The sequence below is a fragment of the Balaenoptera borealis genome (assembly GCF_965194805.1).
Source record: "Balaenoptera borealis genome assembly, chromosome: 6".
NCBI classification, from domain to species: Eukaryota; Metazoa; Chordata; class Mammalia; order Artiodactyla; family Balaenopteridae; genus Balaenoptera; species Balaenoptera borealis.
This window is the reverse complement of record NC_138863.1, coordinates 82812429-82884517: the sequence shown is the minus strand read 5'-3', so window position 1 is coordinate 82884517 and position 72089 is coordinate 82812429. Positions and strand designations below refer to the sequence as shown.

Sequence of the window (72089 nt, the reverse complement as noted above, 5' to 3'; positions counted from 1 at the left end):
TTTTCTGAAAAAAAAAATTGAACTAGGCATGGTGTACTCAATCACTTCAAAGGGTCATAATCTCCAGATTTAAAAAACATCACATTCTGGGATGCCATGATATTGGCAGTTTTATAGATCAGTCTTGTTTTGCTCAATCATTTCAGAAAATATAAGATTTGAGCCTCTTGTCTTTACAGAGGCAGGTTGCTCCAGAATAAAAAATAGTATTTATATATACTATTATATATATATAGTTATTAACACATGCTAACATAGAGACATATACATACATATATTAGAAAAATGCCTACATTTGATCCATATTCTTTTTTTAAAAAGCCAGAAAACATTCAAAAAGATCAAAGTTGTATTTTAGACTCTATTCAATATAGTTTTACTTCCTATTATTTCCCATTTTAGTCCCCTGAATAAAATATTTTTCCCTACAAATAATGCAGCACAAATATTCTGTTGGTAATGTGGAAATCATGCTAAATACAATGGTAGAATAGTATTAGAACTCTATTAAAATACATACACACTTAAGCTTAAGCAACATATAGACCAGAGATTATTTTCTTCATTGCTTGAATCAAGAAGAATTTAACTTATTTTACAATGTTATATACTCATAGGAGACATATAGAATTTCTAGCCAAAAGAAAGCTTATATTCTAAGAGTTATAGGTTGGTTTTTTAAAAGTCAGTTTAATAAGAAATCCACATTTCTGGAAACATTTCGGTTCTTAATGGCCTGATATTGGGGAGAAGGAGTAAGACATAAGACTGCTATAATGAATAATAGATAGTCTCCATTGAATTGAAATTTCACTGTTATTAGTAAAATAGGATATAATTCCAACAGAATGTTTGAGTACTCTTGAACATATGGGGCAAATTATAAGTTAGATAGACTAAATGTTAAAGTGGGAGATGTACCATCATTATGTAGAAAGAATTTACTGACTTCAAGAGGTGTAATTCTCTAAGTCAAAGGTCCCTTTCCCCACATCATGTACTCAATAAATGTTGATTTGAATAATGAATCTGTACTTTATAGACTAACAAGTTGTAACTCTGAAAATTTAAATATCTTGACCAGATCACAATATGATCTTAGAATATGTAGCTTGAACCCCAGATATCTGAGTCCTCGTCATCACCAGCACAGCTTCACAAAATGCAGACAGCTCAGATCCACATCCAATATTGCAGTGGCAAGAGGAGAGAGGGAGGTAGGGAATAAGAGGACGAAAAAGAGAGACAATGTGGTGAGATCCTGTAGTAGGGAAAGGGAAGAAGTCAGAGTCCAAAATTGTAAGTCCAAAGGATAGGAGCCAAACTCAAGTCCATCTCAAGCAAAGATGGATTACAGGCTGAAGCCAGGCAGGAGAGAGAGGACTTCAAGGCTTCTGCAAGGTGTTGGTTCTTGTCAAGGAGCAGGGTTATCAACAAGGGAGTAGACAAGTAGAAACCAAGTAAAGAAGAGGCTCCTGGCCTACTGACAGGGGGCCAAAATAAACCCCAGAACAGTGGAGCAGATTTACCTTCCACATTAGAGGGAATGCAGCAGAGAGAGTAGAGGCTAGGACTTTGGCCAGAAGCTTTGTTGGGATTGCCTGGCCACACATGAATGGAAACACCTCAGTATGAGCCTGTTGCTAGACCAAGACTACAGTAGCCTCCAGATACTTGGACAGCCAAGTCTTATTTCCAAACCCTACCTCTAATAGAGATGTGGCTACAGACACCATACCCACTTAGTGCCCACTTGTTCCATGGCTGAGAAGGCTGAACTTGCAGGGAGCAGCTAGGTGGGGCCAGGACAGGAAGACTTATACAACTCATCCAGAGCTGTCCCCATAAACCACATAAAGTCCAATGTCCTTGTGTCAGAAAAAGTGGCATAAATTCAGGCGTGGTGGTTCCAAGGTCACATAACAATGGGCCAAAAGGTAGAGATACTGAGAGTGAGGTAAATAGTCACATTTTATATAGAAGCCACTGAAAGAGGCAAAATGATGAATGTGATGCCTTGGAAGATGACATGAGGTTAAAAACATAAAAAAGTAGTTTAAACACTATTAACGATGTGAAATATCAATATATCATTTTAACCAAAAATTATCAAGGGATTTTTAATAATAATAATATTATGTGCAGTGAGTGATACTGGCACACCCCTATATTGAAAATAGGTGTATAAATTGGGAATGGCAACTTGGCTATGAATACAGAGCATTAAAAATTGCATTAATACCCAGTAATTCAACTTTTAAGTATCCCTCATGAGGAAATAATCTGAGATTCAGATACTTTTAAACCACAATGCTGACCACACTATTACTTATCATGCTAAAAAAAATTAGAACCACCTAAATGTCCAAAAATAGGTAAATTACAGTACATATAGTCCATGAAGCATTAAGTAATCATTGAGCATGTTTATTTTGAAGAGTTTTTAATACCATATTGTTTGTTAAAGTAGACTGTAAAATCATTATATGCCCTATGATCCCAATTATATGTGTATATGTATACAGAGAGAAATGTGTCCCTCTATATTTGTTCATATGTTTTTCACATATATATCTACATGAATATATATATATAAATATAGATATAAATGAAAAAATATATATAAATATAAGACACAGAAAAAGACTAAAAGGAAATTGAACAGAACTTCATCAAAACAGAGTGCTGTAGGTGATTTTTATTTTGTCATTTATTTGAACTGTTTCCTACGATGAACCTATATTGCTTTTTATAATCAGAAAAAAATAATAAGTTGTTCCTTTGTATTGGTCTGTTTTTCATTTTAGATAGAAAGACATGGCTTGGACTTTGGAGTCATGAAGTTCTATACTAGAATCCTATTTTGCCCCTTATACCAGCTCTGTGATCTTGGGCAGGTTATTTATCTTCTCTGAGATGAATTTTTTTCATACATAAAATAGAGATAATATTACCTCAAAGAATTGTGAAAATTAAATAAGAACATGAAAATAAAGGATTTATCATGATACCTGAAAATAAATGGCAACTATGAAAATAGTATTCCAGTAATTTTGCCCCCCAAATCTACTACCCTACCTTCCCCAAACACACACATCTAGTCTTCACCCATCTAGTCTTCAGAGAACAGGTTTATAATGTTGCTCAATTAGCACCCTATACCAGGCAGTACACTACCTCCAGGGTTATGAGGAATTAAACCCTAGAATTAGAAAACTATTTAAAACCACATGGTTCATACAATTAAGTCCCAACAGCTTCCCTGGCAATTCATTCCAGCCCCACAATTACTTCCTCCCATATCTGAAGAGTTTTAAAGTCACTGCTACTTATAAATCTAACTCTTCTGTTGAACTACACAATGTCTTATACTCCCATACTCTATACAATTAATTTTATGTGCTGTAACTTGATTTCCATGCTAAAAATTTAGTCTCCTTCATCTTTATTAATTTTTTTGGACATTTATTTGCTCTTCACACAATTCTGGGCATATGCTGGGTTAAACAATTTGCTGAACACAGAGATCCCATTTGCACTCTCTCCGAAGTAATATCGTCAACCAGTAATTCACTTCAAAAAAGAAATATGCATATAATGACTAAAGACAGGTGCTTCCCTGGTGGCGCAGTGGTTAAGGATCTGCCTGCCAGTGCAGGGGACATGGGTTCGAGCCCTGGTCTGGGAGGAGCCCACATGCCACGGAGCAACTAAGCCCGTGCACCACAACCACTGAGCCTGTGTGGCACAACTACTGAAGCCCATGCGCCTAGAGCCTGTGCTCTGCAACAAGAGAAGCCACCGCAATGAGAAGTCTGTGCACCACAACGAAGAGTAGCCCCCGCTGTCCGCAACTAGAGAAAGCCCGCGTGCAGCAATGAAGACCCAACGCAGCCAAAAATAAATAAATTGAATAAAATTTTTAAAAAAGACTAAAGACAATTCAACAGTTGTAAATTAATATTCAGCAAAAAAGACTGACACACCTTGTTTCTCCTGGGAAAGTGAAGATTATAGCCTGTTAGTCTAAGAGGTTTTGATTTTTAAAGCTACTGTTTACCCTGGTACTACTTGAAAGGAAAGAGAGAGAGAGAGGAAGGGAGGCAGGGAGGGAGGGAGGGAGGGAGGAAGAGGGAGGGAGAAACAATGGGAGAGCGGAGGGAAGGAGGGAGTAAGGAAGAGAGACAGAGAGGAAAAAGTTAACATAAGTAAGATAAAGAGCTCCCATCAAAAAAGAAAAAAATAATAAGATTTTTCAGGTGATAAGGCTCTTTAAATACTGACATAAATACTTGGGAAAGTTGTAGATTCTTCTAATTTGGGGTCGAAATAGGAGATAGGGAGAAAAGATGGAGACAGATTTTTATCTGCCTAAAGATGGCTAAGGTGGGGTCCACTGATTCCACTGATCAAAATTATATAATTATTCTATTTTAATCCTCTTCTTTGAAGACTGTGTGTAAAAGATAACCTACATGGTAGAGACACTTTCAGATTTCTGAAATGTTTCCACTTGAGATGAATGTGAGAGAAAGAAAACCATGCTATTCTATACAAGTGTCATTTGCAAATCACTCATTGATTCATCCAATAAATATTTATTGAGAATCTGCTCTGTGCCATGCCCTGTTCTAGGACAGGGAATAAAGCAGTAAACAAGACCTGCAAGTCCTTGATCTCAGGACTGAACATTTTAAACAGTCAGTCATAAAACTAAGATAACGTTTTTACGTATGCAATGTAGATTACCCCGAAAAAAACGATCAGAAATTTTCAGTATGCTTCATGCCCTGAAAATAAATAAAGGGATTGATGGATGGATGGATGGATGGATAGACGGATGGATACATGGGAGGATGGAGAGAGAGAGAGAAAGAGAGATGAAAAATAGATGATAGATAAATGGCTTTTAGAGGTGTGGGAGAGATCATATACAATGGAATAAAGACACATGGTTTTTGTTTTGTGGTAAAATGTCTTGCTTTGAAATGGACAGAAGTTTGCCTTGAATTCTTCTGGAGCAATCTGCTCCAGTTGGGAGGTTGAACATTCTGAAGGAACATTCTGAAAAAGGAGGCTAACCCTTAAAGACCTCCATGTGTGCCAGCTGTTGGCCTTTCCTGCACACTCCAACAAAAAGGAATACTCTCCCAGGCATGTGTTTGATTTCAACACTCAATTATTTTCTTCAACCTCACCCACATGCCAGTACATGTCCAATAAAGTGTTGAATTTTTTTCTCTTTAGCTGTAAACACCGTACAAATCCAACTCCCACAAAAATAGTATCTGCTGCAAAACCATGTAGCAGCCACATATTTGTTTAATGAAACAAGCCCAAATGGAAAAGTTACAATCTCATTTAAAGTTTAGATGCCTGGGGACGATTCTGATAATGTTTAGAGGTGGATAATTGTGGGAAACAGAAGAAGTGAGAGATAAATATCAGCAGTGGCTGAAAGAAAAGGAAAAGGCTGTCTTCAGATCCATGAGCAACACTAATAAATGGCATGATGTAAAAGACCAAGGATTTCATGATGTCAAAGTGTATATTTTCTTCAAGTGCCAGGTGCCTTCTGATTTCCACAAGGACAATTGCTTATAAAAGGAATAAGAAGTATTTATTATTGCAAAGCATTCAGCAATGGTCTTGCATTTACAAAATTTAACTAGAAGTCCTACTGTTTCCAGAGACCAAAGGCTTCTAGGTAGATAAAGAACACTCTAAGAAATTTTGATATTCATAACTGGATAATGCCATGAGGTTAAAAATGAGGAAAGAAAGATGCTTTGGAAGCCCTCCTTCATTTCCAGAGGAAAGGTACCATATTCCACAAACCTAAAAGAGAGTCACTGCTGAGAGGACAAAATCTCCTTTTGCTTTGTTTTGTTTTTCAAGATTAAAAAAAAAAATCAGAAATTATATAATTGGGCCTCAATGTTTATGTAGCTTAGAAGATGACATTGCAACATTCTGACTGGTGTTTACAAGAAACCTTCCAATTTACTTATTTTCAGTGACGAATCCAAAACATTCAAAATTTACTTGAAAAGGGAATCATTTGTTAGAAGCATCTGATGACCAGATTTTAGCTAAAATTACACTCTTGTATTATTCTTGTTTTAGCATCTAGCGTGTGTATATGTGACTGACATTGATGTTTTTCTCCCAGGAAAGGCCCTCTAATATCCTCTCAAGTTCTGATTCTCAGTGACCAAGAAGAATATCACATAAAAGCCAGTCATGGTAGCAGGGAGTTAGAGGTCCAGGAGTGAGGCTGGAAAAGGCAAAGATCTAGGGGGAACAGACCAACAGAGACCATGGTTGCTGGGACATTGGTTATGGTGCTGAGGTTAAGTTGGCCTAACTAAACACTCTAAACTGAGCAAGTACTTTTTTGTTCTGTTCCTGACTATGGCTACAACAACCTGGGTCCCCCAGGAAATGTCATGAGTCCTAATAAGACCAATGAGCTCAACTCCTGTACAGACCCATTACTTTCATTCTGTTTCACAGCCAAAGACATCCTTCCTCTCTACTCCAGTACATCACTATCACCCATGAAAACATTTTATCAAAGTCTTTATTGCCCTACAGTTTAATAGTGGTCAAAATATGAGTTCTGGAATCAGACTTCCTGGATTCAGGTCCTGCCTCTACTACTTTACACCACTGTGGCCTTGGACAAGTTACTTTTCTCATCCATAAAAGGTGGTCTAGTGAACATTTGTCTTTATTTATTTCCTTTTTAGCTGATCATTATTTGTAGCCCTACTTATGTTTGGAGAGTCTCTCCCTTTATGAATCTTTGTGCAAGGCAGAGAGCCTAGCCTCCCAGTAAGGAAACTGGAAACGTGGGACATTCACCATCCCAGGCTGCCTTGCAGCTAGGGTGCAGTCACATGGTCAAACCTAGCCAGTCAGACTCACCCACTTTGACTCAAAGAAGCAGGAATGGTTGAGAATCATTCTGGGGCTAGGTGGCACATCTCTGGCAAGAAGGTCCACTTTTTCAGGCAGCAGAGGCAGAAGGGCCAGTGGGGACATCAGAGTTGACAGCAGCAGCAGTGCAAACTGAGGCATCTAGAGCTTAGCGGTGTCAGTTCTAAGGTACAATTTTTACTGAGGTGAAAAGTAGTTGCTTAACAGAAATATATTGACTAGAAGGAAAACAAGAAATAGAGCAAGAAAAACAGACATGATTAAATCAGTCCTCTATTTTAAAACCTTCAATAGCTTTCCATCCAACAGAATAACATGCAAATGTTACCTTGACCTATAAATCTCTTCAGAATTCGGTCAAGCCAAACTTTCCAACCTGAAACCCGGCTGCTCAATCCACACAATTTAGTCTCAAACCACAACATACTACTCTCCAGGTTGCAACATTATCATCTACATTCATGCCTTTACCATCTATTCCTACTCACCCTTAAGGGCCCTTCTTAAAAATCCTTTCCTTGGTCAGCCTTTTCTAACTCTTCTACCAAGGTAGAATCAATTGCTCCCTTTCTCTGTGTTACCCTAGTCTTTGATAAGTACCTACTGAGAGCATTTACCACAAGGAATTGTGATATGTATGCCTTCCCCAGGGCAAATTCGTTATTTAATTTCCTCATTCTTAGCATCTAGTACATTGTCAGTCCGTTGATGGCCACTCAACAAATAATTAAGTGTAAGCATGAAGGCAAGAACCTAGTTTTGGGAGAAACCAATTAAAAAAAAAAAAAAAACTTTAACAATTAGGTACAGTTTGGTCTCAGCCAGGAAATACATTTGGGTCTAGAGGGTGTGTATAAAGCATACAAATGTGATTTTTACACAGAGTTTACTGGTAGGGGAACATAAATTCAGGCACTTAACCAGAAGCAGAATTGAGTAAACAGATCCTGATATTCCAATAAACACTTTTCTCCAACAAACACATATAAACAATCAACGTTCCTCAGGCCAAAAAGAAGTTTGTTAAGACAGGAAGCAAGACTAAGTGAAATCTAAGATAAGCTGACTTGTTTCACTCTTCTACTTTAGTTTGGAAGCAACAGAATTTTTACAGAGGAGTTCTAAAGATATTTTGTAATACATGATGCAAAAAAGGAGGTAGGGCAATTGGAAAGAAAAAAAAAAAAAGAACTTAGATATGCATGGGTGAAGCTAATGTCCAATGCAGGGACTCCTGTCTATTGTACTCAGTATGGTAGTTCATTGCCTTCACTCTGCACATCAACTGACTTCTCTCTATTCATTAAGCCCCTCATGATCTATCATTAAAATTACATCTTGGCAAATACCTGAAAACCCCTTGCCCCTCTGTGCTTCTATAACCCCTGCCTAGCAAAACCCCAATCTGCTGACCACGTCACCCTGGCATGACTCACTCTTGAGCTACCACCCCTCCCACCTTCTCAAAGAGACCGCTCCATTACTAACACTCTCTCCTACATCCTCAAATGCTTTCTCTCTCCTGCTCATTCTCATATGTACTCAAACTTGCTCTAGTTTCTCCCATCTTTTAAAAAGTCCTTTCTTGATGCACAATCCCCACCTGAGACCATTCCTTTCTCTGCTGCCCTTCACAGCCAATCCTTCCCTAAAAGGTTTTCTGTGCATTCTATATCCATTTCCTCACTGCCCATTTACTGTTCAGCCTACTACAATCTAAGTCCTGTCTCCACTTCCAAAATTATTCTTACTAAAGTCACCAATCACCTCTAAGTTATTAAGTTCTCATCTTACAAAACTAACAACATTCAAAAAAGTTGACTTTTCCCTCATTGTTGAAATGCTCTCTTTGGTCCTCCTCTGACACTGTATTCTCCTGGACCTCCTCTTCTTTCTCCTAAATAGAGACCCTCATATCCAACTAATTCTTTAACATCACCATTATAATGTCTCAGATACATTTCATCCATAACATATTAAAATTAAATTTTGATTTCCCCTCCAATTCATTCTAACTCCAGCCTTCCAAATTTCAGTAAATGGCATCCTTCCCACACACTTAGTTGCACTAGCCAAAAATCTGAAAGTCCTCCCTCTTCCTCATACCCTCATCCAAGCCATTTCCAAGTCCTGTCTATTTTACTGACAAAATATAACTGAATCTATTAACTCCTGCCCATCTTTGTGCTATCCTTGGAGTCCAGGTTGCTGTAATCTTATCTTAAGCTAAAGCAGTTTTACTCCATTTTTCAGTCTTGCCTCCTCCTCTAACTGATTTTCCACACAGTAGCAAGAGCGGTCTTCAGGAGGAGACCTCCAAGATGGTGGAAGAGTACACGTGGGGATCACCTTCCTCCCCACAAATACATCAGAAATACATCTACATGTGGAACAACCCCTACAGAACACCTACTGAACGCTGGCAGAAGACCTCAGACCTCCCAAAAGGCAAGAAACTCCTCACGTACCTGGGTAGGGCAAAAGAAAACAAAAAAAACAGAGACAAAAGAACAGGGATGGGACTGCACCTTTGGGAGGGAGCTGGGAAGGTGGAAAAGTTTCCCCACACTAGGAAGCTCCTTCACTGGTGGAGACGGGTGGTAGCAGGGGGGAACGCTTCAGAGCCACGGAGGAGAGCACAGAAACAGGGGTGCAGAGGGCAAAGCGAAAAGACTCCTGCACAGGGGTTTGGTGCCGACCAGCACTCACCAGCCTGAGAGGCTTTTCTGCTCACCCACCGGGGCGGGTGGGGTCTGGGAGCTGAGGCTCTGGCTTTGGAGGTCAGATCCCAGGGAAAGGACTGGGGTTGGCAGCGTGAACACAGCCTAAAGGGGGCTAGTGTGCCACAGATAGCCAGGACGGAGTCCAGGGAAAAGTCTGGAACTGCCTAAGAGGCAAGAGACCATTGTTTCAGGGTGCACAAGGAGAGGGGATTCAGAGCACTACCTAAACGAGCTCCAGAGATGGGTGCGAGCCACAACTATCAATGCAGACACGAGAGACAGGCATGAAATGCTAAGGCTGCTGCTACAGCCACCAAGAAGTCTGTGTGCAAGCACAGGTCACTATCCACACCACTCCAGGAGGCTGTGCAGCCCACCACTGCCAGGGTCCCGTGATCCAGGGACAACTTCCCAGGAAAACCACAGCACGCCTCAGGCTGTTGCAATGTCACGCTGGCCTCTGCCACCGCAGGCTCACCCCGCATTCCCTATCACTCCCTCCCCCTGGCTGAGTGAGCCAGAGCCCCCTAATCAGCTGCTACTTTAACCCTGTCCTGTATGAGCGAAGAACAGATGCCCTCTGGCGACCTAAACGCAGAGGCAGGGCCAAATCCAAAGCTGAACCCCAGGAGCTGTGCGAAAAAAGAAGAGAAAGGGAAATTTCTCCCAGCAGCCTCAGGAGCAGTGGATTAAATCTCCACAATCAACTTGATGTACCCTGCATCTCTGGAATACCTGAATAGACAACGAATCATCCCAAAATTGAGTCGGTGGACTTTGGGGGCAGCTGTAGACTTGGGGTTTGCTTTCTCCGTCTAATTTGTTTCTGGTTTTATGTTTTTCGTAGTTTGGTATTTAGAGCTTATTATCATTGGTAGATTTGTTTATTGATTTGGTTGCTCTCTTCCTTCTTTTTTTCCCTTAATATATAGAAATATATATATTTTTCCGTTTTATCTTTTTGTGAGTCTGTACACGTATGCTTCTTTGTGTGATTTTGTCTGTATAGCTTTGCTTTTACCATTTGTCTTAGGGTTCTCTCTGTCCATTTTGTTTCTTTGTTTGTTTGTTTGTTTTTGTATAGTTTTTAGCACTTATCATTGGTGGATTTGTGTTTTGGTTTGGTTGCTCTCTTCTTTCTTTCTTTCTTCTTTTTTTATTACTTTTTAATTTTTTTTATTTTAAATAATTATTCTTTATTTTAATAACTTTTTTATTTTATTTTATTTTTTTCTTTCTTTCTTTTTTTCTGAGCTGTGTGGTTGACAGGGTCTTGGTGCTCCAGCCAGGTGTCAGGCCCGTGCCTCTGAGGTGGGACAGCCAAGTTCAGGACATTGGTCCACCAGAGACCTCCCAGCTCCATGTAACATCAAACAGCAAAAGCTCCCCCAGAGATCTGCATCTCAACGCTAACACCCAGCTCCACTCAAAGACCAGCAAGCTACAATGCTAGACAACCTATGCCAAACAACTAGCAAGACAGGAACACAACCCCACCCATTAGCAGAGAGGCTGCCTAAAATCATAACAAGGTCACAGACACCCCAAAACACACCACCAGATGTGGTCTTGCCCACCAGAAAGACAAGATCCAGCCTCATCCACCAGAACAAAGGCACCAGTCCCCTCCACCAGGAAGCCTACACAACCCTCTGAACCAACCTTAGACACTGGGGGCAGACACCAAAAACAATGGGAACTACGAACCTGCAGCCTGCAAAAAGGAGACCCCAAACACAGTAAGTTAAGCAAAATGAGAAGACAGAGAAACACACAGCACATGAAGGAGCAAGGCAAAAACCCACCAGACCAAACAAATGAAGAGGAAATAGGCAGTCTACCTGAACAAGAATTCAGAATAATGATAGTAAAGATGATGCAAAACCTTGGAAATAGAATGGAGAAAATAAAAGAAACATTTAACAAGGACCTAGAAGAACTAAAGAGCAAACAAACAATGATGAACAACACAATAAATGAAATTAAAAATTCTCTAGAAGGAATCAATAGCAGAATAACTGAGGCAGAAGAACAGATAAGTGACCTGGAAGATAAGATAGTAGAAATAACTACCGCAGAGCAGTATAAAGAAAAAAGAATGAAAAGAATTGAGGACAGTCTCAGAGACCTCTGGTACAACATTAAATGCACCAACATTCGAATTACAGGGGTCCCAGAAGAAGAAGAGAAAAAGAAAGGGACTGAGAAAATATTTGGAGAGATTACAGTTGAAAACTTCCCTAATATGGGAAAGGAAATAGTTAATCAAGTCCAGGAAGTGCAGAGAGTCCCATACAGGATAAAGCCAAGGAGAAACATGCCAAGACACATACCAATCAAAATATCAAAAATTAAATACAAAGAAAAAATATTAAAGCAGCAAGGGAAAAACAACAAATAACATACAAAGGAATCCCCATAAGGTAAACAGCTGATCTTTCAGCAGAAACTCTGCAAGCCAGAAGGGAATGGCAGGACATATTTAAAGTGATGAAAGGGAAAAAACTACAACCAAGATTACTCTACCCAGCAAGGATCTCATTCAGATTAGACAGAGAAATCAAAAGCTTTATAGACAAGCAAAAGCTAAGAGAATTCAGCACCACCAAACCAGCTTTACAACAAATGCTAAAGGAACTTGCCTAGGCAGGTAACATAAGAGAAGGAAAAGACCTACAAAAACAAACCCAAAACAATTAAGAAAATGGTAATAGGGATATACATATCAATGACTACCTTAAATGTAAATGGATTAAATGCTCCAACAAAAAGATACAGACTGGCTGAATGGATACAAAAACAAGACCCATATATATGCTGTCTACAAGAGACCCACTTCAGACCTAGGGACACATACAGACTGAAAGTGAGGGCATGGAAAAAGATATTCCATGCAAATGGAAATCAAAAGAAAGCTGGAGTAGCAAATCTCATATGAGGTAAGATAGACTTAAAAATAAAGACTATTACAAGAGGCAAGGAAGAACGCTACACAATGATCAAGGGATCAATCCAAGAAGAAGATATAACAATTGTAAATATTTATGCACCCAACATAGGAGCACCTCAATACATAAGGCAAATGCTAACGGCCATAAAAGGGGAAATTGACAGTAACACACTCATAGTAGGGGATATTGACACCCCACTTTCACCAATGGACAGATCATCCAAAAGAAAATAAATAAGGAAACACAAGCTTTAAATGATACATTAAACAAGATGGACTTAATTGATATATAAATGAATTCCATCCAAAAACAACAGAATTCACTTTCTTCTCAAGTGCTCATGGAACATTCCCCAGGATAGATCATATCTTGGGTCACAAATCAAGCCTTGGTAAGTTTAAGAAAATTGAAATCATATCAAGTATCTTTTCTGACCACAGTGCTATGAGACTAGATACTAATTGCAAGAAAAAAATCTGTAAAAACTACAAACACATGGAAACTAAACAATACACTACTAAATATCCAAGAGATCACTGAAGAAATCAGAGAGGAAATCAAAAAATACCTAGAAACAAACAGAAATGAAAACATGATGACCCAAAACCTATGGGGTGCAGCAAAAGCAGTTCTAAGAGTCAAGTTTATAGCAAGACAATCCTACCTCAAGAAACAAGGAACATCTCATATAAACAACCTAACCTTACACCTAAAGCAATTAGAGAAAGAAGAACAAAAAACCCCCAAAGTTAGCAGAAGGAAAGAAGTCATAAAGATCAGATCAGAAATAAATGAAAAAGAAATGAAGGAAACAATAGCAAAGTTCAATAAAACTAAAAGCTGTTTCTTTGAGAAGATAAACAAAATTGATAAACCATTAGCAAGACTCATCAAGAAAAAAAGGGAGAAGACTCAAACCAATAGAATTAGAAATGAAAAGGAGAAGTAACAACTGACACTGCAGAAATGCAAAGGATCATGATAGATTACTACAAGCAACTAAATGCCAATAAAATGGACAACCTGGAAGAAATGGACAAATTCTTAGAAAAGCACAACCTTCTGAGACTGAACCAGGAAGAAACAGAAAATATAAACAGACCAATCAAAACCACTGAAATTGAAACTCTGATTAAAAATCTTCCAACAAACAAAAGCCCAGGACCAGAGGGCTTCACAGGTGAACTCTATCAAACATTTAGAGAAGAGCTAACACAGATCCTTCTCAAACTCTTCCAAAATATAGCAGAGGGAGGAACACTCCCAAACTCATTCTATGAGGCCACCATCACCCTGACACCAAAACCAGACAAAGATGACCCAAAAAAAGAAAACTACAGGCCAATATCACTGATGAACACAGGTGCAAAAATCCTCAACAAAATACTAGCAAACAGAATCCAACAGCATATTAAAAGCATCCACCATGATCAAGTGGGGTTTATCCCAGGAATGCAAGGATTCTTCAATATACCCAAATCAATCAATGTGACAAACCATATTAACAAATTGAAGGAGAAAAACCATATGATCATCTCAATAGATGCAGAGAAAGCTTTCGACAAAATTCGACACCCATTTATGATAAAAACCCTCCAGATAGTAGGCATAGAGGGAACTTACCTCAACATAATAAAGGCCATATATGACAAATCCACATTCTCAACATCATTCTCAATGGTGAGAAACTGAAACCATTTCCTCTAAGATCAGGAACAAGAGAAGGTTGTCTACTCTCACCACTATTATTCAACATAGTTCTGGAAGTATTAGTCACAGCAACAAGAGAAGAAAAAGAAATAAAAGGAATCCAAATTGGAAAAGAAGAAGTAAAGCTGTCAGTGTTTGCAGATGACATGATACTATACATAGCGAATCCTAAAGATGCTACCAGAAAACTACTAGAGCTAATCAATGAAGTTGGTAAAGTGCAGGATACAGAATTAATGCACAGAAATCTCTTGCATTCCTATACACTAATGATGAAAAATCTGAAAGAGAAATTAAGGAAACACTCCCATTTACCACTGTAACAAAAATAATAAAACACCTAGGAATAAACCTACTTAAGGAGACAAAAGACCTGTATGCAGAAAACTATAAGACACTGATGGAAGAAATTAAAGATGATACAAACAGATGGAGAGATACACCACGTTCTTGGGTTGGAAGAATCAACATTGTGAAAATGACTATACTACCCAAGCAATCTACAGATTCAGTGCAATCCCTATCAAACTACCAATGGCATTTTTCACAGAACTAGAACAAAAAATTTCACAATTTGTATGGAAACACAAAAGACCCTGAATAGCCAAAGCAATCTCGAGAACGAAAAACGGAGCTGGAGGAATCAGGCTCCTGCATTTCAGACTATACTACAAAGCTACAGTAATCAAGACAGTATGGTACTGACACAAAAAGAGAAATATAGATCAATGGAACAGGACAAAAATCCCATAGATCAACCCATGCACATATGGTCACCTTATTCTTGATAAAGGAGGCAAGAATATACAGTGGAGAAAAGACAGCCTCTTCAATAAATGGTGCTGGGAAAACTGGACAGCTACAGGGAAAAGAATGAAATTAGAACACTCCCTAACACCATACACAAAAATAAACTCAAAATGGATTAAAGACCTAAATGTAAGGCCAGACACTATAAAACTCTTAGAGGAAAACATAGGCAGAACACTCTATGACATAAATCACAGCAAGATCCTTTTTGACCCACCTCCTAGAGAAATGGAAATAAAAACAAAAATAAACAAATGGGACCTAATGAAACTTAAAAGCTTTTACACAGCAAAGGAAACCATAAACAAGATGAAAAGACAACCCTCAGAATGGGAGCAAATATTTGCAAATGAAGCAACTTTCAAAGGATTAATCTCCAAAATTTACAAGCAGCTCATGCAGCTCAATATCAAAAAAACAAACAACCCAATCCAAAAATGGGCAGAAAACCTAAATAGACATTTCTCCAAAGAAGATATACAGATTGCCAACAAACACATGAAAGGATGCTCAACATCACTAATCATTAGAGAAATGCAAATCAAAACTACAATGAGGTATCACCTCACACCAGTCTGAATGGCCATCATCAAAAAATCTACAAACAATAAATGCTGGAGAGGGTGTGGAGAAAACGGAACCCTCTTGCACTGTTAGTGGGAGTGTAAATTGATACAGCCACTATGGAGAACAGTATGGAGGTTCCTTAGAAAACTATTAGTAGAACTACCATATGACCCAGCAATCCCAGTACTGGGCATATACCCTGAGAAAACCATAATTCAAAAAGAGTCATGTGGGCTTCCCTAGTGGCGCAGTGGTTTGAGAATCTGCCTGCCAATGCAGGGGACACAGGTTCGAGCCCTGGTCTGGGAAGATCCCACATGCCATGGAGCAACTAGGCCCATGAGCCACAATTACTGAGCCTGCATGTCTGGAGCCTGTGCTCCGCAACAAGAGAGGCCGCGATAATGAGAGGCCCGCGCACCGCGATGAAGAGTGGCCCCCATTTGCCGCAACTAGAGAAAGCCCTCGCACAGAAACGAAGACCCAACACAGCTATAAATAAATAAATAAATAAATAAACAAACAAATAAACAAACCCCCAAAAGTTTAAAAAAAGAAAAAAAGAGTCATGTACCACAATGTTCATTGCAGCTCTATTTACAATAGCCAGGACATGGAAGCAACCTAAGTGTCCATCGACAGACGAATGGATAAAGAAGATGTGGCACATATATACAATGGAATAGTACTCAGCCATAAGAAGAAACAAAATTGAGTTATTTGTAGTGAAATGGATGGAGCTAGAGTCTGTCATAGAGAGTGAAGTAAGTCAGATAGAGAAAAACAAATACCCTATGCTAACACATATATATGGAATCTAAAAAAAAAACAAAACCAAAAATTGTTCTCATGAACCTAGGGGCAGGACAGGAATAAAGACACAGACGTAGAGAATGGACTTGAGGACATGAGGAGGGGGAACGGCAAGCTGGGACGAAGTGAGAGAGCAGCACTGACATATATACAATACCACATGTAAAATAGATAGCTAATGGGAAGCAGCTGCATAGCACAGGGAGGTCAGCTCGGTGCTTTGTGACCACCTAGAGGGGTGGGATAGGGAGGGTGGGAGGGAGACGCAAGAGGGAGGATATATGGGGATATATGTATATGTATAGCTGATTCACTTTGTTATAAAGCAGACACTAATACACCATTGTAAAGCAATTATACTCCAATAAAGTTGTTAAAATAAATAAATAAATAAATAAATAAAAATTCAGCTTTTCCAAAAAAAAAAAAGTGGTCTTCAGCTACTTAAATACCATTGTGCAATTCTCCTGCTTTAAAAGCTTACAATGGCTTGTCATTCTTCTTAGGATAAAATCAAAATCTTTAAAATGGACCACATCTGGCCCCTGCCCATACACTTATCCCTTAACCCTCCTTTCCACACACACACCATGCACCAGCCACACTGGCTGCCTTTCCATTCCTTGAATGCTCCCAGTTCTTCCCCTCCCCAGGGCCTTCTTACTTGTGCTTCTACCTGCCTGGAACAATCTTCTCTCCAACTCACTCCTTGGCTAATTCTTACTCATCCTTCAAATCATCATAGTGTCATTCTCAGAAAAGCTTTTCCTGACTTCCCAAACTAGCATCTATTATAATCTTCAATCAGAAATTGCACCTTATATTTTTCCACCACAGTTCTTACAACAATTTGAAGTTACATAATTTTCATTTAATTAACATCTGTTTCCCAAGTAGATCACAAGTTCTACAAGGGCAGGAATTGTGTCCATTTTGTTCAAGGCTGCATTCTCAGCATATTTATCAGTATTTGGCCCACTGATAAACATTTGTCGAATGGATGGGAAATTAGCATTTTTTATAAAGCTGCATTTGGCTGTCCCTACCTGATTTGAGGACAGTAGGAAATTGCTGATTTCCAAAGTGGGCAAAAAGAACTATATAGCTTCAAGACACAGAGCGACGGCACACAGAGCTAGAGACATGGCTAAAATGCTATAGGATAAAACCCCAGCTCAGTTCTCTAGCTGAATGGCACAGAAACAAGGGGTCAGAATGTGAAATTAGAGCTGACTAAAGTTATACACTGTTAGATGGAGTTGTAACATTCATTTTAACTTCTGCATCTCATGTCTCTCTTCATATTATTCATGAACTTAAAGGCTCTATTAAACCACCAGACCTAAAACTTTAACTGCATTTACAAAAGCATGTACTTTTGCACAAAAGTGTGAGGCTTGCTTCCTCATTTCACTGAGCTATACACTGGTTCCTCTGTCCAGAGGTGCAAACTAGAACATTCTGCATTTGATTTTATGACTCATCTAATTACAGACATAAAATAATGAGGCTAAAAGAGATGCTACGTGGATGAAAAAAGAAAGTCCAGAGCTGTGAATAGTATTCCTGCAGATTCTCAAGTAAAATTAGGTAATAAACAAATCTCATACTACTCCTGGTCCAGTCCAGATCTAGTGATTAAAGTGCTATATTCCAGAAATCCTGTCAATAATCATGGGAATTACATGCACCCAAAATCAGAAGTCTTCTCAGCCCACTACTGCTACCCCAAAAGAATAAAGGTCAGATACTTAAAATCATAAAAAGTTTGCTTCACTTTCTTGTTTCCTTTCCAGAAGTTTTCTCATTCTGAAGCTAAAAACCTATGCTCATGGTTCTTCCTTTAGTCAGTTGGATATTTCCTCAGCATATTTTTTTTCTATTCTATAAAATATGAAAGCCAAATAAATTAACAATTAAGTGGATATCAATTCCTTAGCTACATTGGTGACTAAATCTAAGTTTAGTTTACAGCCTGCAAAATATACCTAAAGCTTAAATATACTGTCTTCCACGCTAAATGGAAGGTCAGATACCATTCCATTTAAGTAGCTAGCTTAGCAAGATTTAGCTCTTTTTCTAAAGGACTGTAAAACTTAAATCAATCATCATATTCAATATGAGGTTTGATAATCAAGATTGTTAAGCAAGAAAAAATTGAGTTTCAAACTTTGCTGTTCTTAAACATTTCTGGCTCTTTAATGATTTGAGCCTTTGCTGTGCCTTTGGTCATTCCTGCATGTTAATCATAGTCATAAAATATAGTCATAAAATAGCAGGTACAGGAGATTAAACACATTTTTCACTGATTCCAAACTGTAATATGAAAGGTGTTTTCTTGAACAAAGCACCAGTAGGTACTTAATTGACATTTACCTTTTTCTCCAAAAGGTAGGTTATACAAAAATTGCATCAACTAAAGATTCTGCTAAATTAAGGCCCTTATGCTTTAAGAACAACCAAAATGTTCCTAGTGAGTCCCACAGACTAGAGAACATCTAATAGAAGAATCTTTTGGCTACATTAAAACCAGTCCAAGAGCTCACAGGCAGTTCCCTCTCTTGGAATTCAAAAGCAGGGATGCAGTTCTCAAAAAGAGGGGTGGGCTTCAGATTCAGAAAGGAACTAGAGATGTTTGCACAAACCACTGAGATCTATGTTTACTGAGTCAAGATGTCACCATGAAATATTTACTATGAGTATTTTACACCTGCAATAAATTGATCTGCAGCTTGAGAAACCACACATTTTCACAACTCTACCCAATAAACTAGGAGCTTACACTTCAAATGCTGTACCTTTTTCCTTTGCCCTCTGTCTACTTCCCCAACTTAGGCCATAAAACCTTATCTGCCAGGCTTATTTTCATCCTCAGAGCTGGGTGTGTGAGAACAAGCAATTTTTAAAATCAGCAGAAATAATGAAAAAATAAAAATAAACAAATAAGGAGATGGGCTATGGAAAGTAAAGTAAGCATTAGGGAAAATAATCACCATTTGAATCAGACTTATGCTTGGACCCACTTGTAACCTACTCCTACACTCTGACACAGATCAGCCATCCAAGAGCATGATTAGTAAGGAGTCTGCTTTCCAAAGGTCTCTGTGAAATGGAACCTGCACTGCTTCAACTGGTGACATGGTTCATTTCACCTTTTAAGACCCAGGCAAGCTAATGCCAAAAAGAGCCTCCGTGTGTTATCGCCTCAAACAGCAGACTCTGCAGCATTCCAGGTCATCATCCAAGAGGCTGCTGAGAAGCTGAGTTCCAGCCATTCTCCTGATTCCTCTTATCACATGCCTGGGCTGTCAGAAGGTCAGAACCAAGGGAGCAAAAACTTGAGCCCTGAAGAACTGTTCCATCTTTACCAGCCTTCAGGACCCAGTCAGAATCACAACTGGCCCCTGATCTTAATGTGAGGAAAAAGCAGTCTAGAGACAATGTGTTACTTACCCAGGGTCACACTGCCAATGAGGGTTCATGTTAGGAGACGAAATGACCATTTGACCCCCACCATCTGGTTTTCCTTTTTTACTCTATTACCATCCCTCAACTGAACCAGATAGCTGGAAGAAAGGCTGGCTCATGCATCCCTATGTTTTGCTAGTTTATTTGTTTAAAATTTTTGTTAATATGATGTGAGTCCAGAAGCAGAATAGCCAAGAAGGAAAGGCAGCAGTCTGCAACGTGATACAATTTTACAGAAGTCACTTCTCCTTGTAAGATGGTCCAGCCACCAGCTCTCTGTTTCTCCATGTTTCCCAACCATTTTGGCAGAGTGTCATCTCTCCAGCCTCTAGAGTTACATATGGTGTAAGATCTCACTGTGTAAACTGACAGCAGAACCACTCCAAGTTCTCCCCCATAGGAAGGCACTGGTGGGATACCCCTATGTCAGAAAAACAGAAAGAATTTGTATCGCAAGTAGCAAAGTCTCCATAGGGAAAAGAAGGCTCCAAGGTCTTATTCTAAGAAAGGGTCCCTAATCTTTTTGTGCATGGACCCCTTTTCAGTCATGTGAAGTCTATGATGCTGTCTCACAATAATGTTTTTAAAAGCATAAAATAAAAAGCATAGAAATAGAAAGGAAACCAATTAAGTTTAAATACTAATATCAAAATGTTAAAAAACAAATTAATGATATAGTAATATACTCTTTATTAATGTATGACATAACAAAATCTATTTTCAGGTCTGATAATTGTCATATTTTTGAAGTAGTGTTGAATGTAAACAATATCTTAAGATACAGGAATTGACTGTAATGTGATACAAAAATATCTGTGGTTTCTATTAATGACTGCATCACAGGTACCTTGAATACTACTGTAATTAGTTGCTTATATTCGTAATGAAAGAAAATGCTAAATTTCATTACAAATTAGGGAAAAATCAAGGTGTACTCTCTTTTCAGTCCAAGTCCACAGAACTCCTGAATTCTATCCATGGACCCCAGGTGAAGAATTTATGCTCTAAACAATCATTATGTCTTTCTGATAGCCATTTGTGCTGCTTAAAGAGTACATACCATGTACACTTGAGCATACTCAGTTTAACATTTCTTAATGCCATTGCCTTTAAATTGAAGGTTATCCAGGAGCCAGTAGGAATTAGATTACACTGCCATCAGTTTCATGAAACCAATAGCTAATATATTCTCATTAGCTCAGTTAGCTCATAAGCATTATTTCCCAGAGTGAGATCATTGCACCAGTAAATATTGATTACTCACATGGATTATAGCGGGTCTTAGGTACAGGTCTGTCTGTCTCTGGGGTTGTATATGCAGGCCAACATCTCAGCTGAGAATATGGGGGTGAATCACTGTTAAATGAGTTTAGGACTCTCCATTTATCACAGGGAAGTAAAGAAAAATCTACTACACAGCAAGTGGGGACCAGCTGTTGCCTGCCTCCATTTTATGGAATTAGGCAAAATCACAACACTGACAGAGATTCAATTTAGTTCATAAAATTTGCATTGCCTTCTATTGTGTTTACCAATATTCCTATCCCATTTGCTTACTCTTGTCTCTAAGCTTCAGCACACAGTAAATGTATTCTCAACTAAACACTATCTCTAATCATACTCTCTTTTTATCGTTGCATGTTAGTTTTTGCTACACAACCAAATTATAAATTGTGCATAAGATGAAATACACACTTTACTTTCAAAAGCACTGAGCACAGTGCTGGGCACATTATAGGAATTTTTATAAATACTTTCCCATTGACCAGAAGTAAATAAATATTTAAAGAGAGAGAAGCAAATATATTAACTTCTTTACTAACTACTCTTTGTTTTCACTGGTGTTCTGTTTCCAAAAAAAAATAAATATGTCAGATCTATCAGAGGGAATTAGTACATTGGCACTGTTTGGATAAGTTTCTAAGGATGGATAACATTTTCTTCGGGAAGGCCATATGAACAAGGAAGTTATTTAGACTGGATGGTATGTGATGGTTCTTAGCAACACCAGCATCACCAAAGCCTAACATTCATTTGCTCATTCATTCATTCATTAAACAAACATGTAAATGAGGGCTCACTAGGTGTAAAAGAGGAAGAAAACCTAGTGTAGGCCTTAAGGGAATCAAAGCCTGAGAAGGTAACAATAATCCTCTTGATTTCTTCTGTTCCTTTCCTTTGTTGCTACCCAATTTAGACCTTGAATCACTGAAACTTCTTCCTGTCACTGGCTCCCATTTCCAGCCAGTGTTATTTGTGTAACATAACCTCCTTTCCCAAATCATATTGCTGCCAAATGAATTTTAATAAAATAATTATAACACTAGGTAATATTAAATACATAATAACCCAAATGTTCAATAATAGAAAAATGGTTGAAGAAATAATAGTATTTCCACAAAATATTGTACAACCAATAAAAACAATGTTCATGAAGACATTAATGGGACATTGTTGTTGTTGTATTGAGTACAACATGGGACATTGTTGTTGTTGTATTGAGTACAAAAACTAAAAATAAATTGTATACACAGTGTAATCTCAACCATGTAAGTATATGCACCCAAAGAAATAGAACTAGACAGAAAGAGCAAAATATCAACCACAATTATGATTATTAGTGACTACAGAAATTTTCAAAATGTAGAAATTTATAAAGATTATAATGAGAATGCATAACTTTTATACATCTTTAAGTCCACTAGTTCCTTTTATTAACCAAAAAAGAATTCTAAAACTACAAATCCAATTATGCAAATCATAATCCCATCTCATTATCCTTTAGTACTTTACTATGACTTAGTGAGCAGAAGCCAATTCTCTTGGACTAGACCAGCCTTCAAAGGTCTCTACCTGCTGACACCACTTCCTGTGTCGCAATCTCTCCCACGTCTCTTCTACAAATGACAGCTTACATTCTGTTATGTCACCCCCAAGCTCTCCAGCCTCTGCACCTTTGCTCAGTCTATTGCTTCTTCCAGAGCTAGGTTAGGGAGAGGGCCAGATGGCAACTACTCCAGCAGTGCCCAAGTGTGTAGTGAAATGGAGCAAACTGTGTTTACCAGAATTCCATTCAGAAAGAGCACTGTAGGTGTTAAGAAGAAATAATTTAATAAAGCCACTTTGGGTGAGGGCGGGTGGCAGGGGTAAGTGTGAATAATCACAGATGGCAAGTGGCTAGACTGCCTTCCAGGAAGAGTGGGTCCAGGTGACTGCAGGGCTTGTATCCCACTAAATAGGGTGTGCAAGCTTGAGACCAGAGAGGGATGACTTGGGGCAGTACAGAAGAGTCTCATGTGGGTCTTCTTCTCTCCACTAAACAATGTTGAGCAAATATTTTAAAACCATCAGTTTAAAGGACCACCAAACCATAAACCTGGTCAGAGGACTCACACCTTTGTCCTGCTTCTACTGTAAGTCTCTCAAATATCTTCTCCTCTATTATCTTCTCCTTACCTCTCCCACCCACCACCATCACCCTTTTCTGAACTCCTCTTGCTCTTGGTTGATATGGCACTTCTCATTCCAGTTTAAGATTATTTGAGGATGTTCATTATCTCCTTCATTAGATGCTAAACTTCTTATTTATTTTTAACTGCACCTAGCATACTACTCAATACATATTAAATAAATAAATACATTAATTAGAGAACAAGTAAACTATCTGGATGCTAAACCAAGAAGATGGAAATGACTTAAGAATAAGAAGAGGTTCTACAGATACATTACAAAAGGTGATTCATTTGGGCCAATTTAACCTAGAGCAGGGCAAGAAAAGGGCAGAGATTTGCTGAAGTTTCTACCTTGGTGTGGCCATAACCTAGAGAAATAAAACCCTGAAGTATCCAGGGTCCTCTTCAGAGCACATTTCAGTGTCACTGTCTGTCTGACAGCTGGCTATAAGCAGTCCTATATCTATCATGAGGAAATGTCATTGAAATGTGAATAATTTGAAGCTCCATTGGAATCCCCTATGTAATTTCACCTAGATGAGCGACTTTCTAGCCTGATGTCACATGGAGTTCTTTGGGTGGAGGTGGGTGTTGAACAAACGCTCAGAATAGCATGCTATAAATAGAAGACTGCCTCACACATTCTAATAACAATAACCATCCCTGAACTATTTAGCCATTGCCTGCTGTTTTTCACATTCCTTATATTTCCCAACTCATTTGCAAGAGTCAAACCTCAGCCGTGAATCACTCTGTGTTGCTAGCTCAATCCATTCTTCCAGAATTAACCTCCAGACTCAGCAAAAATCTCAAGTCCCAAAGTAAGTCATCCCTCACACAGGTAAATTGGACCATCCCCCTTTTCAATCCTCTGTGGGCCGCATATCCCCCAGGAAGCTGTTCCTCGACGAGCACCTCTCAAGCTCCTTCCACAGTCTTTCCACAATTGCATTAGTGCTCTCTCCAGCCCTGGTTGCCAAGATCCAGTTTTATCACTTCCTATGGCTTGTTTGGTAGCAATTTCATTACTATGGGCTATTGCTATCCAGTTAAGACTGGGATTTTCTGAAGGTCCTGGTCAGATCTTCCCTACTTCTCTCTACCCAGAGCTCGGCAAGTAATATCTGCTTAAGAGACTTAAATGCTTATTTATTGCGTCATTCATTTTCAATCTGGTGAGAATCCCATTAAAAATTCCACTTTGAAAGCAATTCAAACAAAAGGAAAAATAAGAGTACAACTCAAGGATGCTTGTTATACGTTAGTTTACGAGCTGTCGATTAGCTACAACTTATACATCTTAAGTCCATTTGTCCATTTCTAATTGACCATTCTAACTTTCACAGTGCTGATGAAAAATATCCAAATGGACCCTCTTAGGATGGCTGGTTGGAGGTATTTTAAGCTCTGTTGAAATGAAGATTCTGCTAGACAAAAATCCTCCTTCACTCAGCACTGGAAGTCAGTCTTTGTGAACCTAATTCGATACTGGGATTTATACGGTCTAAAGAAATCCGTAATCCTCATGTCTCTTCCCCTCTACAACAGGCTGCCAAGGGACCCGAAGCTGCACTAAGCACATTTACTCCTTTGAGTAAAGGCAGTGGGTTTCCCAGGAGCCTCCCCATTGGGTGCTTGCATGTCCCCTACAATACCTTGGACACTGCAAGTAAAGGGATACTGCCTCCTGACTCACTTCATCCTCTTTCTGACAATTTTAGTTTAAAAAATAATTTGTTAGGATATAAAAGTAACATACCTAAGTACCTAGCATTTCGAGTTTACAATTTTGACATTTTGTCTTTTTTTCCTCATTTTTATATAAGAAATTAAATATTAGAGATACAATTGAAGTCTCTTCTCATTGGTCAGCCTATCTCCTTCCCAGAGGAATTTAGTGTGATAAACTCAAGGCTCTTTCTTAAAAATCTATGTATTTAGTTTAAATAATATAAATTTGTTGATATTCAACTGTTTTTTTTGACCTAAAGAACACAATTTTATGTGTTTCAACCTAACATATATGTGCATTACGCATGTGGCTTTAAAAATGTACATAAACAATATTATATCATATGTCACTCTGTAATATGCTGATCAATATTATTTTTTAAAGGTCTATATATACATTGAGAGAGGTAGAGTATTCATTTTCACAGCTATATGGGATCCTGTTATATGATGGGCTGCTTTGTATTTGTTTGTTTGCTATTACAAAGATGGCTAACAACGGACATCTTTGCCATTCCATCTTTGAGCACAAGAGTGAGAGATTCTCAAGAATATATAATAAAGAGTAGAATTGCTGGGTTGTGGAACACATTTTCGATTAAACAAGAGATTGCCAATTTGCTGTCACCAGAGATTATACCACTCACATTCCACCAACAATAAATGAGAGCTCTTACTTTCACACACTCTCACCAAACTTGACACTACTAGATTTTTTAATGTTTGCCAGTGTGAGGGGTAAGAAATTATTTCTATCTGGTATTTTAACTTTCATTTTTCTGATTATGGGATTGTGACAGATCTAATTTTCAGATGGTACTTCCTTCCCTTAAGCTAAAATCTACAACTTCCACTCATTTATTTCCTATGTTAGTTCTCAATCTTTTGTCCTCAGGACCACTTCACAACCTTTTAAAATCATTGGGTACCCAGAGACCTTTTCTATATGTAAATTCTACCTATTAATACTTACTGTATTATAAAATTTAATTAAGAATTATTTAAATATCTAGTAATTAATGTAAAAATAATAAACCAATTATGTTAACAAATAAAATACTTTTATTAAAAATAACCATATTTTCCAAAACAAAAAATTTAGTGACAAAAGTGGCATTATTTTGCATCTTTGCAAATCACTTTAATAGCTCTGACTTAACAGAACACAGCTGGATTCTCATACATGCTTCTGCACTCAATCTGTTGTGATACGTAGGTTGAAGTATGTATAAAAAAAAAAATCCAGCCTCACACAGGTGTTGAAAAAGAGAAGGGAATTTTAATAGCTTTTTCAGATAACTGTGAAAATTCTTCTTTGATACTACCCAAAACTCAACATGTGGTAGTATCTTAAAGCTTAGCTGCAATATGGAATTCGAAACCCTATCAATGACCATTTTGTCTTGTATTGCATTAAAATTCATTGAACTATGTTACACTTTAAATGGATTTTTGATCCATGAATGATTTTGTGACAGCGTGCATTGGTTGTTTAGAAAATACTAATTCACTAGGTTATCAGATCTTCTAACTACTGACATATTTCATCATACTTATCAAAAAGTCATATTACTGTTATTCCTAGTAATCTCTTCAGAAAAGTCTTTAAGGATTGGGAAGTTGTCAAGATCACAGTGGCAGATACAAGTTTTCCAAAATTATAATTTCTACTTGAAACCTTGAATTTTATCATTGGCAACAAATGCTCAGTTTTTATTTGGATTGGCAGGTTCACTTTGTTAATTTTTAAGAAAATGTGTACCAAATACCTAAGTCAGCATAACCATAGTTTGTCAGTCATTCTTTCAATTTCAATTGCCATCCTATGAAAACAAAGTGGCTAGTTCAGCTTGCAACTTAAACAATTGCACACTTGCTTTTCCTCAGAACAATCATAGTATTTGGATACACAGTAGAAATTACTTCATCCATTCTTCCCATTTCATCACACAGAATATTAAAAAGACATGTATTCAGGATTTGAAATTTCATAAAATTAATCATTTCTACTGCTTCATCAAGGATATTCTTAAAAGAAATTATTCGTTCACCATGTATGTGGTAGTCAAAAATCCAACGACTATTAGTAGTATAGTTTAATACCACTTCTTTATTTTCTGCTAAGGTTCTAGTAGTTATACTACCATTGTTTTTGTACCATGTGTGTCAAAACAGTATAGGCAAATAATATTTTACTATTATCATGAATATAGTTTTGACCTCACAAATTCACTGGAAGAATCTCAGAGAACCCAGGAATCCACAGATCACACTTTGAGAACCACTATCCTATGTTATATGCCCTTTGGAGCCATTTTCCAGTTGTCAATGTATTGCCTCTCAGCTCCAAATTGACCCTTCATTGCCTGCTCTGTAAATGGAGATGAACCCTGTAAATATTTTTCCTCTGTAAGTGTGCATAATGTTAAGCTTTGTTAGTACAGGCTGCTGGAGAGACACTGCAGGAGAAAAGGGCCTTCCTCCTGGTTCTTGATCCCGTGTGCATGGCTTCTCCAGAGCCCAGCTTCCACAGCACATATGGTTTCTCCAGCATCTGGCTCCTCTGTACACAGAGGCCAGCAGCAGTTGGTGGTAAACAGCTTCCCCTAGCACCCTTCTTGGGTAGTTTCATAACAGAGTTCCTCCAGCAAGATATCATCCTGTGAAGGGCTTTCCCTGGCATCCCAGAGGGTGGGCTTCTGATAAGCTGCAGAGTACAGATTTTCAGAGAGTTCCACCATCAAGGCACCACTACCTTCACTACCCAGTGAGCCACAGCTATGCCCTCCAGCAAGGTTTGGATCTCAACCCTGAGGATCTCTTCCTCAGGTGTCCTATCTAAGCCCTAGGGGTGGTGGATGTTCCTTATATGTGCTCTTTCTATATTCTTTAGGGTTTTCTTCAGTTCTTACTTCCAATTCCTCAAAACTCCAATCTCCGTGCTATTAATAATTAGTTAATAATTCTTTATATGTAACTCTCCTTGTTCAAACAACTATGTGGTTTATATTTCTTGATGGGATCCTGACTGATACAGATCATATAGAACAAAACAATTTTCCCATTTCAAAACGATAATCTTTGAGAGTTATTATCAGAGATGTTCTCATCTGTAGGAAAAAAAGCCCTAAACAATGAGAAACAAGTACGTTTTGGAGAAGAAAACAGAAAACACAGAGAAATGAAAAGTCCATGGCATAGAATCTGAAATGGGGAGAATATTAATAAGGGCATAGAATGGAAACAGTCAGGAAATTCAGGTAGACAATTTGAGGAATCTGATCATCCAGGAGGGGAATTAACTGAATAATCTATTAGAGTGACCTGTTTTGTGTTCACCTTGTGTACTGTTTTCTATTGCTGCAATGTACTACCACAAACTTAGTGGCTGAAAACAACACAAATTTATGATCTTACAGTTCTGGAGGTCAGATGTCTAAAATGGGTCTTACTGGACTAAAATCAAGGTATCAGCAGAGCTACCTTCCTTTCTGTAGGCTGTAGGGGAGACTCCATTTCCTTGCCATTTCTAGCTTCTGGAGGTTGCCCGTATTCCTTGGCTTGTAGCCCTTTCCTCCATCTTCAAAGTCAGCAATGGAGGGCTATATCCTCATGTCATATCTCTCTGACCTTCTCTTCTGCCTCTCTCTTCTGCTCTTGATGATCCTTGTGACCCAGATAAAACAGGATAATCTCCCTATTATCAGGTTAGCTGATTAGCAATCTTAATTCCTCTTTGCCCTGTAAGCATATTTACAGGTTCCAGGGATTAGAATGTGACACATCTTTGAGGGACCATTATATTGTCCATCACACCTTGGTTGCCTTCTGGAGCTCACTCAACCAGACCTAAAGTAAGGAATACTGATGGCAGAAAATTAATGACACCACAGAAAGTCACCATTTTTGAAGACTTAACAAGCTTTTTTATGAGACTGTGTAATGCTTTGCCTTTGTTAAGTACATTTATGCATTTAATGCCAGTTTTTACTCTCAAGAAGGTTAAAACCTAACACAGAAAAATAAAACAAACCAAATGTTTCTTTAAGAGAAGAGGACCTTTCTATTAAGGACAGAGAATATTTTATTCTTCATTTTTCTGAGCCCAAAGCACAGTGCCTTGCAGATAGGAACAAATGTTTGTTTAGTGGAGAAGAGGTAGAGAGAGGTTTGATATAAAGAACAATTATGTTTTATACACACATGTACACACACATTCTGGAAGGCAAAGAAGGGGATGTAAGTTAAGACAATATTTAAAAATAAAAGGGAGCTGTGGAAATAGAAAAATCTTTAATTCCAAGACCATATTACATTATCTTATTTCAGAGGTCTCTCAAAAACAGCCAAACGAAGTAGGCTCTCTCTGTTTCTCTTCTAATTTTAGCATGGTGGGGAGGGGAGTGAATCCTTTTCCCTCTTCAAAAAAATGCAAAACATGAGAAAAATAAGTTCCAAGGTGATAACTTTCAATTCAGAGGGTAAATGTTTATAGTTACATTAAATTATAGTCCCCTGAGGTCTCAGAAATGGGAATGTTGATAGACCCTGCAATATAGCAGCAGTACCCAGGGACTACCACCCTCTCTCTCTCTCTTTCTCATTCTCGCCCACCTTCTCCACCGCTCCTCCCAATTCTGCTACCAAAAGGGAATTAAGATATTTTTTGACCAGCTTTTGACTTACGTACTCAAAGAAAACTCATAAAAATATTATTATATATTTGCCAAAAGCTACGTGATCTTTGATTGACTAGTCTGCCCTGGAACATGTTGTCTAACAACATCTACTTTGTGTGACCCTGGATACTCCCAATTAGGGATTCCAAACGGCGGAAACAGACAAAATCCCTGCCAACCCTTTATATCTGAGTCCCTTGCTAACTGCGTAAAGGGCTCTGAAAAATGGCAAGGGAGAAGCAGCAGACAGGGGGTTATGGAGGATGCAGTGGGGAGGTGTCTTGGGATACATTGCCTCTGACTGTTGCCAGAGCTTCCTTCCTCTTTGGAAAGCTCTAGGATTGTTATGGTCCCCCAGGATCACCCTCTGGGTTTACATCCTGCTGAAGTCTTTTGGAGGATTTTAAAGGAAGTAAATGCTTTTGGAAATTCCTCCTATATACAGAACCAACTCTTGGTGATCTGGAGTGGGTGCATGTCCTTACAGGTTATAGCTCACCTGGCCTGACTACAGCTATCTACAGTTCTGCTGAGAGCAGTCACTGGAACTGCACGTGAAAGGGGGTATACACACATGGGGTCCATGTTGTGAGCTGGCAGTTCTGAATATAGGCCTCAAATTGCATTGCAAAACCTAACAAGCAAGATTTTCTGGTTACCTGGTGTTTTAAAAATTTCTATATCTCACACTGTGAATCTTAAGAAAGATGCAAAATACAACTCTTTTGATACCATCTTACTTCCCCTCAGTAGCTTCCTCTCCCAGATGCCTTCTGCCTAGGACCATCCCCTCCAACAGCATCCCAACTTCACATCCTCCCCACCAGTCTTTCCCATTCAAAATGCACCTGTGTCCCATGCCCTCAAAGCTCTTCCCGGGTAAAACTTTTGTTTTAGCAGATGCCTTCTGGGATAAAAATAAATTAACCCTAAAACAGTGAAAGTAAATGAAGAAATTTCAAATCTGAGAAAATATATTTGGGGACAATGGGTTTTTGGGTATCCCTCTAAATCAAACCACATAGTTTATTAGTAGGGCAGGCCTACATGATTATTTTTCCTTCTATCTATATCTTTCATTTGTTAAAGAAAGTTTATTATATCTTGCTAATAGCAAGGTACAGCTGAAGATGTTGAAGAGGGCAGGGAACTGTTGCCTTTGAGGAGTTTACAATATGGTAGATAAGAAATAGACATAAGTATAATACTAAGCAGAAACATATAAACAGAGTAAATCAGAGTATTACCTTCTAAGAGATAAGCACTACCTCCTCCTGAGAAACAGAATATCTGCATATATTAAGGGTCAATTTCAGACACTATATACATATAGTTCCGATGATACTTTTCCAACTATGTATACTAGTCTCACTGGAACCCTAGCGAGGCTTCATCCCATCTCTGTTTATGGTCTAATGGCAGTAATAGCAAGTAAAAAAAGAAATTCATCAGACGAGGAAAGAAAAGCAATTATATAGCTTATAAAAATACCCAGGATGATTTTTTTTCCTTCCTAGCTGTCACTGATTTCAAAAACAAAAGACAAATCTGTAATCTTAAAAAGAAAGCAGAGAATTAGGCACTGATTTGATTTTGTAGGAGAGCATTTTTAAATGCATTGCAGTCTTTTTTTCTCCATGCACTTTGGGCAGCTTGAACAGTGAAGGGCATCAGAAGATTGTTTTCCCTAGTTTTGCTTATCTATATGTTGCTAGGATAAAATTTAAAATATTCATCAAAAGTCCATTTGGAAATATTTACTGGTAGAGAAGTAGCCTCCCAGGCTTCTGGATATTTTATTGTTATCATTTCAGAAATCTCACCTGCCTAGCAGATTGCTTTGCTTAAAGTGAGAAAAAAAAAAAATAGTGGTATCTATTTTAAGCATCATGATCCTTAATTTCTTAATCTTCTGTTCTTGAGTTCTATAATATAGCCATTCAAAGCTACACATATGCATTAAGAAGCACACAAGAGTCACCTTCTCTTTTCTCTCCAAAACATTAAAGCCTTTTTATTCTGTTTAAAAGACTCTTTTAAAGCAAGTTCTCTAAGCCAACTTTCTAACCCACACATCACAGAACACTATCACCCAGTTTTTCTGAATGCATATCTGGTACAGTTCTTTCACCCATCAGCATCTCAAGGCAAAGTAGCTTCTGAGAAGGGGCAGGGCTAGGGCCAGATCTAGGAAAAGGGTGGGAGTGTAGTATTCAAGGTCTCTCTCTCTCTCTCTCTCTCTCTTGCTGTCTCTCTCTTTCCTTCTCTCCCTCTCCCTCTCTCTCTCTGTTTCTCTCCCATTTAAACATAGCTCAATTTTCACCAAATCCCCAAAACATTAGCAAACAGTAAATACTAAGGATTCATTAGAAATGCCTTAAGATTGATAAAGAATTCGAGATATATTCTGGGAAGACATCGCTGATCCACACGCTCCTTCATATGTGTCCCAAACCCCAGATATGCCAGCAATGGTCCCCAGTAGGTTCTGGGATGGAGGTGTTTGTCCAAAGTTATTGATCAGGGCAGAAAAGCTAACCTTCTGGATCATTAAATTTCAAAAACCATCTCTCTCTCTCTGGATAAAAAAAATAATAAATAAAGAACATCTTGGCAATAAGATACAGAAAGAGATAAGGATCTGTAAATGGCTCCCTATTTCTGTATATTAATACATTTGCCTGTCTCAGAAATTCAGATATATAAAAAAAAAAAACTGGCTTCCTTTTGTAACTACAGTGTTTGTGCTGACATAATGCACTGTCCTTCAAGGGTTCTTAAAATCAAAAGGCTACATACCATACCATCAAAGCAAGCCCCGTAATGCAATTTATATTTACATTTGCAAGGCCCTTAATGCAATTTATATTTACATTTGCACAATAATGACAGAGTGCGACATGTATATGGTGAGATAAGTTCTAAGCAACCCTCTATGGTTTGTCTCATGCTTTGCCTCATCGATGCTTCTCCTCCCATCATTTCATGGCCCTCCTCTTAGGCCAGTCCATCAAAGAATCTTTCCTGCTTTCAGGCTTAAGGCTCAAGCACCACATCCTCTATAAATCCTCCCCTAACCGGTGGTCTCTCCTGCCTCTTACTACCACCATCACTTAATAATTACCCAGTGATCACAGGTGGCTTTGTGAGAGGTAAATTAGAACATCTCAGGTCACACTGCCTCTACCCACTCAAGGACACTTCCAGGAGGCCTCTATACCAGGTTCCTCTAGCACCGCCCATAGGCCCAGTGACCTCAACATTTGCATAATAATTCCTTCAATAAGAAGCCCAGCAAATCACCCACAAGTCCCCATAGCTCCCAAGTCAAGGATTCTGTCCCTCCAGGTATCAGGATCTCATTGGGGCTTGTTCCCAGCTAGGACACACAAGTGTCCCTCCACTTCTAATCAGGGGCCATCCAAGATCTCATTCCTGCCTTCACTCAGACGTTAGGGAGATTAACCTGAGAGGCTTTTTTCAATAGCAGATCGCTGGACCCAACCTCCCCCCCGCCCCCTCCGCCCACAAGATTCTGATTCAGCAGGTTTGGAGTGAAGCTCAGGTGTCTGAAGTTTTAGAGAGTGATAAAACCCAGGTGACGCTGATGAAAGTGATGACCTCTTTGGAGGACGGGGAACGGGTCTTATCCTTGACTGTTTTTTCCAGCATGTAGCACAAGGTCTGAAACATGTCTGTTGTTCTGACCCCAAAGCAGCCAGTCCTAACTAGGGGCAAACCAATATGGCGCTGAATTAAAGTAGGGGCGTTAGAGATGAGATTGGAGATTCAGCTGTTTCTGTGCTTTACCTGCATCTTTCACTTTCCCTGCTGGGAACCACTCTCAGCCTCACTTTGCACCTTGTTTACAACCATCTGCCGATTCTGGGAGCTTCCAGCTATCTTACATCACCATCTTGGCCCCTGCAGCTACACGTGGGCACGCAGTCCTGTGTTCTACCATCCGCACCAGCCTCAAAAATAAGCTCAGGTGACTAGAGAGACTACAAGCAATCTGGAGGAAAGAGAAGAAACTTGGGCCAAATTCAAATAAGAAACTGAGCCGAGAGTGCTCAGCCCTCCTGTTTCCCTTTGGCTTTACAGGAACTGGTGGCTTCGGGAAAATTGAAGCTGTGGCTGCCGGCATTTTTACGTGTTGTCTGATGGGGAATAAGATGATGATTAGGTGGGCAGGGAGTAAAGCCAATGCAAATGTTGTGGGCTGAAAAAATGCTTAAGGAGTTTTGAAATCTTTTACAAGGCTGACTCCCCTGGAATTCAAACTTCCACACACCCACCATCCCTTACATAGCCCAGCTCCTCTGTCCAGAAAGCAAAGGAGAGGCTGGAAGAGCAGCTCCCCTGATAATGTAGTGCTTGGAGTGGATCAATGTGAGACACACTAGGGTTAAACAAAACTGAGCTTCAAGAAACAGAGTACAAGGGTCTGGTTACAGCTCCTTTACCCACTGGTTTGTTCATTTAGGTTTCAGCTGTCTACTTTGAAAGATGAGGTGGTGAGAAACAATGGAGTAGGGGCTTTTGCATATTAGATACCAAAATAAACCTAAACCCAAGTCCTTTTATACACCCCTTCCTCAAAGTATTGCATCATAGGAAGCTCATCTCTGTGCAATGCAGAATTCCTGAATCCATTAAATAAGAACAATTTTGATAGCCTCCATTTTGCAGATACTGATGCACAGAAAACTAATAAACAAAAGTAAGCACCTAGAAATGATAAATTATTATAAATTTGTACAATCATCTCAAGAATGATGGTGTTCTGCTGTCTTCATTAATAATGAACTAGACAACACTTTTTAAAACAAACAATGGCGAATAGCAAGAAGATAAATATTTTACATTTTTGCATTCAGGACCTTCTCTCTACAAAGAGAAATTTCATCTTATAAATATCTCATGTTATTAATATCAATTACTTCATTGTATACTGCTCTTTCCCACTTGAATTTATATGGGGAGAAGAGGCCAGGTTGTTTTTTTCTTTTGTACTTGAAACTCAGGGTCATTCCTGCATTTTGCACTAAATAATCATCTTCACACATTTTCTTTTGCCTCTTTTGGATTTTAATATTTGAAAATGGGCAACAGCTTTTATTCTACAAAGGTGGTGATTTACTACTCATAGCTCAACGCCCAACGTGTGAGAGTACAGAACTCATGCAAACAGTGACACCTTTTTGCTGTGACAATTTCAGCCAGCCCTAATACGCATTACTTTCCAATCCTCAAAAAATAACACAAAGGCACTAGGTGGAAATCCTGTCATCACCTAAACTCTGCAAACATTCAGTCTTAATGGAATGCACTGGATACAACCAGCAGCCACTACATGTTCACTAGCTAATCTGACCACACAAAGCAGGTTCTAAATGAAGTGAGAGCATAATGCCTTATATTTAAATTGTACTTTCCAGTTTAAGAAATGCTTTAACATATCTCATTTGGTCCCCACATTAATCCAGTCATTAGCCCATTTTATATATTAAGATTCTGAGAAAAGGTCATTCCACTGCTTTCCAGAAAAGCCTGAAACCATCCCTCGTGGGAAGTGGGAGATTTTTGTAACCGTCCCAGTTCAAGCAACATTTATAGCTATAAGGCAAAGAAGAGTACACAGAGCACTGGAAGCCAACAAACCTGAATTCAAGTTCTGGTTTGGCCACTTACTAGCTATGTAACCTTGGGCAAGCTACCTAACCCACTTGAAACTCAAATTTTTCACCTATAAAAAATAGAGCTAGTAATAAACTACCTCACTGGGTTGTTATAATGGTTAAGTAAAATAATGTAAGTAACAGGCCTTGCTTTGATGCCCGGCACTCAGTAACCACTCAGAAAAGGATGCTTTATAACAAAACTACACAGTGCCACATGCTCTTCCTAATTAACATCCCTCATAAACACACCCAAATGAAATAACAAACCAAGTAAGATTCCATCTATGTCCCTAGGAAGACAAAAAAAAAAAAAAAAATGCCACCCTATAATAATCAGCCACACACTGTCCCTATATATCTTATAATAATGAAGTCATTACTCCAAGGGACTTAAAAAAGTGTGTCTTCCTTAGACTAGATACTGAGAGGAGGGTTTGGGAAATGAGACTCCTCCTAGGGCAATTTCCTTTGCAATTTCCTTTGCATCTTTGACCTACACAGAGAAGCTTTCTTATTCCTCTTTACCATTGGTTAATGGCATATTTTTCAGGTGATTTACAAGCCTTTAACTCGTGATATCCTGAGTGAAGCGTGACAAAACCATAATCTTTGGTTTATCCATCAGGCACATTTCACTCACCTAGCCTGGGAAACAGATATCTTCGTCAAAAGGAATTGCTTCATGCACTTGGGCAATGCATGCCTGGTTCCAGGCTTCCTTCCTCCCTTCCTGTCCCTGCTCAGACACCACGCAAATGGGATCCCTTCAGGCAGGGCCTGGATGGAATCCAATTCAAAGACATATAATTGGCAATTTTTTCATCTTTCAAAGGCCTTTTCAATACGCATACTGCTACAGTCAGACTTGCTTTGATTCTCACAAAGCATTGCCTCACCTCCAAGACTGTTGCTAGGATATAGGGGATATCACAACTCCTGAATACATAGGCGGAAGGAAATGATTTTCCTCCTCCTTACAAATGTCAGTCCAATTCTTGCTCTGCTTTTCTTCAAGGCCAAACTCAGGACAAAGAATAGGATTACCAAGATGAAGTATTCAAAATAAAAGTCAGAAACCAGAGAGACCAGTGCCTGACTGGGAATGGGGGTGGGGAACACCCTGTGGGAAAGAAAGTTTTGCTTGCTACAGTGATCAGATGACTCACCAGATATGGATCAGATCTAGAATTAGCATCGGTAGCTACGTGTGTGCATGTACGCGCACACACATGCCTGTGTGTGTATCACAGACAAGGGAGGGTATTAAAAATCAACCATAGACTGAAATGTCCCCATTATTTCCTCTCTAAAGGCCTAGTGCCCTCTCTAAAGTCAATAGGTCAGAGAAGGGAGCTCTAGGATTTATTAAGCTTGAGGCTTTATTAGTATGCAAATATGGCATCTGGAAGGGTTAGCGTATTAAAGACTTGGCCACTGCAGTAGTTTTAAACACATCTATAAATTCTTTTATATTCTTCCCATCAAAAAGTGGAGCCCAATTCCCCTTCCCTTAAATGTGGACTGTATTTAGTGACTCATTTCTACCTAAAAGAATGTGGTAGAAGTGACAGGGATACCGAGTGGCTTCTGAGATTAGAACGTAAAAGGTGGTGTGGCTTCCTCCTCACTCCTTTGTATCACCCACTCTGATGGAAGCCAGCTGCCATGCCATGAGGGCATTCAAGCAGCCCTGTGAATAGGTTACAAGGAGAGGAACTGAGGCCTCCAGCCAACAGCCATGTAAGTGAGCCATCTTGGAAGCTGATCCTCCAACTGCCATCAGGTCTTGAGCCGACTGAAGCCCCAGCCAAAATCTTGATTGCAACCTCATAAAAGACCCCAAGCTAGAACCATCTAACTAAAGTCCTCCCAAATTCCTGACCCAAGGAAACTATGAGATCATGTATGTCTCTTGTTTTAAGCCACTCAGTATTGGGTTAGTTTTTTTTACAGCAATAGATATCTAATCAGTCACCTTTCCTCCACAAACATATGAGTTCAGATTAGCTAACCACCTAGCCACGGAGGAAATCAGGCCTAGGACTAAAGTATTTTAAAGAGAAGGGAAAGTCACAGATATTTTATATCCTTTTATCATTTAGAGGCCAACTCATGCTAACAGAGAGGACAAGCCAGGGTAGAGTGCCATGGGAAACCTTACGACACCAGAGCCAGCAGGGCCCAAAAGGAGATGGGAGGGATCCAGAGAGAAGCTTTGACCATTTTTAATGTTACCCAGAATTTGCCTCTTGGTTATCACAGGACCCACCTTCTGCTTCTAAAAGACAAGACTCGCGTGCACCCAATGAGGCAAGGCCACAAGCAAAGAAAACCACCTCTATAGAAAACCAGAAGCAGGAAGACCCATCATGGCTAAGAAAGGCCTGAATATTCCCAATTTAACCACCCTAAGATTAAAGCACTGACGTTTCAAAGAACAAAACAATTTTATAAAGACCATGCACCACGTGAGTTTAAACAACTATACTAGTCAGTGTGAACGTAACAAGGTTCCTCCTGCAACGGTTCCCAAACCTGACTACACATCGACACTGGCGGAGCTTTGGGAAAATGCAGATTCCTTGGCCCCACTCCAGAACCTATGGAATCAGAATCTCTGGGAGTCAGGGCCACAGTTGAGAAATCATAAACTTCTCAGAGTCAGAAAGCAACAGAAGATGCTGCATCAGTGGCTTTGGCTCACTGGCCTCAGATTCACCATCTACAAAGATGGGGCCTTTGTGACCATTGTGCTGGGAACTGGGCTGATATCCTGATAGCACAGGCTCTTAACACAGAAGCCTATCCACGAATTATAGCCCTGAGAAGCCACTAAGAGCTTCTAGTAGTTGTTTCCAAAAGCATTCCCAGTTTTTAAGTATTCATAGTAGAAAAACACAGGAATGAAATATACTAATATGTTCATTACAGTTATTGCTGGATAGTGGGATTTCAGGTAATTCACTAGTTTTTTTGTTATAGTTTTATTTTCTTTCCTTTTTTTTTTTACAATGTCATGCAGTATGTATAAGAAAATAATGTTGTTGTTGTTGTTGCTGCTTTAATTACAAATGGGGAGAGGGAAGTGGGAGGTGGTACGACCAGATCTCAGAGGCTGGAGCAGCCTGGAGACAACTGGATCCAGGCAATCCTGCCAGAGGGGAGCTGGGATCACAAAGGGAGGGGCTGCTTGGAAGCTGGAAACACTGAAACAAAGGACAGAATACCCAGGTCTTTCCTCTCTTCCCACCCTTCAATTTCCTGCCCCATTATCTCTTTGGCTTACCCTGACTATGCTGAGCAAGAGCCTGAGAAGGACAAGGAGTCAGTCTGAGGGAAATGAACAGCACTATCACTTTTCAAAATTATTTTCCAATTTATCTTTCCACATTTGGGAGCACAGAGAGGGATAAGCCCACACAATCCTACAGTGCTCCTGGCACCACTACACCACAAAAGAATGCATTTTTAAAGCACTGTGAAAACCACCTAGCTGGATTGCATAAGTTCATTTTTTATGGAAAGGCCCTAAGGCATCAAAACCAGAGGTGGGAGGAAAGACTATAGTTCACAAAATGAGCTGCATTGCTCATGGAAATGTTTCATACTTAGGTTTAGATATTTAGGCCTATGCATAAAATTTATAAACAGAGAGCTCTTGTGGATAAGGTTTCATCACTTGTTTGCAACAGGAAGAAGACAGTTACACAAGGCTAGGTTTTCCAGGTAAGTCATCACTTTCTTCACTGTCTTTGTTCTTTGTGTAATCAGGCAGTGCTCTGAAACATGGAGACCCCATTACAACAACAATAACAATCCACTTGAAAGAAGGAGACAATCAAATACTCACCAAACCAACTAAGAATGTGCAGACTTTTTGTGGTTGTAGAAGTTCTGAAAGAGAGGAATAATCTATTTCTCCAGTACCTAGTCACGCACTTCACCTTCAAAAACATCAGGTTCCATCAGGTTTTACAAAATACTCTGTATGAGTTAACTAGGTTTCGGTTTTAATTCTCTTTACACACATCTCCCATTCACTTATTAGAATTTTTTAAACTGCAGCCTTTGCTAAAAGCCAGTCCACAAACACAATAAAAATTTTCATTAAAATATTTAAAACCCAGAACAGCAGCAAAACACCAAAACTAAGTGCTAGCAGCCTGCAACAGCAAATCTCAAGAGGCCCCTGCACCATGCACTGTTGAAAGAGGCAGCGTTTCACACTTTGTCCTAAAAGTTATTAAGCCTGGACTCTTGAAGAGGCAAGGTCAGAAGAGTTATCCAAAATATTGAACTGTCCAAAGAAAAGGTCTGAAAGCCTTCTACTCCCTCCTCTCTATTTTCTTTGTAATGGATAGTTGGAGAGATAGGTAGGTAGATAGGTAGGTAGGTAGATAGATAGAAAGATTGATAGATAGATAGATAAAATTACTGCATGGAGTTGAGCCTGTTGTGAATATGCTTAGCAAGCTACAAGGCTTGGAGGCCTGAAAAGGGTCAGGAACTGTTGCTACCCCAGGAAGGGTAGAGGGTCAACTTAATACCAACAGATGGAGGCACTTACATATATATACATTGCCTGTATACACTGCTATCTAAAAAATCCATTAAAATAAGAATTAAGTGCCTACTATACACCAGACATAATTATGTTTCCCAAACCAAACCCAGCAAAATAAGAAAATGGTTTGATACATAGGGTAGAATATTTGAAATGAGGACTGCTCTGGGAAACATTGGCCTTGAGTACTGAGGACAAGCCCACAAAGCTATCCCATGAGGCCTGAGGACATGGCTCTCTTCCAGGATTCTGCCTATGAGACCCTGCCCCCATGGGCCTTTTTCCAGAAAATTCTAGAGTTTTCTGAAATCCTTTTAACAGGGGTAGAGTTCTACAACATGCAATAAAAACCTCAAATTGCAGGGACTTCCCTGGTCGTCCAGTGGCTAAGACTCTGCACTTCCAGTGCAGGGGGCCCGGGATCGATCCCTGGTCAGGGAACTAGATCCCACATGCCGCAACTAAGAATTCACATGCCACAACTGAAGATCCCACATGCCACATGTAAGAATTCACATGCCGCAACTGAAGATCCCACATGCTGCAACTAAAAAGGTTCTGCATGCCGCAATGAAGACCCCACGTGCTGCAACTAAGACCTAGTGCAGCCAAATAAATAAATAAATATATATATATTTTTAAACTATTAAAAAAATAAAAAATAAACAAAACAAAACAAAAAAACCTCAATTGCAAACACACCTGAGAAAGGTAATGCTGTTAACTGGATTTCACACAAAGTTTAAACAGCTGCTTTCTTGAGAGTGGTTTTGATGTGAGGGTGAAGGTTGAGTGATAACAGGGAGGAGATATAAGACAAGGATCCTTTGTACCTGAAAAGCAGATGTCCTGTGAAGGAATAAGGAAAAAGGATGTCTGAAATAAAATTCTCTTATGCCACAGTTTAGCTGAGGGGAAGAACTTCTCTTGCTCATTTTTACATTCACCAACACACGACATATACATTATAGCAACTAGCTCAATGACCCCACCTCATGACACCTAAAGTCAACCCTTGGATGGTGACCAGAAGCAGATTCCAGAGCCTGGTATCATGAGCTCACAGTGGTAGCAGTAGGCTCCCTGTTCTGCAACAAGGGAGAGAGCATCAGCAACGTGAGATAGAAAGTGCTCTTGAGGAAAAGAGCAGAGAAACCCATGTTCCTTCAAACTATTTGTTGGCTTCTTAAAGAAACCTTTTGTGTTTGTTCTGGGGCTTGGTGATTCCAGCTCTACAATGCACTTGTTAGTTTTATCGTAATAAAGTTCCTATTTGCCCATAGTAACTATCATTTAATCGCCCCAGTGATCCCATAAGGCAGATACTATAATTGCATTTCAGAGGAAAAGTGCCATGACTTGCCCAAGGTCACAAAGCCAATTGCAGGTGACAAAATTTGAGCCCAGATCTGCCTCCCCTTTTGAAACCACTGAGCCCCTGAGAACAAACATTCCCAGAATATAAATTATCTTTATTTCAAAATACTTAAAAATAGTTTTGTTAACATCGAGTACTCCCTAAACAAACATATTAATTCACAATGTGTCTTTACATTGTCCTCTATCTCCCTCCCCTGCTCTTGTTGGACTCTTCTTTCACTTTTTCTCCCTCTCTGCCATTTCTATATACCCATCCCTTTTCTCCACCCTCTGCCCTTTTCTTTCTGGTCCCTGACATTTCTTCCCTTTCTTTCCATGGCTGTATGTTCTCAAAGCAGAGATAACTAAGCTAATAGGTTTGACTTGACAAAAAACAACTTCAAAAACCTTTCACAACCAAGATTCCTTGTCAGAATCACAGAACACAGAACAACTCTCTTCCCAATTCTCACAAGAACGGTAAGTAGAGAGTATTATATAAGATACATAACCAACAAGAACCCACTGTATAGCACAGGGAACTCTTCTCAATATTCTTTGATAACCTATATGAGAAAAGAATTTGAAAAAGAATGAATACATGTATATGTATAACTGAATCACTTTGCTATACACCTGAAACTAACAACATTGTAAATCAACTACACTCCAATAAAATTTTTTTAAAAAGAAATTAAAAATAAAACTACAATATGATCCAGCAAAAAAAAAAAAGAGTATTATTCTAAATGCATGAGTGAAAAGTTCATTCATCACACACAGTGGAGGCTGAACTCTTTCACAGAACTTTGAGAAAGGGATACCCTTGTACCTAGATAGTAAGAAATTAGAAGAAAATAATGGTTTTTGCCACTCATAAACATATACTCTAGGGGTTCTGAGAAGTCAAACATGAAACAAATACTAAACAAAACTGATTACAAAGATGAGGAAGTGAAAGCAAGTGTTAGACTTAGGAATAAACCCAAATAGTAGGGGAATTCAGTCATTCTCATACACCAACTTTTGTGACATATACACATACCACCTATACTTTTATTTAATATTTTCTTTTTTTTCATATTTCTCTTTTTGATTAAAAGGTAGTGATGTTAAAAAAATACCAGTACCCAGCTAAGCCTGTCTCCTTTACAGAATTAGAAAAATGGAAGGAGAATTGGAAAAAGAATTCTATGTGATTGAGTTTTGTTAAATGTAGGGTCCCAGCTCCACCTAAAGTCATCCTGACCCTCGCAATGCTACTCATCTCACCCTGGGGAACCCTGTATTAAGAAAATCAATCAACAGATGCTTACTGAGCCCAGTAATTTTCATTGCATTGTACTTGGAATTACAAAGTCTCTTTGAATGAAGAGCTGATATTCTAATTTTGGAAGACCCATTCCACTACAATATGGCAGATGCTAAAATCAACTCCATCTGCCTCTTTAGAAGATACATAAAACCTTGCTACGTGTAACACATTTTGAGTCCCCAGGACCCCAGAAAAAGAAAGTGGTTGCCTAGACAAAATCCAGCTCCACAATAAACAAGCAAATCTTGTTAAGTCCAAGTGCTAAGAAAGGAGTTCTGAAGCAAGGAATGCAACAGACCACAGGGCAGAGGTTTGAAGATTAAGCTCACACAGCTAATCAGTCTTTGATGACATGGATCATTTGCATGATTCTCACTATTAACCAAAATTCTAAAATTCCATCACAGCATACATTTCTTGCTCATGTTTGAAAGCTCTTATTGAAAGGGCTCTTCCATAAAATATCCTAATTGCTATGAAAATAATCAAGGTACCACTTAACACCTGTGTCACAAGATCTTTATTTTTAGCCCCTACTCTCAACTATGCTGTGGAAACCTCTACTCCTCCAATCCCTTTTATTGCTCACAGATTATACATATTAAAGAGAAGCAAGAAATTTTCAATAAACAAAAAAAGTAAAATTTACTCTCCATCCTCACAATTATTCTTATAATAACTAGAAACAGAAACACTGGGATTATTTTATTTCAGCAATTGTCATGGTTACAAAGTAATGCCAGACAGCTGCATATTATTTTTTTAATGTTTTCATTTGTTAAAATATTTTAAACATTGTTTGGAGCCTTACACCAGCTGGCCAGAAGTGAATTTCAGCTCATTTCATGTTACAATGTCTCTAAGCCCAAAGAGCCTCAGACTTTTTAAAGTCCCCACACTAACAGGGTCCACATGTGTAAATAAAGCAAGCAAGCTTTACAGCTTGGAGGTTTGTAGCCCTGGATCTCACTCCCACTATGATTGAAAAATTCCCAACTTGATTAACTTTCAGTGCCTATAAAGTGTTTTCAGCTCCTCCAAGAAAGACGCTATATAAATACAAAGTATTATTATTAGGTGGCACTGGAATTTATTAACAGTTTAGTTACTCCATCAGTTTCTTGGCATGTCGTTTTTGTTCTGGCTTGAACAAATCCACCTGTAGGGCTAAAACAAAATTCAGTCCAATGATTCAAAAAGCCACCCTGTCTCAGACAATAAAGAAAGCAAAGATAGTCTCATTGGCCAGAAATAGAAAATAAATCTTGCACACTACTGCAGCTTCATGTCCAAACTTCCCATGAGTAAAGTCATGCTAAGCCACTGCCAGGGTCACCCAAACCCAGTTATTCTGTGTCTTTTGGGTGTCACCTTTGGTGAACCATCACAATTACTGTCCATGATATACACTGCAAAACTGAATGAACCCCAAATACTCTTCTCACTCAATAATTTAAACTTTCATGACCCATCCTTTTTTTACATACATTTCTGGATATAATGACTTTCATAAGTTTAGTATCAACTATCAAAATTCATATTTTATTTGCCAGTTAAGTATGAAATATTTATTAATTTTCTGTAATAATTTAAAGAAAAATCCACACATGCACAGTACGAAGTGTAAGGCACTGTACTGGAGAGGAAGGAATATGTAACATAAAACACATCCAAGGGATTTAGGATTCAAGTGGAGAAATGAGATGTGTGCACTCTGAAAGATGATTAACAGTATAAAGCAGGTAGTTCTTTCCTGTGGAATGAATTAAATTAGACACTATATTAATTACAAGTGAGTGTTCCAGCGGGACAGCGGGAGGTCATGCGAACAAGTCAAATAGAGTAATGCATCACCAAAGTTTAGTTGGGATTAAACTGCTGGCCCTTAACACCAGGTTTCCACTAAAATCACCTGGAGAGTTTAAAATAATACTGATGCCTGGGCTCCACCCCACACCAAACAAATTAGAAGCCTCTGGAAGGAGCCCAAGCATAGAACTTTTTAAAGCTCTCTAGATAATTCTAATATGTAGCCAAAGTTGAGACTTCGAAGAATTCAATTGGACAGAAAAGTCGTAGGGACAACATAAAGGTGGGGGAGGCCCTCCAGGTGACTAGAAAGGTACATTTGGAAGAAAGTGAGGCAACACAAAGTGGATGGGTAAAGGATTCTTATAAGAGAGCAGGGAAGAACAGCATGAGGGAGGAGGGCTGGATCGATATACGGAGGGCTTTAAAGTCCAGAACTATAGTTGGACCGGTTATTTCTTCTTTGGCCACAGCCATTCTAGGCCTAATGTCTCCTCCAGATGTTAGGCTTTTTAGTATTGAAAAGTTTTTTTTTAATTTGAAATGACCATCTTATCTCTAGAATCTTCACTTTTCTAGGCTAAATCCCTCCAAGTTCAATCACTCCTCCTAAGACACTCAAGAATTCTCAAAATTCGAAGCCCAGGAAAACTCAGTCCTTGGGACGTGGCCTTACCAGGCCTTACCAGGCCAGAGCAGTCCTCCTTCAACCTTGGTGCTGGACACTAGCCACATGAAGCTGTGGCCTTAGCGCTGCAAACATATTTAGCACTGCATACATATGGAGCTTTCAGTCAACTCAAGCCTTTAAAGTTGGGTGGATGCTGTCTTGTCTTGCTTTGTTTCAATAAACCACATAGTTATTCTATGTATGTGCAGTTGATTTTTTTTTTAACTGCAGGATTTTGCATTCATCTCTGTTCTGTTTCAGCATATTTGTTTTGGCCCGCTCTTCCAGCCTCCTTCCTTGAAAGTTAATAATGTTTGATTAACATAATCTGAATGTGTCTATTTCCAAGTGCCAAAGTGAAGTGTTCATTAGCCCGTAGGTGAGAGGCACAAATTACTCTACCAAACAGTAAGAAACCAATTTGGACTCTTGGGAATAATTTAACTCAATTCCAAGACACTTCCATGCCATTTCCCTGTTATTACTCCCCACTAAATAATTTATGTGAAGGAAAGGGAGCAAGGAATAATGGGCTAAACAAAGAAGTGAGGAATCGAGATGAGTTTCCCATATGACTTTCTGTGAATTTTGATCACTCAAATATCATCTATACTTCCTTTGTAGAAGTCCAGTGTGAGACAGCAATGTAGGCCCTGAACCTTCTTTCTGCCCCTTAGTCTCTAAACCACCATACATTGATTTATTTCATTCCAAGATCCCAAGCTTCAACCTGCTCTTCATTATAAGCCTCTTCAAAATTAAATCTGTGAGGAATTTAATTTCTGTTTGGAAGACACTGCCTCCAGTTAGCACTCTTCTTCAAAGAGCAACTTCCAACCTCATCTGGACTTAGCTCTGGTCAGGGCCCACTTTCTTCCCCTGTACATCAGAAATTATATTGACCTACTTTCCTCAGCATAGCTAATAAAAAGTTGTGTAAAGCTCTGTCCAGAGATAACATGGTCTATGAATGCCTTCTGTTCTGCCAAATTGCATGCGACAGTCATGCATTTCTAAAGCTTAGAAGCCATGTGCCTCCCAAGTTTGCATCTTATAACTAAGAGAATTCCTTGTGTTTGCAAGTAAGAGATGCTACTTTTTATTAGGCAGGCTTAGTCCCTTAAATAAATTAGATAATCCAAAGACCAGTGGTTCTTTTTGTTCTTCTTAATTTTCTACTATTTTCTTCTGAAATACAGAACAAGAGAGATTAAAGAAAATATGAAGAGTGGGAGCCTATGGAATGTCTCTGAGTTCAGAAATAAACATGAGCATGACCTTACATTGAAGGCTGGGCTATGTGTGTGTGAACATACCTGCATGTGAGTACACGTGATTGAGGACATATATTTGGAGGAGTGTTTAGCCTAAGATTGACTGCTTGCCTGTTTGAGCAGTGTCAGCATATGACAGGGAAGGAGGAAGGGAGCTCTGGACACCCAAACAATGGAGACAAAAGGCTGCTTCACGTTCCATTAGGAGGAGATGAGATGGTGGAATGAGAGAGTCACATGGCACCAAGCACTTCACGTTCAGATTCTGCATTTTCTAAAAGTGTTTGTCATGCTTAATTTTCCCCCTTTGCTGATATTAATAATGATAGCACTTAGCATTTCTAAAACACTTTCCATCTTCAAAGCACTATATGAACATTACCTAATTAACTAACATTAACTAATTATAATTAAACTTGCCCTGGGCTCACAAATCAGAAGAACTTTAAGAAGGGAAGGGGGGGGAGGGAGGAGAAAAGAAGAAAAGTTTTCTAGTCAAACAGGTTTCCCAAGTTTTCTGAGATTGAATTTTGATTCAAATTATCACAGAATTTCAAACAATTCTTGAGATAACCTAATAGGCCTCCCCTTGCTTCCAAATGGTTAAATATTGATAAGAACGATAATAAATGGTCTCCAGAAAAGAAAATTGTCATTCTTATACCAATTTGTATTGACAGAGAGTTTAAATGCCAATTAAAATGTGTTTCTCTGAAGCAACATGCTGTAAAATATTGAGCCAAAGAAATTTCTTTTCCTAGAGCAACCTCTCACTTCACACACACACTCACATGCACAATCACACACACATACTCACTACTGAGTGGCGTCAGAATTCTGACTTTCAGTCTTTAAGTGCAATGAGCTCAGTGTTCTAACTCACGTGCCCGTTTCAGACATTTTAATGTATCTATTGAATTTCCTTTTTATTAACCTTAGCAAAAACTTTCAGTAATATTATATCCCAAGATCAAATAAAGCATCCTGTTTCCATAATTCCTAGACAGAAAAGCTATATAATCAAATAAGTCTATTTGGATGCTTGTTTTCTGTACATTACACTTATCTAAATTTATACTTGAAGAAGCGGGTGGGGAGATAGGGCTTAAGGCCTCTTAAAAGTTCCCTCTTGTTTTCATTCTAGAAATGTCTAAATGAAATATGTAGCTATGCTTGACTGGAAGCCATCGCTAAGACTTTGTTCTAGTCAGAACATGCTCAGACTGTTCGAAAGTATTCGCTTTAGCAACCTGCAAGTTCAGTATTGTATTAAGAATAATATTCCCCTTTACATAAACTCCTTTTAAAACATCAGGGTTGAGCAGGGTGGCTGTAAAAAACGTGGCAATAATGGCATCATTTATCTTGTTTTTTTAAAATTCACACTGCTTGCATTGGTGAAAATATTGTTTTCTTCAGTAAAGCGGATCTTCAAAATGTCATCAAAAAGAGAAATCACTGCAACAAGCCTTTATCCCTATAGGTCTGCCTGCTTTGAAGGCCTCCAAGCCTGAAAGGGATGTGATCTTCACTCCTTGCTAAGTCTCCAGGAGAGACTGATACAGCTCAGCTGACAGTGGTTACTCTCAGAAGCTGGTTATCGATCAGCTAAGATGACGTGTGCCATTTATCTCTGCTGAATTTGATCTTTTTATTGTGCTCCTCCAACCTCTATGTAATGAGAGCCTGCAGGCCACTGCTTGGTGGATCTTTACCCACTGAAGTCACTTCCACCTTCTTATTACCCACGTGCCTCCCCCCATGAAGATAATAGTCATCTTTCTCCTCTGAAGACTGAATATCAGAGATAATAGAGGATATGGGCACAAACAAAAACTGGAAGGACAATCAAAACATCATCCATGAAGAGCCCAGGGGATCTCATCTGGGGCTAAATATTTTTAGTTTTTCAAATACGATCCTTAGGCTTCTGCTTTGTAAAGACACACGGCTATATTTGAGGTTTTTTGCTCTCTTAAGAAGACTTTTGTTTGGGTTTTTTGTTTTGTTTTGTTTTAAACAGCACAATTAATTCAGGGCTTGGAAAGTGTCCAATATCAAAGAAAAATGTATGGATCATACAGAATTCAACATGTCCGATTACAAAAGGGATGATCCCTTGGGCACCCCCATCACAGGCCTCTTTCAGAAATATGAGACAAATAAAAGGGACCACAGAATAAATCAAAAGAGGACATAATTTTGAAGCAAGATATTCAAAACCCTCTCTCCATAAGGCTAATGACATGTGTCATTTTTATTTGATAGCCTGAAGCAAAGTCACCTAACAACCCATAACGCTCACAGAATCCCATCTTTATTTTTTAGCTTCTGCCAGGGAAGTTCTAAAACTCCTTATGGCATCTTATGAAAGCTCAGTACACAGTGAATACAAATCTGCAAAAGCTTGCTCTCCTACCTTAATCCTTCAGAGAGATTTATTCACTACTGATGAAAACCTAATTTCTGAGCCCCGCCTATTTGCTGAATCCAAAATCTGTTACACTCTTGATAATTGCTCTACATAATTCCAGTTTCAAATGGCATAAAATCTGTCCAAGCAATAAACAGCTTTACACAGTGAAACCTTCCTCAAACATTCTCCCAAGTACAGAATAAAGGAACTATTTTGTAACCATGTGTACTGAGCTTGACAATATATAATAAACCACAAAGATTTCATATGCAAAGGTAACACAAACTCAATATAAATATCCAGAGGCCAAAACTTGCTGAGCATAAGTCCCATACAGAGCCTATCACACAATGTTTTCACACTATATAAATTTATATGCTCACCACTGGGTAATTCCTGCTGGAAATTCATGGAGCTGTATATGCAGAATCTCTGCCTTAGTTTGTTTGATCTGTTCTGCTTGATGAGAGAATGAGGACTCTAATCTAAAGTTGAGTTTTGAATAACTTTTTCTGAATAAAGGTAAAATAACTTCAAAAAATGAAACCATCATCTTCCAAAGAGAAAAGGTCTCAAGATCAAGGCTGTTTGTTTGGGGATTTTGAAGCAAAGAAGAATTCCACATGTAAAGGGGTTGAGAATGGAGGAAGAATCAATTTAGAAATCTGATTTTTCAGAAGGAACTATCTAAAATATACAGAATATCTGAATAACACACACACACACATCACTTGCCAGAACTGTCCCCTGAAAAGGACCTCATGTTGGGAGCCTCCTTCTTCAACCTTCAATTTGCATCAAAGCAGCGAACAGAAGCCCAGCTGAAAGTCATGCACAACATAAGGGAAAGGGAGGACATGGATTCACGTTTAGTAAATGAACTAAGACAATCTCTGTAATGACTGTTACATTTCATTTGTGTACTCCAAGCAAAATCTGTTAAAAATAAATTATATATGTTTAAACTGGAAGTGTTCCTAGCATAATGGTATAAGGTACCCAGGGCTAAATTGAAATGATCATTCTAAAACTACAAAAATCTCAGGAACATAAATTATAATTTCACGGTATGCCTTGAAATGGTAGTTCTGCAATAAAATTAAAATATATATTCTCAGTGTTTGTCTGGCAAATGCAAATACATGAAACAAACATGGTTAGTAACTGAACCAACAATTTGCTGCATTTGGAGAAATCTGTTTTTACACTGAATACTTCAATTGGCAAAACCCTCAAAATTTTATCTTTCTAAAGGAATTACCATTGGTATAATTCACATGATGGTTCCAAAATGATCAGTGATTGTAACAATAGAGATTCGCTGCTCTAAAAAAACAAACTAACAAAAAACCTTAAGCAACAGGAAATGCTCTTGCTACATTAATTTTCTTTGTTGTATGTACACAGTCTTCAAACAAGGGCAAACAGAAACCAATTCAAGTACCCTTGCTGAAGGATCAAATAGAGGTAAAATCAGAGGTTCGAATTACAAAACAAATAAAAACCAACCTTAAGAAGACATATTGCCCAGGTGATTTTTGCTTGCTTCTTACCTATCTTGTTTGCAAGTGTAAGTGGACAGACCAAGGGCTTAAAAAAAACCCTCAAAATGGGGCTGCTAGTGTTTCAGCAACTCACCAGCCACCAAAAGCGCTTATTGAATGCTGGAATCAACAATTCTATGTTTTAAACGTAAACAAACATTCTTGATTTACTAATTTTTAGAGTAACAACACAAATTTTGCATTCTCCTTGCAATGGAAAACTTGCTGGGAAGTTCATTCTTTTTCTCATTTTCAAAAATGCATCACGTAGCACCAGCAGCTTTTCTCTGAAGTTACACTTAGTTTTTGACCATACTGGCCACACCACACCATCTTCAATTCTTTTTTTAAAAACATATTAATTTATTTGAAAGATGCCCATTTATTGTTATTGTTATTTCCTGAGTTCTGCACTAACCAAGTACAGATACTATGATACAGACATGATAGGACTCTACACTATTTGATCACATAGCTCTGTATACCCATGGAGAAAAAAAGGGGTCTGAATTAGCATACTTGTTTGATCTTTTCCCTGAAAGGTCTTAAGAACATTATGTTTAAAACTCTATTGAATTTTACCTATTGAAGCACTCTTTGCCAGCTGCTACAGTGCAGAGTGAAGAGGCCAGGAAGCTCCCAAATTAGAGACCAACATTCAGGGTCCCAGCTCTTGTACTGACCACAAGCAGAGGTTTGGCTATTAAGTTTCCACCTTTTTCACCTCTACAGAATAAGGTGATTTGCCTTATTATGAATACTGAAGGCAATGTCAGAGCCTCTGATCATGCAGTAAAGTAAGAAAAGTGAATAAATAGGTTCTTTTTTAAAAAATATTTTTTAGAGCAGTTTTAGGTTCACAGCAAAATTGAGAAGTTACAGAGATTTCCCATATACCCCTTGCCCCATACCTGTATAGCTTCCCCCATTATCATCTCCCACCAATGTGGTACATTTGTTGCAGTTGATGAATCTATTTTGACACATCATAATCACCCAAAGTCCATGTTTACCATAGGGTTCACTCTTGGTGCTATACGTTCTATAGGTTTGGGAAGTGCATAATGACACTTATCCATCATTATAGTATCATACAGAGTATTTTCAGTGCCCTAAAAAACCTCTGTGCTCTGCCTATTCATGCCCTTCCCCAACCCCAACCTCTCACAACCACTGATCCTTTTACTGTCTCCATAGTTTTGCCTTTTGCAGATGTCATATTGTTGGAATTATAAAATATGTATAGCCTTCTCAGATTGGCTTCTTTCACTTAGTAATATGCACTTAAGATTCCTCCATGTCTTTTCATGGCTTGATAGCTCATTTCTTTTTAGTGCTGAATAATATTTCATTGTCTGTATGTACCACAGTTTATTTATCTGTTCACCTACTAAAGGACATCTTGGTTGCTTCCACGTTTTGGCAATTATGAATAAAGCTGCTATAAAAGTCCATGTATAGATTTCTGTGTGGACATGTTTTCAGCTCCTTTGGGTAAATATCAAGGCATGTGATTCCTGGACTGTCTGGTAAGAGTAATGTTTAGTTTTGTAAAAAACCACCAAACAGTTCTCCAAAGGGGCTGTACCATTTTGCATTCCCAACAGCAATGAATGAGAGTTCCTGTTATTCCACATCCTCAACAGCATCTGGTGTTATCAGTGTTCTGGATTTTGGCCACTCCAAATAAGTATGTAGTGGTATCTCATTGTTTTAATTTGTATTTCCCTGATGACATATGAGGTGAAGCATTACTCATATGCTTATTTGCTATCTGTATATCTTCTTTGGTGAGGTGTCTGTTAAGGTCCTTCACCCATTTTTCAGTCGAGTTGTTTGTTTTCTTCTTGTTGAGTTTTAAGAGTTGTTTTTTTTTTTTCTACTTTGGATAACAGTCCTTTAGCAGATGTGTCTTTTGCAGTATTTTCTCCTAGTCTGTGGATTGTCTTCTCATTCTTTTGACAGAGCAGAAGTTTGCAGAGCAGAAGTTTTTCATTTTAATGAAGTCCAGTTTATCAATTATTTATTTCATGGATCATGCCTTTGGTGTTATATCTAAAAAGTCATCCCCATATGCAAGGTCATCTAGGTTTTCTCCTATGTTATCTTCTAGGAGTTTCATAGTTTTGCATTTTATATCTAGGTATACAATCCATTTTGGGTAAATTTTTGTGAAGGGTGTAAGGTCCGTGTCTAGATTCCTTTATTTACATGTGGATATCCAGTTGTTATAGCACCATTTGTTGAATAGAGTATCTTGGCTCCATTGTATTACCTTTGCTGCTTTATCAAAAATCAGTTAACCATATTTATGTGATTGTATCCTAAATAAGTTCTTGATGTTAAGTCTTTTTTGAAAAGTTTCACTGATTCTTTTCAGAAGTCTTTAATGTTCTAGGCTACTTAGAAATGTCAATGGGTAGTATAAGTGGTGCCCTAATAACCTGGAAGAGTTTATACACACAGGTAGACAATTTAATTCAATGTACACTATACCTGCCAACTCAAATTTGGTAGAATTGAGAAAGTACAACTTTCTGTTTTCATTCAATAAATCTTTCTATGGGTTTCTAGTGTTTGAACTGAATGCCAGCCTGCTTAATAATTAACTTGATAATTTAAATTTTTCTGTGATCTGAAGAGGAGAAGAGAGGACATTCAGGACACCTCTATCATAGACCTACATCTCCACCACCCTTACCCCATCACTCTCTATTCCCTCACCCTAGCCTATTTTTTTGCATAGCACTTATTGCCATCTGGCATTATTTTGTATATTTATTTATTGTTTGGTAATTGTCTGCTTCACCCAGTAGAATAGAAGCTCCAAGAGGGTAGGGATATTGTCTTGTTCACTTCTATATTCCCAGTATGCAGAAAAATACCTAGCACATTGTGGGTGCTTAATAAATATTTTTTGACTGAATAATGATATTTGATTAATTTAAAGGGATTATCATATGGAATGTCACAACTACTAGTAAAAATAACATTAAATGTACCATAATGTATATCTATATAAACTTTACCACAGGAAAAGGAGAAAAAAGTCAAAAAGAGACAAGAAAGATTTGAAAGACCCTCTAGACCCTTGCTACTCGAGTCTAGGGACCAACCACATTAGCATCACATGGGAGGTTGTTAGAAATGGAGAATCTTAGGTGCCACCCAAAATCTATAGAATCAGGATTAATAGTCTAATAAGATGCCAGGAGATTCATATGCACATTAAAGGTTGAGAAGCACTACCATGGGGACCTATATAGGAAATTTATATTTAGGGAAGACACCAAAACATGTCATTCCTCACCTGGTACAGGCTTCCAGTAACCATAGCTGAGTGGAAGGTGATTCCTGATGATTCTCTTTCAGAGCCCTCCAGTGTGATTAAATCAGGTTTACCTTCAGCACCTATCTTACAACAAGGCCTAGAATGATACTGGAAGACTGTCTTACCCCTTCCAGAAAGACTCCCTTGCTGCTTAATGATGCTTGAAATTCCTTTAACGGAGGAGAAGAATCTTTCATTTCCCAAAAAGAAATAAAAAGCCTAAAGGGAAAATGCCTGGAAAAGGTAAAATATAGACAAAAACTTAAGCATACTAAGGTGAAATCCAAAATCAAGAATGAAAGACTGATATTAGTATCTGTAAGTTTTGCTAGGAAAGGAGTCAAGAGAGGAGGAAGGTATTCAATGTTTGTATCTTGTTCACTACAGAGATAACAAGACAGAAACAAGGGAAGGGAATGTAGGAACCAGAAAACAGAATTTAAGGCATGAGAATTTTTGTAGAGCAAACACTATCTACTTTGAATTGAAAAAAAAAATACTGCTTACATAAATTTATGAATATTTTTTAAATTCTAACTTTACATTGAAGTACTTTACTCCCACAGTTTACATAACCCAAGTTTTATCTAATAATCCAAAATAAATTTACAGCACAGTGAACTACAGTCTTAGCATCACTGGTTCAATCTGTAGGCAGCACATGCAACAAATGGAAGGGATAGTCCCAGGAGGCCATATTGAAACGGAGTACCCTAGTGGGTGTGCCATTTGGAAAAATTAGGACAATGAAGGAGCCCTTTTTCTTGGAATTCAACCTGCTACCAGCTGATAGTCATCTGAAGAGGCACTTTTCTATAAATTACTATAATTTAAAAACCAAATGCTTTGAAACTCCTCTTGCCAGATCAAATCAAACTGACTCTCAGTTGGTGGAAGGCCCAGATGTGAGTTTCGTAACACACATCAATTACTATCTAATCCATCACTTGCACTGGCTGAATGTGCTCAGTGCCATTCCCAGAACTAGTGTCATGGAAACAACAGCATCTAGGTAGGAGTGGAATTTAAAAAATCTCCAGTCAGTGTCTGCAAAGCATTAGTGGAGCATGTGTAAGCACATGCTCAGTTTGGCCTTTTAATCTCAAACAATACCATCTCTTAAGCCATTTAAAGCCCAAGTTGTAAGCAGTAAGAGATGGTGTTATATAAAGAAAATATCGAGAAAAGGCCCTCAGTAGGGCCATATCTCTTGTACCTGTGGCCGCCAGCTTCCCTGCACATTTGGCACCGCTGGGGCTCCCACGATCCAAGCAGTCATACCACCTCTGCACCCTGTCCTCACTAGGGGCAGACTCAAGAGCTCCAAGGCAGCCTCAGGACCAGACTCCTGTGGGTGGACCACATGCAGAGGCGGGGATAAAACCAAAGCTGAACCCCAGGGACAGGGGGACTAAGGAAAAAGATCGAAACTCTTTCCATCAGCTGTCCAAGCTGCAGATTAAATCCCCGCGATCACCTAGGTAGACCCTGCCTCTATGGATTATCTGAGTAGACAATGAGTGTTCCCACAAATGAAAATGGTCTAGCTCGGGCAGCTGTGGACTTTGGGGGCAGCACACGTAGGAAATGGGCCACATCAGAGTCTCAGAGGTCCCCACAGGGCCCACAGCAGGTCCAGAGACCAGCCCAGAGGCAGAGGAGGGCCTCCTGGGGAGGCAGAGGTGGGCTGTGGCTCATGGTGTGTGCAAGGACACTTACAGCTGAGACCCCAGGGAAACATAATTATTACTATTAATCATATTATGTTTTGATTCATTCTGTTATTGGTTCTAGCAATTTGGTTTTTTGTTTGTTTGTTGTTTTAGTATTTTTTTCTTTTTAGTCTTTTGGGATTTTCATGTTTTATAACATTTTTTATTTTTATTTTTTAAAACTTTTTAAAAACTTATTTATTTTATTTATTTATTTTTGGCTGTGTTGGGTCTTCGTTGCTGCGCATGGGCTTTCTCTAGTTGCAGAGAGTAGGGGGCTACTCTTCAATGAGGTGCAAGAGCTTCTCACTGCAGTGGCTTCTCTTGTTGCAGAGCACGGGCTCTAGGCACTTGGGCTTCAGTAGCTGTGGCTCGCGGAGAACAGGCTCAGTAGTTGTGGCACACGGGCTTAGCTGCTCTGCAGGATGTGAGATCTTCCCGGACCAGGGCTCAAACCCGTGTCCCCTGCACTGGCAGGCAGATTCTTAACCACTGCACCACCAGGGAAGCCCAATTTTTATTTTTTTCATATATTTCTATTTTTACTTTGCTTTTCTGTTGTTCTGTGCTCTTTTCCCTTATTCGTTTTTCTTCTTCTTTTTCTTTAATATATATTTTATTTTTTTATATTTCCATTTCTACTTTGCTTTTCTGTTGTCCGGTGTTTTTTCCCTTTTTATTTTATTTTATTATTTTTAAATCATTTTTATTGGTTTGTTGTTTCCTTGCTTTATTCTTCAGTTGGCACATTGCTTTGGTTAAGTTTTTAGGTTTTTGTGTTTTTGTTAGTTTGGATCCTAATTGTTTGATTTTGTTTTTGAGTTCTACTATTTGTCTGGCTGTTCTCTTGCTTTTTGTTTCATTTGGTTCTGTTTCTGTTTCTTTTGCATGTGTGTTTCCTTGTTTCTGATTTTGTTTGTTTGATTTTACTTTTTACCCTTTTCCTGGAGGTTTGTTAGTCTTTTTTTTTTAAATCCTCTTTATTGCCAGGATGAACAACTTGCGGGGTCTTTGTTCCTTGACTGGAAGTCCGGCCTCAGGCTCTGGGGTGGGAGCACCAAGTCCAGGATGCTGGACCACAAGAGAATTCCCGGCCCCAGGTAAGAGTAATCACTGAGAGTTCTCACAGAGGCCTCTATCTGAATCTGAGACCTGGCTCCACCCAACTGCCAGCAGCTCCCAGCATTGGACGCCTCACACCACACAACAAACAAGAAAGAAACATAAATCCACCCATCAGCACACAGACTACCTAAAGTCATACTAAGCTCACAGACACCCCAAAACACGCCAACTGACACTGCCATGCTCATCAGAGGGAAAAGACTCAGCTCCACCCACTAGAATGTGGGCACCAGTCCCTCCCATCAGGAACCCTACGCAAGCCACTGGACCAACCTCACCACCAAGGGCAGAGAACAGAAACAAGAGGAACTACAACACTGCAGCCTAGGGAAAGGAGACCTCAATACTGTAAATGAGATAAAATGAGAACACAGAGAAATATCTTTCAGGCAAAGGAGCAAGATAAAAACCCACAAGACCAAATAAATGAAGAGGAAAAAGGCAAACTACCTGAGAAAGAATTCAGAGTAATGATAGTATAGATAATCCAAAATCTCAGAAATAGTGAAAATAAAAGAAATATTTAACAAGGGCCTAGAAGAACTAAAGAGCAAACAAACAGTAATGAACAACACAATAACTAAAATTAAAAATACTCTAGAAGGAATCAATAGCAGAATAACTGAGGCACAAGAATGGATAAGTGAGCTAGAAGATACAATGGTGGAAATAGCTGCCACAAAGCAGAATAAAGAAAAAAGAATGGAGGACAGGGACTTCCCTCGTGGTGCAGTGGTTAAGAATCCACCCGCCAATGCAGGGGACACAGGTTCGATCACTGGTCTGGGAGGATCCCACATGCCACGGAGCAACTAAGCCCATGCACCACAATTACTGAGCCTGCGCTTTACAGCCCGCAAGCCACAACTACTGAGGCCACACACTGCAACTACTGAAGCCCACTCGCCTAGAGCCCGTGCTCTGAAACAAGAGAAGCCACCGCAATGAGAAGCCCAAGCAGCACAATGAAGAGTAGCCCCCACTCGCCACAACTAGAGAAAGCCTGTGTGCAGCAATGAAGACCCAACGCAGCCAAAAATAAAGTTAATCATAAATTTATTAAAAAAAAAAAAAAAAGAATGGAGGACAGTCTCAGAGACCCCTGGGACAACAATAAGCACACCAACACTCGAATCATAGATGTCCCAGAAGAAGAAGAAAAAAAGAAAGGGTCTAAAAAAATATTTGAAGAGATTATAGTCGAAGACTTCCCTAAATTGGGAAAGGAAATAGTCAATGAAGTCCAGGAAGTGCAGAGATTCCCAAACAGGACAAACCCAAGGAGAAACATGCCAAGACACATATTAATCAAACCAACAAAAATTAAACACAAAGAAAAAGTATTAAAAGCAGCAAGGGAAAAGCAACAAATAACATACAAGGTAATCCCCATAAGGTTAACAGCTCATCTTTCAACAGAAACTCTACAGGCCAGAAGGGACTGGCAATATATATTTAAAGTGATGAAAGGGAAAAACCTACAACCAAGATTACTCTACCCAGCAAGGATCTCATTCAGATTCAACGGAGAAATCAAAAGCTTTACAGACAAGTAAAAGCTAAGAGAATTCAGTACCACCAAACCAGCTTTACAACAAATGCTAAAGAAACTTCTCTAGGCAGGAAACACAAGAGAAGGAAAAGACGTACAAAAACAAACCCAAAACAATTAAGAAAATGGTAATAGGATTATACATATCAATAATTACCTGAAATGTAAATGAATTAAATGCTCCAACCAAAAGACACAGACTGGCTGAATGGATACAAAAACAAGACCCGTATACATGCTGTCCACAAGAGACCCACTTCAGACTTAGGGACACATACAGGCTGACAGTGAGGGGATGGAAAAGATGTTCCATGCAAATGGAAATCAAAAGAAAGCTGGAGTAGCAATTCTCATATCAGACAAAATAGACTTTAAAATAAAGACTATTACAAGAGGCAAGGAAGGACACTACATAATGATCAAGGGATCAATCCAAGAAGAAGATATAACAATTGTAAATATCTAGGCACCCAACATAGGAGCACCTCAATACATAATGCAAATGCTAACAGCCATAAAAGGGGAAATCGACAATAACACAATAATAGTAGAGGACTTTAACACCCCACTTTCACCAATGGACAGATCACCCAAAATGAAAATAAATAAGAAAACACAAGCTTTAAATGACACATTAAACAAGATGGACTTAATTGATATTTATAGAACATTTCATTCAAAAACAACAGAATACACTTTATTCTCAAGTACACATGGAACATTCTCCAGGATAGATCACATCTTGGGTCACACATCAAGCCTTGGTAAATTTAAGAAAACTGAAATCTCATCAAGCATTTTTTCCAACCACAATGTTATAAGACTAGATATCAAATTACAGGAAAAACACTGTAAAAAATACAAACACATGGAGGCTAAACAATACACTACTAAACAACCAAGATGTTACTGAAGAAACCAAAGAGGAAATAAAAAATATCTAGAAACAAATGACAATGAAAATATAACAACCCAAAACCTATGGAATGCAGCAAAAGCAGTTCTAAGAGGGAAGTTTATAGCAATACAAACCTACCTCAAGAAACAAGAAAAGTCTCAAATAAACAACCTAACCTTACACCTAAAGCAATTAGAGAAAGAATTAAAAAAAAACAAAGTTAGCAGAAGGAAAGAAATCATAAAGATCAGAGCAGAAATAAATGAAATAGAAATGAAGGAAACAACAGCAAAGATCAATAAAAAAGCTGGTTCTTTGAGAAGATAAACAAAACGGATAAACCATTAGCCAGACTCATCAGGAAAAAAAGGGAGAAGACTCAGATCAACAGAATTAGAAATGAAAAAGGAGAAGCAACAACTGACACTGCAGAAATACAAAGGATCATGAAAGACTACTACAAGCAACTATATGCCTATAAAATGGACAACCTGGATGACATGACAAATTCTTAGAAAAGCACAACCTTCCAAGACTGAACCAGGAAGAAACAGAAAATATAAACAGACCAATCACAAGCACTGAAATTGAAACTCTGATTAAAAATCTTCCAACAAACAAAAGCCCAGGACCAGAGGGCTTCACAGGTGAATTCTATCAAACATTTAGAGAAGAGCTAACACAGATCCTTCTAAAACTCTTCCAAAATATAGCAGAGGGAGGAACACTCCCAAACTCATTCTACAAGACCACCATCACCCTGATACCAAAACCAGACAAAGATGTCACAAAAAAAGAAAATTAAAGGCCAATATCACAGATAAACAAAGATGCAAAAATCCTCAACAAACTACTAGCAAACAGAATCCAACAGCACATTAAAAGGATCATACACCATGATCAAATGGGGTTTATCCCAGGACTGCAAGGATTCTTCAATATATGCAAATCAATCAATGTGATACACGATATTAACCAAATTGAAGGATAAAAACCATATGATCATCTCAATAGATGCAGAAAAAGCTTCTGACAAAATTCAACGCCCACTTATGGTAAAAACTCTCCATAAAGTGGGCATAGAGGGAACCTACCTTATCATAATAAAAGCTATATATGACAAACCCACAGCCAACATCATTCTCAATGATGAAAAACTGAAAGCATTTCCTCTAAGATCAGTAATAAGACAAGGGTGCCCACTCTCACCACTATTATTCAACACAGTTTTGGAAGTTTTAGCCACGGCAATCAGAGAAGAAAAAGAAATAAAAGGAATCCAAACTGGAAAAGAAGTAAAACTGTCACTGTTTGCACATGACATGATACTATACATAGAAAATCCTAAAGATGCCACCAGGGAACTACTAGAGCTAATCAATGAATTTGGTAAAGTAGCAGGATACAAAATTAATTCACAGAAATCTCTTGCATTCCTATACACTAACAATGAAAAATCAGAAAAAGAAATTAAGGAAACATTCCCATTTACCACTGCAACGAAAAGAATAAAATATCTAGGAATAAGCCTACCTAAGGAGGCAAAAGACCTGCACACAGAAAACTATAAAACACTGATGAAAGAAATCAAAGACGATACAAATGGAGAGATATACCATGTTCTCGGATTGTAAGAATCAACATTGTGAAAATCACTGTACTACCCAAAGCAATCTACAGATTCAATGCAATCCCTATCAAATTACCAATAGCATTTTTCACAGAAGTAGAACAAGAAATTTTACAATGTGTATGGAATCACAAAAAACCCCGAATAGCCAAAGCAATCTTGAGAAAGAAAAACGGAGCTGGAGGAATCAGGGTCCCTGACTTCAGACTATACTACAAAGCTACAGTAATCAAGGCAGTATGGTACTGGCACAAAAACAGAAATATAGATCAATGGAACAGGATAGAAAGCCCAGAGATAAACCCATGCACATATGGTCACCTTATCTTTGACAAAGGAAGCAAGAATATACAATGAAGAAAAGACAGCCTCTTCAATAAGTAGAGCTTGGAAAACTGGACAACTACACGTAAAAGAATGAAATTAGAACACTCCCTAACACCATACACAAAAATAAACTCAAAATGGATTAAAGACCTAAATGTAAGGCCAGTCACTATAAAACTCTTAGAGGAAAACATAGGCAGAACACTCTATGACATAAATCACAGCAAGATCCTTTTTGACCCACCTCCTAGAGTAATGGAAATAAAAATAAAAATAAACAAATTGGACCTAAAGAAACTTAAAAGCTTTTGCACAGGAAAGGAAACTATAAACAAGATGAAAAGACAACCCTCAGAATGGGAGCAAATATTTGCACACGAAGCAACTGACAAAGGATTAATCTCCAAAATATACAAGAAGCTCATTTAGGTCAATATCAAAAAAAACAAACAACCCAATCCAAAAATAGGTGGAAGACCTAAATAGACTATTCTCCCAAGAAGACACACAGATGGCAAACAAACACATGAAAAGATGCTCAACATCACGAATCATTAGAGAAATGCAAATCAAAACTACAATGAGGTATCACCTCACACCAGTCAGAATGGCCATCATCAAAAAATCTAGAAACAATAAATGGTGGAGAAGGTGTGGAGAAAAGGGAACCCTCTTGCACTGTTGGTGGGAATGTAAATTGATACAGCCACTATGGAGAACAGTATGGAGGTTCCTTAAAATACTAAAAATAAAATTACCATATGACCCAGCAATCCTACCACTGGGCATATACCCTGAGAAAACCATAATTCAAAAAGATACATGTATCACAATGTTCACTGCAGCACTATTTACAATAACCAAGACATAGAAGCAACCTAAATGTTCATCGACAGATGAATGGATAAAGATGATGTGACTCATATATACAATGGAATATTACTCAGCCATAAAAAGGAACGAAATTGAGTTATTTGCAATGAGTTGGATGGACCTAGAGTCTCTCATACTGAGTGAAGTAAGTCAGAAAGAGAAAAACAAATACATTATGCTAATGCATATATATGGAATCTAAAAAACCCGTACTAATGAACATAGTGGCAGGGCAGGAATAAAGACGCAGACGTAGAGAACGGACTTGAGGACACAGTGTGGGATGGGGAAGCTGGGACGACGTGAGAGAGTAGCACTGACATATATACACTACCAAATGTAAAATGGATGGCTAGTGGGAAGCTGCTGCATAGCACAGGGAGATCAGCTCTATGCTTTATGACGACCTAGAGGGGTGGATAGGGAGGGTGGGAGGGAGGTTCAAGAGGGTGGGTATATGAGTATATATGTATACATATAGCTGATTCACTTTATTGTACAGCAGAAACTAACACAACATTGTAAAGCAATTATATTCCAATAAAGATATTAAAAAAAAGAAAATATCAATTTCTATAATAGCAATTTAATAATAGCTCAGCTCCTTGGATACTTTCTCTGGTAACAGCCAAAATTTTCTAGGCAATGATATCGTCACTAACATGACCGTTAATCTCAGTGATGAACTCATGGGTTCCCTTCCACATGAGAAGTGCTGATTTATTTGTATCCTTCACATTGCCATAGGGTGCTTTCAACAGAAAATAATATTGCAAGTCTACACAAAATGAAAAAGCTGACATAAACATGAAATAGTATAGAGGCCATTGGAACAACCAAACTATCCTCACAGCTGAGTCTCTAGTCCCACACAGCCTGGTGGGGCTGTGTCAGCTATAACTTCATTTTCTGCTTGAACTGGCTAATTTAACCAGCAACAATTATCCTAATGAGAGATCACTATCACTAAAATTTATTTCGTGCTTAGGATGTGCCAGGTACTGCTCTGTGTATTTTACATGTATTAATCCACTTCTTCCTCATAAAAATCATATGTGGTAAGTACTGTTATTGTCCCCATTTTGCAAATGAGGAAACTGAGGCCAGAGTGCTTAAAGAACTTGTGCAAGGTGATCCAACTAACTGTACTGGATGCTTGACAGAGTACAGGTCCCATTCTTCCTTGTTGCTTTTCCTACAGCTCCATATATTGTGACTGACTCGCCCCCACCCCCCGCAGTAGTCTCCCTGACCAGTTACAGTGTTATCAAGAAGAGAGCCAGACCAAAAAAAAAAAAAATCATAGAGACAGGAAGTAGAATGGTAGCTCCCAGGGGCTGGAGAGGGGAAGGAATAGGGAGTTATTGTTTAGTGGGTATGGAGTTCCATTTTTAGAAGATGAAAAGAACCTTGGAGATGGATGGTGGTGATGGTTGCGCAACATTATGAATGTATTTAATACCAATGAACTGAACACTTAAAAATGGTTAAGATGGTAAATTTTACATTTTGTACATTTTACCACAATAAAAAAAGTGGGGGGGAAACTGACGAAGAAGAGAGCCATATGAATAGAGGAGATGCAGAGGTACCACTAGGGAGACTTTCTTGTACCAATCAGTTTAGCTATTTAAAGGAGCATCCATGGAGTTGGCTTTGTACATGCCCAGATCTGTGGCTTTGGAAATACAAAGCCTACTACCTCCTGGAATAGTCTGTTTGACAGGATTGCTCAAGAGGCACAATCACATGGAAATCACCTCAGCAAGACCATCCCATCCACCAGGAGTGTGCTTTTCTTGTCTACCCACACTGAGCATCAGGATCTTAACTGTACCTCTTAGGAGAGATGCATCAGGCTAAAGATTTCATGGAAACTACAAACGATTAACTACAACGATAGATTCCTTCCTGTGGAATAACTATAGGCAGTGTTCTATATACTTAACCTAAGCAAAAATCATACAAAATAAAACATAATGTGCATCTGACCCAGAACTACCTAACATAGTATACGGCCAGTCCTAGTCATTCTACAAATATTTTTCCTTCACATCAACTCCACTCGTTAACAAATTAGTAAAGAGGCACGTACCTGCACACCAAGAAGCAGCAAGACCCGGACTCCCTCATGGACCGCGTCATCCGTGTTGTGGAGAAGGACAAATGACATCCTCCTGCACTGGGCTCCTGTAGAGAGGCTAGAGATTCCACTCAAATCCTCTTCTCCAAGAAGGACAACAGTGGGGATGACTCCTGCACTTCTGAGGAGGAACTGACCTTTGACCCCGGCTATGAACCCCAAAGAGGGCAGTCATGAGCACAGGTCAGCCGCAGCCCGGCCACTCAGAGCCACGAGAGGTCCAGAGCCCAGCTCCCGCAGGGGCTCCCTGGTCTTCGTAGTGAGTAGGTCTGGGGGAGCTCAAGGCCATCCGCCATTCAAAGTCCGGCCTCAGCTGGGCCTGCCTGGTCCTGGTCACGCAGGCCACAGGCTCCCCGCCTGCCCTGCAAGTCCACCGTGGGGCACCAGCGCCCTGCTCTGTGTCTTCAGCTGCCACCTGCTGTCGGCCAGCTCCCCACAGAACCGCCACCTCCACCTCATCTCCCCCTACGCCTCCCCGGCCCTCTCCAACTCCTTCCACCACCTCCAGCTCTTTGAGCAGGACAGTTCCCACGTGGTGTCTCGCTTCCTCCAGGATTCCTACTGCACCACCTTCTGCGGCTTCTCCCGCGTGACCAACCTCTTCAGGGGAGACCTGCAGCCACACCTGGACGGGGCCTCCAGCGAGCCTCTTCCGGCCTCTGAATACGCGCCCCACCTGGGTTGCAGGCCACTTCCGGTGTGGAGCTGGGGCTGCGGCCGCTGTGGAGCGGACGCCTCCGGTCACAGGAGAGGAGTGGGCCCACGGCGTGTGCTCCGAGGGCCTCCTGCAGCAGGTGCCTGAGCTGAGACCCCGGCTCTTCTCAGGAGTGAGGAGCCGAGTACCCCCTCGGGGAGGGCTGGGCAGGGCCGGCGGGCGGCGTGGGGGCGGGTCCCCCAGGGTCTGAGCCCCAGCCTACGGGCGCCAGGTTTGGCGGTTCCTCCTGCGCTACCTCAGCTGGGAGGGCTCTGCCAGGGAGCGCAAGACCCATGTGCACAAGAAAACCGACGAGGATTTCCACCTGAAGCTGCCGTGGAAATCCGTGAGGCCCGGGCAGGGGCGGAGGAACTCACCGCCGCATGGATACCGCAGCCTCATGGCCAGAGACGAGAGCGAGAGCCGCTCTCATAGGACCAACAGATTCTTCGAGGGTCGCGAGAACCCAGGGCTGGGCCTGCTGAACGACATCCTCCTCCCCGACTGCCTGTACCATGACGAGCTCGGCTATGTCCAGGGCAGGAGTGACCTTCTCTTCCCGATCCGCTACGGCTCTCAGGACGAGGTGGATGCCTTCCGCTGTTTTGGGGGCGTCACGGAGTTCGTGCTCCGGAACTCTGAGGAGATAATGAAGCGGCAACTCCTGCTGCTCCTGAAGGTGCTGGAGCCGCCGCTCTGAGACTTTCCGGACCCTCCCCCCTCCCCGATTCCGGCTCTCTCTGCTTCTGCTTCCGGTGGCTGCTCCTCTGGGTCAAGAGGGAATGCCCCTTCCCGGAAGTCCTTCGGCCGTGGGAGGCGCTGTGGACAGGGCGCCCTGGCCCGTCTGCACCTGCTGGTGGCCTGCGCCGTCCTGGACGTGGAGCGGGACACCTCATGCCTTCCGGCTTCGGCTCCAGCGAGATCCTCAAGCACACGGACTAGCTGACCACGAAGCTGAGCTTGGAGGACGTGCCGACACTGGCCGAGGCGCCCTACCCGCCGCCGACAACCCGCCCGGTGAGTCCCTGACCCCTCACGGTAGCCCCCAGGCCCCATCAGACCTCTGACTTTTCGTTCCCTGACCCCCAGCCCTCGGTGAGCTGCCCCACCACGTGCAGGAGGTCCTAGGTCTGGGCCGTCCTCAGAGCGCCACAGGCTCTTGCTCCAGACTCCCCACTGCCGCTGTCCCGTACCCGTGCCTCACCAGCTCCGCCGCCCCCCAAGGACACGGGCCCGCAGGCGGACCGAACGGCAGCCCGGAGATCCTGCCGGAGGCGGGGGAGGAAGGTGCGAACTCCTAACCCTCCTGGGCCTGCTGAGCCATCATGTTGGCTTGGGCCTGGATGGGGAGGCGTGGTGGCTCCTAGTCCCCTCTGACCCCTCAGCAGGGTTGACGTCTGGCCACGTGACCCTGATCCGGTCAGTAAGGTTTAAGAGGAGGCAGGGAGTGAGTGGTGGGGGTCGTGGAGACAGGGCTCCCTTACCTGCCTGAGTTTGGGGCTTTTGGAGGAGTAAGGATGGGGGTGTTAAGGTGCGACCGCCACTTAGTAGATGTGTGGGAACATATCCCGGACGTAACCGAGACGGAAGGGCCTGCAGAGCTGCTCACTCTTGGGACCCTGCCCACCAGCTTGTTCTGTGAGAAAGAAAAACTCATGTTTAACGCCCACCCCTCCCCCCCCCCCCAAAAAAAATGAAAATTGGTGAAGACTTAGCCAAGCAGGGCTGAGAGAAATGTCTGTGCTCTAAAGTTCCTGCCCAGGTCTCTCCTTACACTGTCCATCTTACTCTGTGGGCTCCACACTATCCTTGTCATGCCTGTGTCATTTCCTCATATAAGTTCCCTTATTTCTAATTCCAGGCAATTTTTACTCTTTGCTTTTGCCTTGCATAGGACATGGTTTAAGTATAGAGTTTATAGCAATGGTATTTCTAAGAATGTTTGCTTCCTCCAGTATGTTTTACAGTGTTTCAACTCAGGAAAGACTTCTTTTTCAATGTGCATGGTCCTATAGTGCAGTTCTTGCCCATATGTCTGTGCTTCAGGTGACTCCCAGTCTTGCCTCCACATGTGATCTCCATGAGACTATTGGAGAAATGTTTGTTTCGTGGTGTTTTTTTTTTTTTTTTTTTGGCCACATCAACCAGGGATAGAACCCATGCCCCCTGCAGCAGAATCACAGAGTCTTTACTGGACTGCCAGGGAAGTACCATGTTTTGTGGCTCCTCTTGTTGAAAAAAATATTTTTCAGAATGAGGTTTAAACAGAGGATGACTTGCCCTCCCTTGGCTCTGTTTGGAGGAAAATATACTGTCTTCCCCACCCACCCTTATGCCTTATTTCTAAAACAATAAACATTCTTATTGACTCTTATAAGACAGTTAACATATAATCTATCTCATCTCATAAGAAAGAATATTAATTTCCAAACTGTGCTTTAGGTGTCTGGAACAAGACACAATAAAGGGCAAGCTAAGAAATCATTCGTGATTCAACTGAATGATTCCCCCAAAAGGGAACTGGCTTCAGTCAGCGCTATCAGTAGCTTTTGCTCTATTCTCAGCCCCCAGGGCAATATTTAATGTGCTACACGGTAATAAGCTTCTGTATGCTATTATCTGAAGAACTAAAAACCTAAAAAAATTCCATGAAGTTGTTAGTTTTGACCAAGAAGGAAGGAAACTCAGATGCCAACGTTTGACCTAAAAATGTGCTAAACAAACTAACTAGAGAAACAAGAGACACTAACTTTTTATGTTTGTGGAACATACAAAGGGAAGCTCATCTCTCAGCTCCTATGTTTCTTTTTTAAATCTAATTAATACTTTGCATTATAAATAGTTTTAAAATACCTTTGGTTATGCAGTGAAACAGTGAAGCCACTGGAAAATCATACAAACAATGCAATAGAAAAATCAAAACCAAAAAAAAACAACAAAGAAAAGAAAAATCAAAACAATTTAAAAACCTAAATCAGTTAGGATTCATTTGGATGTAAGTAAAGGAAGTTGTTCAACTCAAAATGGGTAAAGTTAAAAATAAGGAGAGGGAGGGAAATTATTGGCTCACAAAATGCTAAAGTCCACAGAAAACTGAACCAGGGGCTCCAGGGGTATTAGGCCTTAGTTTCTCTCCACCTGTTGGCTCTGCAGACCTCCTGGGTTGGCATCATTCTTAGGTGGACCCTGTCCTCATGGGGACCTTGTAGCTCAGGCTTACCTCAGCCTAGAGCTAGCAGTCACTGCACAGAGAAATTGTCTCTTCACCATAATTCTAAGAAGTGTCCCAGAATTGAGTGTCATTGTCCTGAACTAGGTTACATGCCCACCTTTGAACCAACCACATACCAAAGGGACATAATGTATTCGATCTGGAGTGGAGGAAGGTGCTACACTTGAGCCCCATCCTCATGGACTGAAGGAGCTGAGGACGGAGGGTCCCCAGAGTAAAATCAAGGTGCCATTACTAGAAAAAGGTAAAAGGATGCCAGATAAGCTAAAGGTTGCCCAATCCAGCACTCAAATTAATTAAGTCCCCAACCTCAGCTTGTGAGATATTTGACAGGAATTTTTTAAAAGGGAAATTAAGTACAGTGATGCAAGTCACAATTCCAACTCTTCACTAATCAGCAAACACAGACATACATAAATATATTAGGACAGTGGCCCTTCTATTTTAACAGCAAGAAAATATGTGAGTCACTCAGATGGAAACTAAAATCTGAATCTATTCAGAAACAATTGCTAACTCAGTTCTAAAGCCACAAGCATCCAAGCACATACACTCTCATGTCAAAGAGGTCCTATTCCTCTTCACTTCAATTTGCATCTTGTTGTGACATTACACCATATGGTATGGGCAAAGTGCTCTTGTATGCAAAGTAAGTTCAGAGTAAATGAGCTAAAAATGTCTTACATACATAATGGCTCTTGTTTCAACTTAGCTGTGACTACTAGATTGCTGCAAACACCAAAATAATAGTGCTGCTAATGAGGAGATTTGTTCATAACTTACTACACTGTCAACTCTAATGTTCGACCATAATGGTTATTATTTATTGATATGTTGTGTGTATACAAAGTGGTGGCTGAGGCCCAAAGCAGCATCTTAACAGAACCCAAGCCTATTAGATTGTGAATAATCTCCTAAAGATAACCGTTAAAAAAAAAAAAAAATCTGCCCAAAGTCTCTGTTATTTGAGACATCTTAATTGAAAAGACAGAGACCTAGATTTAAAGTCAGAACACCAGGGTTGATCCTGTAAGAGACTGGAGTGACAACTCCCAGTGCTGGTGAGGGTGCAGACAAGCAGGCACTTCCAGACATTGTCAGTGGGAAAGTGTTTAACCCAGTCTTTTCGAGAGGAATCTGACACGATACATTAAAATTTTAAAAGCGCATATCCTTTGACTCAGCAATTTTACTTCTGGGAATCAACCCTGTAAAAATTAAAGTACCAGTACATGAGGACATACATACAAGGATGTTTATTGCAATTGTATTTGTGATAGCAAAAACTTGAAACAACCTACTCATCCACAAGAATGGAATGGTTGAGTAGACTGATGCATCCATTTGGTCACAGGTTATAATGCGACTACAGAAGAACAAGTCAGATTTACATTTTAGTTTGGAGAGATGAATATTATGTACTATTAGGTGAGAAAAGCAAGTTGCAGGAGAACGGGACAGATAAATAATGATAGATGAGGTAGATAGATAATGTACATCCATGTATATAAAGATATGTACACACATGTAGTATGATCACATTTTTTGTATAAAAGAATAGAATAATAGGGTTTGGATTCAGGCTCTGAAATTTGAGAGATCTTTGAACCTCACTTTCTTCATGTGCAAAATAAAGGCAATCTTTTTGTGAAAATCAAATGAGATGATGATGAAAACGATTTTTGAACCGTAAATAGCAATCAAACGCCATATAATAATATTACCATAATATAGTCTTATATGAGTCTAAAGTTCAGGCTCCACAAAGTCCTCCAAAGGTGGTGTCAACTTGCAGAATTGTATTTGGCTTTATCCACACCAATATCAACCACTTCTTCTGGTCTCCAATTGTGTGTAACTGGATTCACAAGAGAGAAAACAAATGGGGAACTATATTAATACCCCTGCAGGTTACCCATGCAGTGCCAGGAAAACACTGCACATATTCCCAGAGGAACCACACAATCCATTCAGTGCTTTCAGCCCTAACAAGATCATGTTTTTCTAGATGGCTAGTTAGAGGACCACAGAAGATAATAGCCTTGCAGAAATATGGTTGTGTGTAAGAAGTGTTTTCACTTTTTAGAATTAATGTATTCTCTCCGCATATATGCTTTATAAATAGTTTTAATCATATAACAGATACAATTTTATATCCTGCCTCTGGGGCCAGGTGACTCTACTTCTTTCTAGTTGTGTAATCTTGGAAAATTACTTAGCCTCTCTCTATCTCGGTTCCTTCATTTGCAAAATGGGGGTGATAATACTACTACCACTTCAGATTGTTGTGATGACTAAATGAGTTAAAACTTTTAAAGGACTTAAAATGAGATATTACCTAATAGGTGCAAAATAAATGTTAGTTATTATTATCCTAAATGTTCCATTAATCATAAGTTTCTATGCTTTTTACATATTCATTATATAGTCTTCATAACCATCATTTTATTGATGTTTAATAGAACATAAATAGCATGCTCTACAAAATGGGTGTATTGTCATTTATTTGTACATTATTCTGTTTGCTTCTTGTTTTTCAAAATGTTTTCTATTGTACATTAACTTTTTCCGTATTCTGGATTATTCCCATAAGATAGACCCCTAGCCCTAAAGAGTTTAGAGGAAGAAAGAATATAGAAATCTTTGGGTATTTTGATATATATTGAAAGTAGGACTTTAGGTTATGAATATATCTTTACTGAGTCCTTTCTGAACTCCCTTCAGAACTTGACATGATTTTCTTCATCCAGCCATTCAACACCTGCTGATGTTTTTATTAAGGTTCATTTAAGAAAGGTCATTATAGGAAATGACCCTATTAAAATTCATATATATATATAAAAGTATTTGAGTTTCAGATCTTTAAAACATAGTTCCCTAAGTATAATCACATCATGTTAGAATTTTGCTGCCAGTAAGGAAAATTTGAACTCAAAAAAAAAAAAAAAAAGGAAAGCCCACTTAATGACATTTTTAGCACATAGAATTCCCCCTCTGAATCATGCACTCACAAACCATGCACCCCTAAACATTTAACTCCTTCTGACTCATTCTGAAACACTCTGACAACTTCTCCATTGAAATTCAAAATGTCCCAATACTGTAACATCCTCTTTTCCTCTAATTAATTAGTTCCCTTTCCCACTGGCAAAATGCAAGAGTTATAATCTCTGTATTTACAGATTGTGGAATGAAGCACACGCCTGGAATCTTCCACTGCCCACTACTCTAAGCATTCCCATCTTCCAGGCATGCCTGTCTCAATCCTAATACTGGATTTTCATTGTCCTCCTTCCCTGCCACCTCACCAGCACTGCCAATAGGTGACATCTTATCCTTCAAAATCCCAGATGTTCTTAAACCCTATTTCCATCTGTGGATGCTATAGTTTCTGTGCCCTCTCTGCACAGTTTGCGTAAGGAGACACACTGTCCTCACTAATTTATGTGGATTGATCCAGGCTTCTGAGGCACAGTTAGCTCTCCCATGACAATCTGCTTACTTTCCTCTTCTACCAATACACTTTGAGTGTTCCATCTTGTATAGGGGGTCACTCTGCATGGAGAGCTCCCATCATGCCAGAGAAAAATTGAATCCATAGTGTTTGCTCTCAGTAGCCCCTTTCCCTTATTGCTAATTATTACAGTACCCAAAAAATAAACATGAAACTCATTCCTCAGGTATTTTTCTATTCTGTTGCTACAACTCACACCGGGCTGCTGGTCTGGCAAGCTTTCAAGTTCCTTTGCCACCAATTATTTAATTAATTAATTTTCCAGCAAGCTCGCTCTTTGTTCTGTGTAGCACATAAGTGGCACTCAGGGATGGCAAGTTTATACTAAGAAAGCAAGACAATTACTAATTTAAGTCACTATGAGAAGCACTTAAAACTCCACACCTTCCTAGTAGACCCTTACTGACCATTATCAACCTCCCAAGTGGGACCAAGTGAATGACTTCAGAGACCTGAAAATTTCACCTAAGTGACCTTGCATGAACCCAGACTAAATTTGAAATTAAAGTCATTCTTTGAAACCCCACTGGAAATTCTAGCAATGTGGCTGGGGAGATGCTACTGGTTGGCAAAATGG

At 39.4% G+C, this 72089-nt stretch overlaps 1 pseudogene across 1 annotated transcript; it reads left to right on the top strand.

Moving 5' to 3' along the window:
* Nucleotides 1-54558: 54558 nt before the first annotated feature.
* LOC309630229 (TBC1 domain family member 17-like) lies at nucleotides 54559-65795 on the top strand (annotated as a pseudogene). The gene is made up of 4 exons: nucleotides 54559-54717; nucleotides 56515-56624; nucleotides 64015-64899; nucleotides 64971-65795. The product of its transcript is annotated as a TBC1 domain family member 17-like (transcript).
* Nucleotides 65796-72089: the final 6294 nt, after the last annotated feature.